Genomic DNA, 70,569 nt, shown 5'->3' with positions numbered 1-70,569 from the left:
TCCAACTATTTACTCGAAAATATAATCAAAAGTAAGTAAAAAGGATCGAAATATTACCTTAAAATTTAAACTTACCCTTTTCGTTAAAAAGACAACTGGAAATTACCTTAGCCTGACTCACTTACCTGTTTCCCCAGCGGAGTCGCCAAGCTGTCGCAACCGTCTTTCGGTTGGGCCCCGGAATTGGGCTTCGACTTAGGAAAATGGATTGGAGTCGCCACCGATCATTTATTGGGTTGATCGGATACCCTATTTCTTACCTGATCTGCGTTTTACCAAGGATGTGTCGGATTCGGGAGTCGGTTACAGTCAAGGAAGGGTTAGCACCCTTGAACTGCCCTTTCGGTACTACGTAATTTCCAGTTGTCATTAAGTAAGAAAATTGAAAGTTTAATTCAAAAGGTAAAATCACGATCCAAAATTGCTTACCTCTGATTGATTGAAAACGTACCCTTTAAAAGTCAAAAAATGTGTTAGAAAAAAAATGAAAATAAATAATGAAGAAATCGAAAATAAAAGAAAATAAATAAATAAAATGAGGAAAATAAAAAAAATGAAATAAATAAAGTATAGGAAAATAATAATGAAAATAATATATACATATTAAATAAACAAAAGCAAGAAGAAAATATATATAAAGAAGACAAATGGTAATATATAGGTATATACAAATACTAATATTAATATTAATATTAATAAAATAAATAAGGGGAAGAAAATATATATGTAGACTAATAAAATATATTATTTTTCAAATAAATAGAAAATACGTGCATATATAATAATAATACACGCATAAATACAAACATGATTAGATATTAGAAAAAAATAATAAAAAGGAAATAAAATAATAAAATATAATAATTACTCACAAAGGATTAAATTGGAAAAACGATAAAATGTAGGGTGAAATTAGAAGCAAATCGATGTTTAAAATCGGTTTAGGGGAAAAAATAAAATGATTTAAAATAAAAAGGACTAAAAGTGAGATTGTCCCTATTTTGCGTGAAAACACGTGGATCTGATATGAAACGGGTTGGGTCAGCTGGCTCCACGGGTCGCGTATTTAACTTAAAAATCTGTTTTAAAAATTCATTTGTTCTCAAACCCAAACTGAAGCTCATCTCCCCCCTCCTTTTCTCTCAATTTTTCCTCTGTAATGTTCTTGTGTTCTTGAAGAACACATGTACGCCGCCGCGAATTTCCAGATTCCGTGACTCACGCCGCCTCGCCGCCGCCGTTGAACGACGACGGCCACCGTTCATCGGCGGCAAAACCCAAAAAGTTTACCCTTTTTTGAAAGCTTTTCGAATTCCCTTTTCAAAAATCGAGACCATTTTTCAAAAATTAACCCTGTCAAGTGTAGATCTAAAAAAGAGAAGAAGAAAAAAAAACACACACAACAAAAAAAAAGGGCCTCCTTTCGTCCTCGGCCAAAAAGCAACTTATGGGTTCGATTCGCACCAAACAACACAGGAGATACAACATGCAAAGCGAGAAACCGAACAGACAAGGTAAAAGAAAAAAAGCTACCTCTTTTTTATTATCTTTTTCGAAAATCTTTACAATGGCTTGGACTTTCTTGGCTATCGTGTGTGGGTGGATGTTACACAGTGATCTCGTATGTGAATCCAGTGTAACTCGTGTCCCCCCTTGTGTGTTGATTTTTACATTCATTTATACTGAAAAAAACCCTACTTTAGATTACATATTTGAAACCTAATGAAACTCTAATGTTGGGTTTACGGTTTTTGGTGATGAACATGAGTCTTGATCACCGGATGATGCGGGTCGCTGTGCGAGGCGTGCGGCTGGGGCTTCAATGAGTGGAGTGCGGCGCTGGAATGACTGGAGGTTGAAACCCTAAAGTGGGGTCTGCTGTGAACCGTTGGATCTAGTCTAGATCCAACGGTCATTAACGCTGGCGGCTGGGATGAGCTAGGGTTTCCAGGAACCCTATTCCTCTACACGGTGGGCTACACTCCAGCGGTTTATTGGGCCTGCAAATGTAATTTTATTTTTAAAATGGGCCTGTACCATTTAATTAATAATATTATATATATATATAATTATAGAATACAATAATATTAATAAAAGACAAAATTGAGTGTCTTCACATAAATATTAACATTATCATTGAATCAATGGTATATATTCAAGGGTAATTAGTAACCAAATGTCACATTAAGAGAGAGAGTTATTTGATTTTTCAAGTTTAAATTAAATTGAATTTTATAATTTTAATAAACCAAGTAATAACTATAATCTAATAATCTATTAAATTTAATAAAAATAAGTTCAACTGACTCAAATTTTATTTTATTTATTTTTAGTATAACAATTTTAAATTTTATATAATAAAATAATATATATTAATTAGAATAAATTATTTTTTATTTAATTCAATCCAATATTCACTATTAACGTTATTATCTTTATTATCGTTTTTGATAGTTGAAGAAAAATCTCAAATAATAAATGAAAAGAGAGAGAGAGAGAGATTTGATGATTGAAGGCAGCGAGGGCAAAATATCGTGAGATAGATGAGAAAACGGGAACTCCACCGATATTAATGGTATGAAGTGTAGGAGAAGGTGGGGCCCAACGTTGATATTAACGAGTTTTTCATCGGGGGGAAAATGTATTTTTTAAAAAGAGAAGAGCAGCAAATTATGGTTCCTTATCCAGAGATTTGGATTTTTGATACACCCAACCCAATTCGTAACCATAAGGCAGGAGGTGAATCGGACCACTCTTCTTATGACACGTCTCCGTCCTCCTCCTTGAAACGTGTGCTCTCTATCTTCATAATTCCAGCTTTTATCTCTTGTTTTAAAAATGATAATAGGTAAAATGATCAAATATTATATTGTTGGGGGAAAACGAGTTATTTCCTACACGAATGTAGTTTTAAAATTGACTTAAAATGTCAAGATTAAAATCACCAAAGGTTGCACAGCGGATAAACCTGTCAAACTATTGAATATTGAAACACAATGGAAAAGAACCGAATAAAAAATAATAAAGGAGAGAACACACCAAATTTACGAGGTTCGACGAGAATATTGTCTACTCCTCGGGCACCACACCGGATGATAACTTCACTATATCGCCAATATTACAACAAATGGAATTCTTTGGAATTCCCAAAGTGGAAGAATGAAGAATACAAGAGGAAGAGAGAACTTGTTTTTGGGATGATTTCTAATGGAAATACTTAGGCCTACTTATAGTTAAGTTTCAAGAACAATATGTTCAAAGTTTGACCACCAACCAAGATGAAATTTCCAATAAGTTGGCCACCAACCAAGATGAAATTTCCAACTTGTCAACTTAATTTCTAGACAAATCTAACAAATCTCCACCTTGGCTTGAAATTACCAAGCCCACTCAAATTCTTCAACTCCCCAAATTTTTAGTGCCTCTAATTGCGCTCACAAGCGCCACACACCCGAAGGTGTTCATACTTTCAGGATGTTAATCAAGTTCAAACAATGATTGAACTTGATTACTGTTACCACCTTGGTCATCATATCTGCAGGATTTTCTGATGTCGCAATTTTCTGAAGTAGAATCTTTCCTTCTTCAAAGATCTCCCGTACAAAGTGATACCTCACGTCGATATGCTTAGTCCTTGAATGGTAGACTTGATTTTTCGCTAAGTGAATAGCGCTCTGACTGTCACAATAGAGACTAATGTGACTTTGAACAACTCCCAAGTCTTCCATCAACCCGTTAAGCCAAATTGTTTCCTTTATAGCCTATGAAACTGCCATGTATTCTGCCTCTGTAGTAGACAAGGCCACCGTAGATTGCAATGTAGACTTCCAACTTACTAGGGCTTTAGCAAGAGTAAACAAATACCCAGTAGTTGATCGACCCTTATCCAAATCACCAGCATAATCGGAATCAACATATCCAACCATACACTGACCAAGTGCTTCATCCTGTTCAAAAACTAAACCAACATCCACGGTTTGTTGGAGATACCGTAGAATCCATTTCACAGCTTGCCAATGTCCTTCTCCAGGATCATGCATGTACCTGCTCACAACTCCAACTGCTTGTGAAATGTCAGGACGCGTACACACCATTGCATACATCAAGCTCCCAACTGCATTAGCATATGGAACTTTTGCCATATACACTCGTTCTTCGTTAGTTTTAGGAGATAATTGAGAACTAAGTTTCAAATGAGAAGCCAATGGGATACTTACATGTTTGGTATTTTCATTCATGCCAAAACATTGTAATACCTTTCTCAGATACTGCTTCTGTATTAAACAAAGCTTCCCTCTCTGTCTATCTCTGCTTATTTCCATACCAAGAATCTTCTTGACCTCACCTAGATCTTTCATCTCAAACTCTTGATTCAACTGAGCCTTTAATTTGTCTATCTCCCTTTGACTCTTCGAAGCGATCAAGATATAGTAAACGTACAAAAGAAGATAAATGAAAGATCCATCTTTGAGCTTTTGCAAATACACACAATGATCATATTTGCTTCTAGTATACTTTTGCCTCCTCATAAAGCTATCAAATCGCTTGTACCACTACCTCGGAGATTGCTTCAATCCATATAGCGATTTGTTCAGCTTACAAACCCATTTCTCACAACCACCATCTTTGTATCCTTCTGACTGTGTCATATAGATCTCCTCTTCTAAATCACCGTGCAAGAAAGCCGTCTTTACATCAAGTTGAGCTAGCTCCAAATTCAACTGTGCTACCAAGGCCAACAATATTCTAATGGAGGAATGCTTCACAACAGGGGAAAATACTTCATTGTAGTCGATTCCCTCCTTTTGAGCGTAACCTTTAGCTACCAACCGTGCCTTGTAGCGAACATCTTTCTTGTTATGAGATCCATCTTTCTTTACAAATACCCACTTGCATCCAATGGCTCTTTTACCTTTCGGTAATTGTGCCAGTTTCCAAGTGTCGTTCTTTTGGAGAGATTGCATTTCTTCATCCATTGCACTTTTCCACTTATCATTTTCCAAGCTTTGTATTGCTTCTTAGTAAGTGATAGGGATATCATCATCAACAACTGGAAGAGCATAGGCCACCATATCAACAAATCGAGCAGGTCTACGAATTTCTCCTTGGCCTTGTAACTGCAAGTGTTTCTGGTGTCTCCAATGGTTCTTGGGTTTGAATCTCTTCATCTTCTGATTCTTCTATTGGAGTTGACGAATCAACTGCATCAACTTCTGGGATAATCATCTGCTGAAACTCCACCTGTTTTGGAGTATGCTCCATCTGTTGCGGAGTACTACTTTTCTGGACAGCTTCACTTGTTACATTCTTTACTAGGGCAGATTCATCAAAGGTAACATCTCTGCTACAAATTACCTTCTTGGTGTCTAAACACCAAAGGCAGAATCCCTTCACTCCATGGGTGATTCCCATAAAGAGAGCATTCTTTGCTCTCGGATCAAGCTTGGATTCCTTCACATGATAATAAACAGTGGATCCAAATACATGTAAGGAATCATAATCAGTAGTAGGTTTTCCAGACCATACCTCCAATGGTGTTTTTCCTCATATCGCTGATGACGACAGACGATTAATGAGATGGCCAGCATATGTCACAACCTCAACCCAAAATGTCTTGCCTAACCCAGCATTAGACAATATACATCGAACTTTCTCCAATAGTGTTCGATTCATACGCTCTGCCACCCCATTCTGTTGTGGTGTATGTCTAACAGTGAAGTGTCGAACAATAACATAATCATGGCAAACGTCAAAGAATGGGTCACTTTTATATTCCCCTTCATTGTCCATCCTAAGACGTTTGATATTTCTACCAGTCTGGTTCTCGATCATATTTTTCCATTTCAGGAAAATTTGAAGCACTTCATCTTTAGACTTCATCGGATACACCCAAACTCTTCTGGAAAAGTCATCTACAAAAGTTACAAAATAATGGTTTCCTCCCAAAGACGATGTCTTTGAAGGACCCCATACATCTGAGTGAATATAATCTACAATACCTTTTGTATTATGTATAGTTGTGCCAAACTTCACTCTCTTCTGCTTTCCCAGAACACAATGCTCGCAAAAGTTCAATTTGCAAGCCTTTGCACCTTTCAACAATCCTTTCTTTGCCAGAATTTGCAAGAATTTCTCTCCAGCATGTCCCAACCGCATATGCCACAACTGGGTTGCGTCCAAATCATCACCTCCGGAAGCTGCTGCAACTGCTCCAATAATTGTACTACCTTGGTAGTAATACAAATTATTTTTCCTGATGCCATTCATCATCACAAGTGTGCCATATGTGACTTTTAAAACTCCATCTCTCATAGTGACTACTGAGCCTTTGGATTCTAAGGCTCCTAACGAGATGAGATTTTTCTTCAAACTGGGCACGTAACGGACATCTGTCAGAACTCTGGTTGATCCATATTGATTCTTCAATCGAATTGAACATATCCCAACAGTTTTATAGGCATTGCCATTGCCCATATAAACAACTCCTGCATTTAGTTCCACTAAATCGGAGAACCACTCCCGATTAGGGGACATATGATAGGTGCAACCCGAATCTAATATCCACTCATCAGAATGGAATGTTGTTGATGAAGCAACCAATGATATGTCAGATTCATGTGCATCATGCTCTGCAACACATGCATCTGGAGCAGCTTTTCCTTTCTTCTTCAGCTTCGGACAATCTTTCTTCCAATAGCCTTTCTCATGACAAAAGGCACATTCATCTTTTCCCAGTCTGGACTTCGACTTTGATCTCCCTCTCCACTTTGGCTTTTGACTTTTCGAGCGACCTCTTGCCACCATGGCCTCTGCTGCTTCGTACTTGCTCTCCTTCTTGGTTTTCTTCCTGAGTTCATAACTATACAAAGCAGTAGTTACATCTTTAAGGGTAACATTATCCTTACCATGAAGTAACGTTGTCTCAAGGTGCTCAAATTCATCTGGAAGAGATGACAACAACATTAAAGCCAAATCTTCATCTTTGAAGGTTTCATCCATGCCCAATAAGTCTTCCACTAGGTCATTGAACGCAGTGATGTGTTCATTCATACTGGTGCCTGGTTGATAATCAAATCTGAACAATATTTTCTTCATGTGGAGACGATTCTGAGAGCTTTTCTTCAGGAATTTTTCCTCCAAAGCTTTCCACATCTTACTTGCAGAAGTCTCGTTCTTGTAGCAATACTTCTGTTCCCTGGAAAGATAAGATCGAATCGTGCTGCACGCCAAACGATTGATTGTTCCCCATTCTTTCTCCTCCATATATTCGGGCTTTTCTTCCTCAATGGTGATGTCTAGACCTTGTTGGAATAAAGCGTCTAACACATCGCCTTGCCACATGCCAAAATGACCGGATCCATTGAACAACTCCACCGAGAAATTTGCATTTGACATCACCCTCCTCACCGGTCCAGATGAAGAGCTTGATGTCTCAACTGATCCGTATTTTGACATTTTAATTCTAACGAACAATATTCAATATCACGAACTGTATCTTTTCAGCAACAGAACCACCAGGATAACCTCAACCGAAGCTCTGATGCCAATTGTTGGGGAAAACGGGTTATTTCCCACACGAACGTAGTTTTAAAATTGACCTAAAATGTCAAGATTAAGACCACCAAAGGTTGCACAGCGGATAAACCTGTCAAACTATTGAATATTGAAACACAATAGAAAAGAACCGAATAAAAAACAATAAAGGAGAGAACACACCAAATTTACGAGGTTCGACGAGAATATCGTCTACTCCTCGGGCACCACACCGGATGATAACTTCACTATATCGCCAATATTACAACAAATGGAATTCTTTGGAATTCCCAAAGTGGGAGAATGAAGAATACAAGAGGAAGAGAGAACTTGTTTTTGGGATGATTTCTAATGGAAATACTTAGGCCTATTTATAGTTGAGTTTCAAGAACAATATGTTCAAAGTTTGGCCACCAACCAAGATGAAATTTCCAACTTGTCAACTTAATTTCTAGACAAATCTAACATATATAATATAAGAATTCTAGAACGAACCATTCAATGGTTTCCACTTTAGTCAACGTCAACATTTATCTATTTTATTTAAACTTAAGCATTGGTATATCTTTGAAAATTTTATAATTAGATAATTATTATTTTAATTTTTTACTTAATAATTTAATTATTATATTAAATAATGCGACATATTGGTAATAGATTGGAAGGATGTTTTTGAAGGTTTTAAGGAAGAGAGTGTGAACGCTGCAACCTTGGGAATATGCTGATAAGGTTGCTCGGCTTGGGTTTGTCACACGACTGTCTCTTGGGACCCACGTTCACTAAAAAAACATAATTTGTTTTCTTCAACGACATAAATATCAACTGAAAATGGGAGCACCCGAATCCATACGCTTTGTTAAAATAGTATGTAATTTAATATAGATTAAATAAATTTTAAGTTTGAGATTTTATGTATTATATATAAAATTCTTTTAATCACAAAATTTAAATATATAATACTGATTAATTTAAATTAATTAAGATAAAATCTTAGGATACGAGAAGGAAAAAATAGCGCACGAGATTTGGTGTTACTGTCCAAATTATTTGCTTTTTTTTTCCTATGCCACGTGTAACTTTTCATGCCTAGATAAATACAAAGGGAGGGTAGATATTTTTCTTATTTCCTTTTGGTGGTATTTGATGGAAAACTATTGATATTTATTTTTGATTTGTGAATATAATTTACTGAGCAGAGAAGTCTAGAAAGTTTTGGACGTAGGTTTGGTGTTGCAAATAACAAAAAATTAAAATAAAATTATTAACCATAATATTTTCAATTATTGATAAACAAGATAAATGTCAAATTATTTATAAATTTAGTGTAATATTGTTTAAATATAATACATAAATTTTGATTTAGAAGAAAAATATGATATGATAACACTAAAATTATTTGAAAATAAAAAATTCATTATCAATGTTTAAAATAATATACAATGTTACAACTATGATAACTTTTAGGATGTGTTTGGTTCACGGAATGTAAGATTACCGGTGGGAATAAAAGATTACCAGAAAATAAGATTACTGAGAATATTGTATTTTATGTTTGGTTGGTTTAGTAGGAATGTAAGATTATCGTGTTTGGTTAAAGGAATAAAAGATTATTGGAATGTATATTTTACTAAATTGTCCTTATTATATATTTGTTTTTTAACAAGTTGAATTCTACTATAATTAATTTATATATTTTATTTAAAAAATTTAAATTCATAAAATTTATATAATTTTTTTTACAAAATTGAAAAGATAAATAGGTTTAATGAAAGTGTAAAATTTTATTTTAACCCCTGAACTTCGTATAAAAATATAATTATGGATTTTTTTTGTAAATCTAAAATAGTTTAAGGATAAATTTGTAATTTAACCTTCGTATAATTTTTATTATTCAACGACAAAAGAATGATAATTTTGAAAAAAAAATTAAGGGCATTTTAGTCCAAAACGCCGGTAATCCAACAATACATAAGGGAATGAGTAATCACATTCCCGGTAATATACCTAAAAAAAATTTACTATTGGTAATAAAAGATTACCGGCCAACCAAACGGGGGAATGATGATTCCATTCCCTTGGTAATGTTATATGCCGTGAACCAAACGATCCCTTAGTAATTTAAGTAAGTTTTCAAAGTTGAAATAATAACGGTAAAGATTTATGTAATTTTATACATTTTATATAATTAAATATTATTATCAAAGTTGTACACGATTTTCCGATCTTAATAGTAGAGCTATGGGCTGTCCATGATGAATTTGTGCACACATGGAGAATAGATTTTCGTAAGATGCAAGTGGAATTGTAGAAACACATAATGCCAAAGTTACTAAAATGTTAACATCTTCGCCAATATATAGTGTATATGGGGACTGCCTTTGTTGATTCAATAAGAACTCTCTCTCAAGAGAAATTATGATTTCTCTAATTAGGAGGGAGACAAACTGTCGTGATAAAGTTGAGAATGGAAATATAGAAGGAAATAGAAGAAGATAGATAAATTGGAAATTGTTCAGGTATTTCATGCCTCAGCTCTGTACATTTTATTTATTTATTTATACCAGCTAAATTCTAAGAAAGGACAAAATCGGTTAAATTCTAGCTCCCCTGCGCAAAACTTGGCCTTCTTCAACTGTCGATTCCTGCTGACCAGGTTCCTCATGATCCAGGTTCTTTAGCAGGGCTGGATCTTGTGGTGACTCGACTACTCCACCCATAACACAAACTCAATAACTGATATGCTTGCATTAATAACTGGAGGAAAACCTATCGGAGAAAAGTTCTTTGCCGAGCCACCAACAAAGGTGGCGGCTGTAGTTTCCCGAGAGGCTGCTGGTTGCTAAATTATTTCGTTGATTGTCTGCTTGAGCGATAATTTTTTTTACATCTTTCTCATTACTAAGTCTTAATAGATATACACATAAATAAAATATTTATATACATTGCTAATCATATAAAATTATTTTATACAATTAATTACATATAATAAAATCATATTTTATATAGATTTAATTTAATTTTACATTTTCACACTAATTTATCTTACAATCAACTTTATGTTTGAATCCTTCCAAATAAATAATAACCAAAATCTATACCAAAACTTACTAATAACAAGCATTAGTAGATAAAAAAACAAAAAAACAAAAACAAGATGTATCTACAGCTCTATATGTATATGGCTGAGAAGATTTATGGAATATTTTCACACCTGCTCATAATCTGTAAAAGAGCATTTGCTTTCACTGAGCTCTATTTGTTCCACTCCTCGTTGATCTCAACTAAATGCTCATATACACCAAACTGAAGGGCTGCAAGTATGTGAGCTGAATTATTCGAACTCAACTCGAGAAGAACCGAGGTTGCACACTCCTTGTTCTTAGGTGTTCCATCTTTGATGAAATCGACCAGAGTACCAGAGTTTGGGTGAACGAGAGGTGTCCGATTGCTTGTCTCCCCACCGCGCCGGTTGTGAGAAGTAAAAAGATGGAGAGGGCCTCATCGACCATGCCTTGGTTCTTGTCCTCGAGTAACTCCAGTAATGGTTGAACAATGCCGGCTTCAATAGCACGTTCCTTTTTTAAATGGTTGAGAGATAAGGTAAACAATGCAGTGACAGCATCTATTTTACCTCTAATCGTGTCGTTCTGCAACAAGTCCACAAGTGGTGGAATGCCGTTCTCCTTGGAAAGCAAACGGATATTCTTCACGGCCTTTCTCTGCACTTCTAATTGACCGGAAGATAGTTCTTTAACCATACATGTTATTTCGTCTCCGTAATCAACAAACAACTTCTTCGAAGATAATTCTCAATCATTTGACATTGAAAGCTCACATCCCTAACATTCATGGTACTCAAACCTAAGACCTTAAAGAATAACAATTTTTTATCACCTAAGTCACTTGATTCATGCTTGTTTCCAAAATTTGTTACTCTTAAATGGACACTCATAGTCATGGTCTGCCTTATCTCAAATAACCTTGTGGAAATAGGGATATAGAATTTTATATTAAATGATGAATTAATAAAATTTTAAAGGTAGAATTAAGTTTTTAATAAAAAATACGAAAAATATTTAAAATATATAAAAACTTGAAATTTGTAGGAAGACGACCGCTTCCTCTCCCTGCATCCTTGTATGCTTTTAATTTAGTTGATTTCTCTCAAGTTTAACTATCAATTGTGAACAAAAAATTAGTTTACACTATGACCTATCACGTTAACTATTATGGATAATTAGGGGTCGTTTGGTTCACGGCATTCTTGATTACCGGGAAAATGAAATCCTTATTCCCTCGTATGGTTGGCCGATAATCTTTTATTACCAACAGTTGATTTTTTGGGGTATATTATTGGGAATGTGATTACTCTCTTCCCTTATGTATTGTTGGATTACTGGCGTTTTGGATTAAAATGTCTTTAACTTTTTTTTCTTCAAAATTATCCTCCTTCTGTCGTTGAATAATAAAAATTTTACGAAGGTTAAATTATAAATTTATCTTTAAATTATTTTAGATTTACAAAAAAAGTCTATAATTAGAATTTTATATGAAGTTTAGGGGTTAAAATAAATTTTTAACCTTTCATTAAACATATTTATCTTTTCAATTTTGTAAAAAAAATATAAATTATGAATTTAAAATTTTTAAAGAAAATATATAAATTAATTATAGTAATATTATAATAGAATTCAACTTGTTAAAAAATAAATATATAATAAGGACAATTTGGTAAAATATACATTCTAATAATCTTTTATTATTTTAAACAAACACAATAATCTTATATTCCTACTAAACCAACCAAACACAAAATATAACATTCTCAATAATCTTATTCCCTGGTAATCTTTTATTCCCACTGGTAATCTTACATTCCGTGAATCAAATTTGGTGCTTAAACTTTTTTTTTCAATTAACTTAATATCTTAAGTTTTTTTTATTCAATTAGGTACCTAAACTTGATTTATTAGTTCAAACTGGTATACGTGCTTCACTTTTTTATCCAAATTAACAATTAGTGATAAATGACTTGTTCAAACCGATTTGAACCATAAAGTCAAATTTAATTACTAATTTATATATAACCTCAACTATTAATTTCTTTTAATTTAATGATTGTAAATCAATATAAAACTAATGAATTTTGTACTATACGAGTGGATCTTATCCCATATATAGTTTAAATAGATAAGGTCAAGTTATAGTTTTAGCCCCCATACTATGCTCAAATGTGGATTTTAGTCCTTGTACACTTTTAATTTCACGAGTCTCTGTGCATTAATTTGGTTAATTTGATCTTTCTACTTTTACAATACCATTAGTTAGTTCAAATAATTCACAATGTTAACTATCTTGCTTAAGATCCTAACAAAGGTTTTTATTTCTTTTAAAAACATCCCATCTAACTCATCATGCGATAAATCTTTCTCATTCTCCTCACTTTTTTGGTTGAAAGGGATTTTTTTTTTAAGAAATGAAGTATGTTAGCATTTTTAACTGAAATAATTAACAAAATCACTAGTTATTTGGACTAACTAACAACATTATAAAAAAATTATTACCAAATCATATTAAATTAAAATATAAGACCTAAAACACAAATTTAAAAATAATAAAGATATCAAATCCAAGTTGATTACCTAAGGCTATAAGTTTTATTTATTTTTGAATAGTTTGGGGTGATTATAAGATAATATCTATTCATAATCTTTTTTAGTCATTGACAACACACTGTAGATGTAACTGCTCAAATTCTGGACCTGTTATTCCCTTTAAAAATATTCTAAATTGATTTTTAAACTTTAAAAATATTATAATTAAATTCTTAAACTATTAATATCACTGCGATTAAATCATTCCATCAAGTAAGCCATCAACTGGTTAATTTGAGCATTAACTAATGAATATTGAACCTACAACTTAAGATAGATGAGAGGTGTCAACCGAGAGCTTTTAATCATTTGCTCTCGAAATTTTTGACATCATTAAATGACAAATTAGATTTGATATGTAACATATTTAGAACACGATAAATGAATAATTTAAATATGACATGTTTTTTTAAAACAACCCTATTGAATGTTAATGACACAATTTGATTTTTACTTGTAGATGTTAATTGTTTAGCCAAATAAAATTCTCTGTGCAACACCAACTTGATTGGGATTTTCTGATTTTTTATATATTTTTTAAGATTTCTTTTTCAAAATTATTATTTAAAAATATTAAAATAAAATTGTAATTACAATTAAAAAATTAAAAAATATATTATCTATTAATTTAATATATCACTTCATTTAACTAGATGACAGTAAATGACAGCTAACACAAATCACCATTTCGTAATCAAACAAAAAATTTAATTGTTTTTGTAATTTTCAAAAGTGCAGTGGTCAAAAGAAAATGTTACCATAGTGTAATGACTATTGATGTATTTTACCCTCGAGATTAAGCGTTGCGACTTTTCATTCAATTAACTAGCCGTTAGATTTGAAGTAGAAAAGTTCCGCCTGTCTCTCTATTTAATTTGGTCCCTTTGTGTAAAAGAATGCCTAGAATAAAAAGAACAGAAACAAACCCCAAATACCTGAACGGGAGAAAGAAAACCAGAAGTGAGTGAGTGAGAGAGAGGGATCACTCCGTTGCGGGCCACTTTCAAATGTCAAATTTGTGTAATCTCTTTTGATTTCATTTTTCCCTTTCTTCCGTGAAGTGAACGTTAAAGGAGACGGGGTTTCTGATTGGAGTTCGAAGAGCAACGAGGAAAATTGTTTTTGTGACAGGTTATTGTTTTGACTGTTTTCTTATTGAAGATGATTTGTTGATCTTCTTTTCTAAAATGAGTCTACAGCATTTCTTTCAATTTTAATCGATATTTAAAAAAAAAGAATTGATTTAGTTTTGATCGATGTGTCTTGATTTTGACGACCTTAATTTGGGGATTCTGATATATTCGTTGTTTGTAGACACGAAAAATATGGCTGGATCAGACGAAAACAATCCTGGAGTCATCGGACCCTCTCATCTTCAAGGTGACTAATTAAATCCCAATTTTTTGTTAACCCAATTTGATGTTTAAATAACTATTCGAGATGTCAAATTAAAAAGAAACTTGTTTTCTTTTTAATTTCAAATGAAAGGGGGTTTGCGAGCCGGCGGAGGCGGGAAGTTCGTGGTGGCGACCGGGCGGAGTCGAAGAGCATTGGGCACAGTTAATCGAGACCTAGTTGGAGCTCCACCTTTCCCATGTATTGTCAAAAAGAGACCTTTATCTGTGTGAGTAATTTCTTTAAGGGTTCAAAAATGAATCTTTCTTTTTTTAGTTAAAAATAGTACTGTATTTCTCTTTCTCAGCAGCAAGAAACATGAAGATTTGTAATCAAGGCACAATATTGATGTTCTTTCTGCATTTTCTATTTGTGTTTTAATTCAGAAGAAATGAAGTTTCTAATAAGATCCCATCCACACATATGCATGGACCAATTACCAGGTCAGTAAAAGTTTCTTTATGTTTTGTGATGTTTGTTTTGGTTTCCATTAAAAAAAACATATTCTTCTATCTTTTTTGTTAATGGTTCTTTTTATCAGGAAGTTTTCTGCCGAGATGGCTAACAAGCTGCAAATCAAACCCCAGGTACCAATTTTACAATGAGAATTTTTAGGTATTATTCAAATTTTGATGCTAATGATTAATTACTCTTACAGTTAATAAAGAAATCAGTCCTGCCAGAGCCAGTTCCAAATGAATCAGAAGATTGCACTGCCATCAATTTAGATGATGAGCCGGAAGGTGGTAATGAATCTGATATACCAATGTTTAAGCAACACGTCGAAGCTATGTTGGAGGAGATTGATCGTATGGTATTGAACACCCTTTACTGACTCGAAACCGATTTTTATCATGGTTTTTTCTCAAAAGGCACTGATGCTTTGCTTCCATTTGCAGGAGTTTGAAATGGAAAATATTGATGAAGAGTTTCTGGACATTGACAACCATGATAAAAACAATCCTCTTGCAGTTGTTGAGTACATTGATGATTTTACAAATTCTACAGGAAAGCAGAGGTAATTTCATGCACAATTGCAGCTTAAATTGAGTGGTTAAATAATTTTCTTTTGGTTGATTACCTCAAAATTTTCATTTATTTTTGTAGTGTATTGATTGTGTTACTACAGATTATATGGCACAACAATGCGACATTAACGAGACGATGAGAGCTATCCTCGTTGACTGGCTGATAGAGGTAAAAGAAATGTTTCATTCTGGCATTGCTCCTAGTTATGAGATGATATAGGTAATAATTCAAAATTCCATCAATGAATTGACAGGTTCATTACAAGTTTGAGCTGATGGAAGAGACTCTACATCTGACAAATCAATAGATTTTTATCGGCTCATCAAGTTGTGAGGAAGAAGCTTCAGCTGGTTGGAATAACAGCCATGCTTATTGCCTGCAAATATGAAGAAGTTTCTGTTCCGGTTGTAGAGGATCTGATTCTGATTTCTGACAAGGCTTACAACAGGAAAGAAGTATATATATATATATCTTGATTAGCAGGAGAAATTGATGATCAATACTTTACAATTCAACCTATCACTTCCAACCCCTTACGCATTTATGAGAAGATTTCTCAAAGCTGCTCAATCTAACAGGAAGGTTTGTGACAACAAAACATTGTCATTTTGCTCTTGTCATCCACATTGTCATTAATCTAAGATGTCTTTAAATGTAATTTTGAATCAGCTTGAGCTTCTGTCGTTCTTCATGATCGAGCTTTGCCTAGTTGAGTGTACTATTTTCACTGCTGCTGCTGCTGCTATTTTCACTGCACAGTGTACTATTAGTGGGCTAAAGCATTGGAGCAAGACCAGAGAGTGGTATACTAACTACTCAGAAGAGCAACTCATGTAAAGTCTTTTGGCACTTGTCTTCTGAAATTACCATGAAATTCCATTCTTCCCATTTAAAAGCTTACTCTTGTTTTGTTGTTGTAGGGATTGCTAAAAAATGATGGCTACTTTCCATCGGAAGGCAGGGACAGGGAAACTTACATGCGTACACCGCAAGTACTGTACATCTAAGTATGGTTATGCTGCAAAAACTGATCCTGCAACTTTCTCTTGGAGTCTAAACCCTAGCACAACATAGAAGTATTTGCTTGATTGATCACATCTGCCCCTCAGCTGGGAATGGGGTGCATTTGAGCAACCTCCCTGGGTTTATGAACATGATACCGACTCAGTGTTTTTGTCCCTTGAACCTTTTTTCTTTGGTTTTCCTCTCTTTCCCAGAGATTATGTATGATTTTCTCCTCTTTCCCTGAGAGAAATAATTGTGTTAAGTGTTCCAGAGAAATAACAAGTATTCCAGCGAAACTGGTTTTTATTTGTTTCAGATCATGGAGGCTTTGTGGAAAAAGAAAAAATAAGTCAATAGAATTTTGGTATTTCAATTCAAACACATCTTTTTTCACATAATAAGAGTGGACTTTTACATCAAATATGGTCCTTTTACATAAAAAATGAGTAGTACAAGTTTGGTTACTGAAATTCTTGAGGACCTGCACTGATGAATGATGCTCCTAACGGATGAGATTGAAAAGCACTTAACGGGACCAAGTTACCTACGAATAGATGGCACAACACCTCTGCCGACTGTTGTGCCACGGCCAGCAGCTTGCGCCTACAAAACAAAGAAGATTGAAAGATTGAGAACTGATGCACAGACTGTTGGTAAACAAGATCGATGAACATGAACTTACTTTGGCTCGCATTGCAACAGCTCTACCTCTGCCAACTCCAATAGATGAGCTCTTACCCTTCACAAAATTATAAAATGAAGTCAGAAATATCCTACCTATAAAGCGCATACTGTTGGAAAACAGTAAACTTGCAATTAGATGTACCTTAATCTTAGCATCCAGACGTTTGAACATAGGAGCATTCTTCAACATATCCGGTATGACCATGAACCTGTCACGATATGTTTCCTTTTAATAGTCAAACAACAAAGTTTGTTGGATCTAAACTTAAACACACACTACGACCCTCAAATACCACTTATGAAACCCATTAAAAACAAAGGTACAAGGCGAGGGAGAGAGAAAAACAGTACCTGACTTTACTACCTCGTATGAAAACATGCTCAAGCTGTGAAACCTTTCCATCCTGAAACCAAGCCAAAGCAATCATCAAAATCAGTTGCAAACTAGCAATCGTCAAAATCAGTTGCAAACTAATGTAAACTAGATGGAAGATGAAAAGAAGCTAGTGCCAATGGGAATGGGAAAATGCATTTAAGAAGGTTTATGCACTTCTGAAAATGGGAATGAGAGGAATATGCCATGCCATTAATTTGATTAAAATGGATAGAACAACACAAAAACAAACTATATTTGCCGAGTTATATGTTGAATTCGAGCATTAAACTCCATCACTTGTTCATTTCCCATTTATAAACTCAAGTTTAGATTTCAATGACTACATCTAACATCAAATGTCCATAGCATTTTTTAAGATTTATCAATTCACTAAGTCTAGGTTTATCACTAACAGAGCAAATCCCTAAACCCAGAATTCATTAGATCAAAATAAACATAAGGCCATCTCTAGCGCTATCACTCGAGTGGCGAAGATCTCCACTTTGGAGATGATCTAATGCTCCAGCCCATCGCCACTTTGTAGTTGCATTGTGGCGACAACTACAGTGCACGCTACAACTGGCGTTGTACTGTAGCTGCGTTACATTTTTTTTATTAGTTTCGACTGAAGTTTGGTGGCCATGGATTTTGGACTCTGGTTTCCATCGAGAAGAAAAGGAGAGAAGTGGAGAGCTTGAGCGGCTGAGGTGCTCAGTTTAAGTAACTTAGGTTTTTTTTAGTTAGGTTATATACTAATTTTTTGGGTAAATTAGGGTTTAGTCACTGTAACCTTATGGGTAAACTAGTGTTAGATCCTCCTAGGTTATACGGTATTAATGTTTGAGATGTTAATATATTTGTATTTTAGTTTGCGATGTTCTGTTTTTATTTTTGTATTTCAGTCACATTTGTATATCACATGTTAATATATATACGGTATTAATGTGTTAAAGACATTTAACCTTTTCGGATTATTATTATAAATTATAATTTTATTATTTATTTATATTTTTGAAATGTTATTTATGAATGTTTTATTTATACATTTTATCTTGATATTTATTAGAAATTTATATGTTTTATTTTATATTTATACTATTAATATTATAATAGTTAAATATTATGAATAAAGTAGAGTTAGTGGTAATGTAGATATAGTGATGGAGATTAATTATTATTTCATCTTTAGAGTAGAGATAGAGATGTTGTAGAGTAGAGATGAGGGCCGAAGATGATACTTTAGCAGTGAAGGTGATGTTCTCAAGCTGACAATTCCAATTATCCTCGCACTCGATCACAGTGGTAGATCTAGAAATTTATAAATGAATGTTCAAAATTTTAATTTTATTCTCTTAAAAATAATGGGGTGCAAAATTTTTTATTTTTTTTCATTTTTCTTTAACATATTATATTAAATTTCATTTTTTTTTCTTAAATAATAGGATACACTTGACCCCTAGGGCTTAGTGCATCCTCATCTGCTCGATCATGCTTCCTCTGTAAAGCTCTCCACTTTTTAGCTCCACCGTTACGATGTGACCTGACGACTCGTGTAGTAGCTTCACCGGTATGCCCAAACTCCGACTCATTGTTTATTGCTCGCCTGATTTGCTTCTGTGAAAATCGCAAAAACCTAGTGACACTGTTTACTTTTCATTTCTATTCCCAACTCCGGTTTAAATTTCGGCCCAATTGACTTTGTTATGTTTGATGGGCCTTCTTCTAACGTTTTGCTAGCTCTCTTAGCCCAATTTAATTGAAGTAAGGCATTGTTGAAAAATGAGAAAAAGAATATTTTTTTATATAGAAATAGTTATTAAATCTCCTTTCATAGTTGTCCCAAATTCTATGGGGTAAAAACAACTAGCGGAAAGTGAAGAAGAGTATCTCAATTTTATTAAGAGAGACGACAGTCCTTGTACGATACCAAATCTGCAGCCCTCCAATTACAATTAGAACACCCAGAGTTGCCATATAAATCACCCTATCCCTTCTTTAAGAGAAAATCAATATTAAAACAGTGTTTATCAAATTGAAGACGAAATCTTTCGATCAAGGATCGTTGCTGAGAAAACGAGAATTAAGAAAGCTTAAGGTTTTCGAGAGACGACGAAAATGGATGTTGCGAAGAACAAGTACAGTATAATAGTACCGACTTATAACGAGCGCCTCAACATTGCTCTCATCGTCTATCTCATCTTCAAACATCTCCGGTATGTCCCTAACAACTCCAAAATTTCCCCTTTTTTTTCTCTTATTTCGTGAATCTCTTCCATCGTAGTCTTTTGGCGTGCTCCAGTCGAGATCCGATTGCTGTTCCTAAATCTCATCGAGTTAATTATTTATTGTATTGTATTGTATTGTTTTTCTTGAAATGATTTTGCATTCTGTGATCGATGTAGAATAGTTGTTTGCACTGTGTTTGGTTGGAAGGAAAGAGTGTGAAAGTAAAATCTACCAGCCGGGTGAAATTCAACCTCTGGGCTTTTAATCAATGATCCATTTGTCTTTGTAAATTCAAATTGCTATATCTATATGTTAAAATTTCATAAGAATTGTGTGTGTGGAGACTGAATTTTCATTGAAAATGAATTGAAACCACGGAGGGGAAAACATTAGTTGATGGATAATGGATTTATATTCATCAAAATGAGTAGCTATATAATTACATAACACTCACAAGATAGGTTCGCCATTTTAAGAAATATTTCCTTTGATTCGTGATATCTTCGGATATAAGCTGTTGTAACTTCTCATGCCTGGTGTAGGGATGTAGATTTTGAAATAATTGTTGTGGATGATGGGAGCCCTGATGGTACTCAAGAAGTTGTGAAGCAGCTGCAGAATCTGTACGGGGAGGATCGTATTGTAAGTTCTATGCTAATAAACCTTCAGAATTTGATTCATATGCAGTAGGTTTTGCTAATCCATTTGTATGCTAACATCTGCTTCTCTCCGCTTGATCACGCAGTTATTGAGACCTAGAGCTAAGAAGCTTGGATTGGGTAAGTGAAAATTATTTCCTTTCGGGAGTAACCTGGAGCTGGCCTTTGAGTTGTTATTGGTTTCAGGAACGGCTTATATACATGGTTTGAAGCATGCATCTGGTAACTTTGTTGTAATCATGGATGCTGATCTATCACATCATGTAAGTTCAATGTTGTGTTTCTATATGCTTCGCCTACCGTAAATCCATTTGCAACACTGAAGTGCCTGTTTAGTATCACATATGCCGATCTAATTCTTCAATCTTGTTTTGCAGCCGAAATACTTGCCAAACTTCATCAAGTAAGAAATCCTTCGGTTGATCCATTCTGGGTTCGTAATTATGCCTGGTTTACTCAAATCCTTCTAATTTGCTGATCCATGACATCTTTTAGGAAACAGTTGGAAACTGGTGCCAGCATAGTTACTGGAACACGGTATGTCACAGGCGGTGGCGTGCATGGTTGGAATCTGATGCGCAAGCTAACAAGTAGGGGAGCCAATGTTCTTGCACAGACTCTTTTGTGGCCTGGTGTATCGGACTTAACTGGATCCTTCAGGTCTGTGAACTAATCTACGGAAAATGGTCTATCTGACGCTGTTATAGCTTCAATCTTTAGACCTAACGTTTCATTTTCTCCTCTTTTAAAGGCTTTATAAGAAATCAGTGCTCGAAGATGTCATTTCCTGCTGTGTTAGCAAGGGATACGTATTTCAGATGGAGATGATTGTTAGGGCTTCAAGAAAAGGCTATCACATTGAAGAGGTAAAATTCATTTCTATAGTTGTACAGTTGCTGGCGGATACTCAAGCTTTATGTGACTTTCGCTATCATTTGTATGTAAGAGTCGAATTTTGTTATCTTCTTTCAATACTGGTATAATTCAGTTTAAAATCCCAAGACAAGAAACGGCCTCGAGTACTATACCCTTGCAACGGGATTCCTGATGGAAACCATCATTATCTCTTACATTTGACTCTTCTGTCCTGCATTTACCGGCCAGTACAGAGATTATCTACATTGGAGTTTGCTCATATGCTTTACTTATTCGGTTTTTGTCCCGTCCCATGTTTCATTTTTAAGCCACCTCAATCTCATTGATTTGATTTTCTACTGTCTGCAGGTTCCAATAACTTTTGTCGACAGAGTGTTCGGAAGTTCGAAGCTAGGAGGATCTGAAATCGTAGAGTACCTAAAAGGCCTCGTATACCTTATGATCACTACATAGACCTCAGTACATAATTAACCGCACGAAAACCATCTTTATCTGTTTAAATCGAAAAGTAACCGACGATTCAAGGGAGGAGATTCTGCAGCAAACAAATCTTACAGCTTGTTCTTAGAAATTCCTTTACATAACCTGAGTTTTAATGGCAATCTCTTTCCTTTTCTTTGTTGGGTTGAACTCTATGAAGTATTGTGGAACTGGATTGTTGGTTAACAATGAAGACGACATTATCATCTTAACAGTTGACATTTAGTTTTGAAGAATTCATTTTTTAAGAATCTGATGTTGCAATGTCTTAATAGTTTAAACATGGAAGGATAATTAGAGAATGGCGAAGAAAATGAACCAAGTGAGCAAGTTGTTATCTTTTATTCCGTCTATGATGGAATTCATATAGATTCATTGAAAAAAAATTTATTAAAAGAGTTATAAGAGATTCTCGAATAAAATATATTATTATTTTAATTATGTAAAAATTCATAAAAATACACGTCGATTGAATTTTAATTTAATAAATCTGGAGACATAAGAACAAAAGGAGTTAATTCTAGTTTAGATTGTGGAAATGGTTTGAAGAATATAGTTCAGAAACCAAACATATGTTCAGTTATTCTTTTCAATCCTTGCTTAAAAAGTGTCGCTGAACTTTGGAATTCAGAGTTTTCTTATCTTTTTCTTGTTTTAATTTACTTTTATATTATTTTGCAGTGATTCTTTGATTGAACAAATAAATTCTTTGGTGTATCGACACTCTGACAAACTCACTGTAGGTGACCTACAGCTTTATATGTTTGGAAATTTTTTTATGAGAGTTTGGTTTTATTTATTCATGCCATAAACAGGTAGAAACAGTTAGAGCTGGAAACAATGGGTACAAGTCAGAGATAACTGTTGTTACTTATTGCCATAGTAGGAAAGACAGTGATAACAAATCCAAGTTCCGGATCCTTCTTGTAAGTTCCTGCATGATCATATTTGATATATAGTATGGCAAGAACAATTGACTTTTTTACCTTGTAGTTATTAAAGATTGTAACAGACTGAATAAATGCTTAACTTTGCATTCAATCAGTTATCTGCTAACTTTTTTCTTATCTGTTGTGTAGTTAATATATGATCCCAGATTAATAACTGCTGGTATTCTTGACAGATTATTCATTGTCTTCCAGAGTTTGGGCAGCATGGACGGGAGCTTTTTACATCTGAACTGGCATTGCGGATCTTGTCTATCTTAAGTGAAGAACAGTTCCTACCGAAAATGGATCGAGCTTCCTTAAATGCTACCCTTGAGAATGTTGTCATAAAGTTAACTTTTATTTACTTGCTAGAACATTCCTGGCTTTGTTGGGATTCTGTATACTGAAGTGACTTGTCTTACTTGAACTTCAACTACGAGTTTGCTACAGGTGAAAGTATGAATGATATTTTTTTTTACTTAATACGAGCATGTGATGCTAGATTGCTTGAGAGACAATATACAGACCATTTATTATTTGAGTTCTAACATCCAATAATATGGCAGGTAGTGCCAATGGAGAATCTGAATGGTCGGAAGCTTGTTGAAACAGGAAATCTCTGTGAAAGGAGAAATGGTGATTCAATTTTATCTCAATGATATAAATATCTATGATCTTGTGATAAGAAGTTGAAATTTTTTAATTGGGTTTCTTTGGCAGGGAGAGGAGTTGATCTTAATAGGAATTGGAGCGTAGATTGGGGAAAGAAGGAGAAGGTTCATCATGTCTCCCTTTTCTTCATGCAAATCCTTTCTCTTACTATAGTTTCATGTTTAAGTTGTATCTCCATTTATATAATGAGGTTTTTCATTCAAATATTTTGTTTGTATATATGATTATGATCCATATGAAGAGAATCCTGGAATTGCTCCTTTTAGTGAGCCTGAGACCCAAATCATGTGGAAACTTGCCATATCATTTGATCCTCACATATGGATTAATGTACACTCTGGAATGGAGGTGAGTGATCATGAAACGCATGTTAACAGTTCTTCCTTTTTACTTCAAGTACTGATTTTTCCTTAAATATTGTCCAACCCTCAAACTATTATCTTCTATGATTGCAGCATAAAGTATCTTTTTTTGGGACATTGAAACCTCTAGAGAATGTTTAGATTCACTAAAAAGAATATTTCTTTTACCTATTGTGAAGAGGAGTCAATCCTGTTGGTTCATTATGCATCCATACATCACAGAAACATAAAATCACATAAATAAAATGATATTATTTCATAATCAAGAGAACTTTGGATGTCTAATCCTGTGTAACATTTTGCTTTATGCTTTCAGTACTTGGCTTTTCTCTTAGAAATAGGTCAGATGTGTTGCCTATATGACCCACTTGTTTTTGATTTAATTCACGTAGGCACTATTTATGCCATATGACCACAAAAACAGAACCCCAGATGGATTGCCTTCACAACAAATGAGATTGTTGCTTGAAGAGTTGAATAATGTTCATTGCCACAAGCGTTGCATGATTGGTTCTGGTGGAGGTTCTGTCGGGTTTGTATTCTTATACTTGAAGCAATGATGATAACTCATGCTAGTTATATTAAGCACAGGTTATCTACTTATAATACTCTTAAGAATATGAGTTGCTATATATGCAAGCAAAGTCATCAAATTAAAAGATTGCTTTTACCTGTTTCAATACATTGTTAAAAGTAAAAAAAAATTAGAAAAAAAGTTGTGTTTAGATTTCACTTGTTTTTCGTGCACGTTCTTCCCACTAATATATGAATGTTACTGATTTCAGGTATCTGGCACATGGGACAGCAACGGATTACGTGTATGATGTTGTAAGAGTTCCCATGTCATTCACCTTTGAGGTATTTGAATTGCAAACTCTTTTTCCGGAGGAAAAAAAGAGAGTGAATGTATCTCATTGATGGCCATACTTGCATGTTGGGTGGCAGATCTATGGAGATAGTACGGCCTCCACAAAAGACTGCTTTAAAATGTTCAATCCAGTTGACCATGCCACCTTCAAGGTATGTTAATTTTCCAGAGAGTTGATTGAACTAGTTGTTTTATAAGTAACAACTTAACAAAGATTATGTTTGGGTTTCCAGAGAGCTCTCAATGACTGGGCTGCTGCTTTTTTCACAATATTTAAGCTGGGACAACATCAGATTGATGTCCAATCTAAGGCTGCTGTACCTAAGGTGGACAAATGGGTATCCATTGATGAATACTTCGATGGTTACTTAATGGGAAGGAGAAACAGATATGGGAAGAAGATGGAGGTTCACGATGTCGGAATGCAGGAAATAAGAACGTATTTCAGACTTTTCTTGCTGTCCTCGGTACTGTTATTGTTCATGTTCTGTTCTCGAATTTCAAAAGCCGGTAGACAAATTGTTTCGGCCATTCCTATTTGAACTTTTATAGAGAATGCGAACTCGGGATAACGGCACGTTACATTCTTTTGATAAAGATGTATGTTGTGATTTTGTACGCGTTACATTCCTTGGAGCAAATCTAAAATTTATAAAATAATCATTAAATTTATTAAATTATTACAAAATATCATTATTTGATAAATTTAACAATGATTTTATAATAATTTAATAAAATTTAGTTATCATTTTATAACAGTTTGATAAATTTAACAATCATTTAATAATTTTTAGAAATAATTTTTAGAAGTTCAATCAAAATGATCACTTGAGCATAGTGCAATGACTTCTGGTGTACTTTATCTTTATTTATTTATTTATTACTATCTTGAGAGTGAAAATGCATAACAGATATTATTTTTTCCACAGAATGAAGTAGAAAATGAAGTACAATTTGAATGTTGTTTTCTATAGGATGTTTCTTGTTTTGATGTATGATACACAAGATACAGGCAACCCATATTGTTTCTATTTCAAAGGTCTGACCCAAATGCAAAGAAAGGTGAACTTCATCATGTTACATGTATAATATAGTCTAACATATGGCAAATGTTCTTTGTTCCAAGCTTCGGAACACAGCTCGTAGGGTTCAATCACTCCGACGAGTCACACAAGGATGAACCTGAATGGCAACATGAATAGAAGATTCCTGCAAAACAATTTAGGAAGGAAAAAGTTAACTGGATATAGCAAAAGATTCTTTGTAGGTTTTTAACTGAGGAACTTGTGAGTCAAAACTGCAAGGGAAACTTGCAGGCTTGCTTTCGTGATGACATTATGCAGAACATTCGTACATCAAAAGATCATGAATACTAACCTCAAATTGACAAGTAAAACAAGTTGTTGTGTCATAAATTGCTTTAGCCATATGGATTATGGATAATCAACTATGACTTCACTGCTTGCTTCATGTATCTTAGAGCAGACCGCAACATTGCCCTAGCTTTCCTATCAGGCGTGCAACCAGACATAATCATCTCTTCATAGACGGCTGGGACCTGAATCCAAACCACACAGGGTATCAACAATAAAACATGGTGTTAAAAACCGGAATAAATGTGCAATATGCAAGATAACAGATACGGAAAGGGTGGGGGATAGTCAGATGTTGGTAAGATGGAAGTTATAGTTGTTTTCTTTTGGGGGTGACTTATAAGTTATAACCAAGACTCAAATATGCAACAACCATAATTGATGACCAAACATAGAAAGAGTGCACATAAAAACACATCAAAAAGCAAAGATAGTAGGCAACTGATCCAAATGGCTATGCATGCAAAGGCACAGAAAATATTATTATCTCATTCTCATGGAAGAGAGGACATGTTAATAAATACCTTATGAAACTTGTCAACACGGATAAGAGCTTTCATAAGTGTGGTATATGTGACTACATCTGGTTTCACACCCTGTATATGAATCGAACCAGATAATAGTGTTATAAGTATCACTCAAAAGAATGGCACTAATAATTTCAAGCCAGGCAAACAGAGGTGTTAACAGGATACTCACATTTTCCTTCATATATTGCACAACTGCAAATGCCTCGGCATCCCTTCTATCCTCGCCAAAAGCATTTATTAGTGAATTGAGAGCCAAGATATTAGGTTTCAAGCCATCTGCTCCCATAACCCTCAATGCATTCATTGCTTGCTCAGATAAACCCTGTTTAAAAGCAAACAAAAGATAATAAAGGTATGCTACAAGCATCTCATCCAATATAGCTAGCTCTAGCTAAACGTTTTAAGTAGAATAATGAACTGAAATGCAGTCTTTGTGCCAAGCAGATCATTAGTCTAGTATATTTTGTTATTGCAACAACATAGACCCAGATAACCCTGCTTAAGCATTTGACTCACTTGCCAAAAGTATACCAAACAACCTTTGCCCAACAAGTTCCTACTAACCAGGAATCATGCACAAGAATTATCACGATACACTGCAGACCACATTGAACAGGATCAGAGCTCTCAACTGATCTATATACTATGAACATGCTAACTCATAAAAGCATTATGTGTAACACTCATATAACTCTGGTTCCCTCTGGTGGAGAATATATACCAACAACATATATTTATGACTAAGACAGGAGCAACTAACTCCAAAACCAACAAGTTGGTTAAAGAATACATATTATAGCAATGCATGAGTCAGGTATAATAGGGAAACCATGCCTAACATGAGAGAATGAGAACTGAAACAATGATGGGATGACTTACCCTTTGTGCATATGCATTTATTAAGGCATTATACATAGTTGAGGAAGGTTTTAATCCGGCAGACTTCATGAGCTCCAAGCACTCTATGGCATCACTAAACCTCCCAGACTTTCCATAAATATCTACAAGTGTGGTATAGGTCACGATATTAGGCAACAAACCTTCGGCCTGCATCTTCCCCAACAAGCCCTTCATGTCGTCCCACCTCTCCTGCTCTCCTAATGAATTTATCATAATATTATATGTAGTTGTACATGGTGAAAACCTTTTTTCTTTCATTTGCTCAAACAATTGCTCCGCTCTGTCATGCCACCCTGCTTTACAATGGCAATCTATTAGCGTATTCCAAGTAACGGTGTCTGGCTCAATACCCTCTGATAACATTCGATCAAAAGTGACCATGGCATGATCAAGACAGTTATACTTCCCAAAAGTATCAATCATCACATTGTAAAAATGCCTGTCAGGTTGTATCCCATTACTCTTCATTTCCCTCAAAACCTGGAACGATCTTTGCCATTCTCCTTTATTACGATAACTAGCTAAAATCCTACTATAAACAAAAGAATTCGGCTTCACATTATTGGCTTCCATCTCTTTCAAAACAATTCTTGCACTCTCCCATCTATCAGCATTTGAATAAGCATCGATTAAAAGACTATATGTATGCTCATCAGGAGAAACCCCACTTCTCTCCATCTCCGATACAACAAACTCTGCATCTTTCAAAGAACCCGCTTTCACATACCCTTTAAGAAGGGCATTATAAGCTCTGGTTCTAGGACTCAATCCACTTCCTTTCATTTCCTCAAAAACAGCTTCAGCCTCCGCAATCCTCCCGCAACAACCTAAGGAATATATGACTGCCACAAGGGTAGCCGTTTTCGGTCTCAAACCAATTGCTTGCGCCACAGCTAAAAACTTCAGAGCCCGGCTTGGATCATTGGCTTTAGCAAAACCGAAGATTATATCATTCAAAAGCTGCCCATCGACCTCAATTCTATCACACTCAATCTCCCCATAAAGCTTCTGTAGAATAGATGAATCAATCTTATTGTTCCTAGTAAGCGATTGAATTATCAAGCTGTAATTCACGAAATCCGATTGGTAACCATCTTGACGCATTCTCGACATAAGATTAAGAGCCTTCTCGAGATCGTTGTTCCGGGTACAAGCGTTGATTAAAGCATTATACGTTAACGGAGTAAGGGTCTGCCTCTGAGAGAGTAAAAACGCTTCGTATAGCTTCTCGGAGCTGCCTAGCGCGTGGATTAGAATCGAGTAAAGAAGCTCGTAGGAGAAGCAAAGGTTGTGTCTTTGAAGCCACGAAACGACGGCGTATGCTAGGTTGAAAGAAGAGGAAGACGACGGAGAAGAAGAAGAGTCACATAGAGATTTCAATAGAGAGTGCCAGAGTGGAGCAGGTACCGCGCGGTATGACTCGGCCAACTGGAATTCGATAGGGTCAAGTGAAGTGGGCGACGCGTCGGGGTCCGAGTCGAACGACGAGTTGGTGCAGGAGAGGTAGTTAAGCAACGGAGTGAAGTCGTAACGGCGCTTGTGAAGAGAAAGAACATCGTTTGGGTCATCATTTTCATCACCATACCCGTGTCCTTTATAAATTGAGAGACTGATGGAGGTTTCGGCGGCGGCGGCGGTGCATTGGGGTTTTTGGAAGCTGATGTGGAGGCGGTTTATTGGTGAAAATAGTTGAATAGACGGGAAACGCGCGGGGAGCGGTGGCGGCAGCAAAAGCATTTCTTAATTCTTTATGTCGACAGAAGAAAGTTCCCCTTAATTTTATCGGTTCTTCGACGGTTAGTTTTGTGGTTGTGACCGCAGCGAATAGAGGTGCACAAAAAATCCGAATATCTGATTTTGGATAAAAAATATCCGAAATCGAATTTTGAAAAAACAGGTTTTTTTTAACCGGATCGGATATTTAAAAACCGGATAGTATAACCAGTTTGAGAAAAAATTGAACGACCGGTTTTTTTACCGGATTAAAAACCGGTTTTTTTCAAACCGGACAAAAAACCGGTTTTTTATCCGAAAAAATCTGGTTTTTTTTTAAAAACCGGTTTTTTGCAAACCGAAACCGGTTACACCGGTTACACCGGTTACACCGGTTACACCATCCGACCCTCTAAACCGGTTAAAATCCGAACCGGTTTTTTTAAAATCCGGTTTTTGGATTGGGAGAAAAAATCGGATCGGTTTTTATCCGATCCGGATCGGATTGAAAACCGGCTTATGTGCATCTCTGGCAGCGAAGCACATATTTTGTTTTGGTTTTTTCAATTGATGTACAAAGAAATGGACCGTCTTTTGGCCCAGTCAATTTATGTAAATATAATGAAAAGTGTAGACATAAATATAAAATATGAACCAACATTCAGTGAGTTAAACAAGGTACTAAATTTCTTGTAAGATCAGAAATTTGAACCAATTAAATAAATGAAATTGTGAGGGTTATATGTCCCATGATAAAAAATTTAGAATTATAAATAAAATTTGACTGCAATAACATCTACACTTCCCAACAAAATTAGATGAGGGTATCAAAGTTTTTAAACAATAAATTGCATAATAACTCTATCTCTTAAAATTAAACTAGTTTGAAAAGAGTACCTCCAGCAAATGTAAACATTTCCCACAAGGTATTAGTCACATGCCTCGAGAAATCTCAATAATGCAAAACCAAGAACCATAACTAGCTCCCAAAACCAAATGCCTTGCCACCAGCCCAACCCAACCCAACAAAGAACACCATTTTTTGTCACCTCTTTCTTTCTGATCTCGATTTATACACCGGCTTGGAGGTTGGACATGTTAACTCATCGTCCCGGAGTTTGCGCTTCCAACCCTTTTTCTGCCCCATTCAACCAAATCGAAAATTTACATGCATTGCACAAGCTATATCAAAATTTCTTACGATATAGAGTTAATTGTACTAGTCGTTTCCAAACCATGACTCAGATTTTAAATTGATCCTAGACTTCAAAACGTTTTAATAGTCCTCAATATATCAGTATCATGTCAATCATGCCCTTCTATCAACCTGAAGTCAATTTGGACATTAAATGTTAATTCAATTACATATTTAAAACATGGAGATCAAATTTTAAATGTGTATATCTATTGTATGAATAACTTGGATCTAACATGTTAAAAATATGAACTTGTGAATAATACATCAGATCAAAACTATCAATACAATCGGTAAACATGTTAAAAATTTGATCCACATATTTTAAATATACTCGTCATCAAATCGAAGCTATCATTTAACACCTAAGGGGCCGTTTGTTTACTGCTGAATAGAACCATTCAGTGCTGGATGCCGAACCGTTCAACATTCAGTGTGTTTGATACTCACCTCTGAATGAAGACTATGGTGTTCCAAGTCGGGCATGCAATTTGGCAATCAAAATAAGTCGGGCATGCAAAATGGCAAATTCCAAGTCATTGATATTTTAACTTAATGATAATCCTTTTTTTTACATTACCTCTCCTCCAACAGTCAGTTTTAAAATACTCAGTCCACCAGCAACTAACAAATCCCAAGATATATATATATATATATAAAGGCGAGAAGACTAATTCACTGAACTAAATAAAGCTGCAATTTGGCAATCGATACGCATATAGCCCATCCATTTAGTAAAATCATTTTAGAAGATGATGTGACGAAGAAGTTTCATCTCAAATCATAAATATCTTCCAATGAAGTTCCAAATGTGACTTTATTACAGAGTTTTGGGTCAAAACTAAGAAGCATTTCATTGCTAAAATCAACAAATCGGATAAAGAGTGATTGCTTCAATGATAATCTTTTCCAATTTGGATGACCAATCCAGTTATTTATCAAACCCCAAGTAAAAGTCAATTAACTAACCTTTTAATATGATCAGGGACATCACTAGAAAGGGGAGTAGCACTGGTTTCAGAAGCATGTAATTGTAATTCTCTAGCTTCTTCCCTGTAAAACAGAATATACATTAATACACATTTTTTATATTTCACAACTATATATAATTCAATAATTACAAAATTTACTATGATTCATCCAAAGATCATTTTCCCCCGTTTGTGAAGATGAATAGAACATATACTACTAAACTGCTCTATATCTTAGGGCTTAAGAACTATATTCTAACTAGTTTTACCAGTCCAACAACTGTGTCAATGTGTACCAAACACAGATGAAAAATCAGAGTACTTGCCCTAATCAATGAAAGCAAAAGCAAGCAATTTCAATTGTATTTACGGAACAAATGTTAACAGTTGAAATAAAAGGGTGTGTGTGGATGGGGATGATTTAGCTGCCTATCGAGTCCCGCAAGGTTTTTAGTTTTGAATAATGGTGATATTGATTGTTAATATTGGATGCATTAAACTGTGTTTCAGGCCCATCTTGTGTGCAATAATTCAACCCTTACACATGGCCAACTAGCACATCAATTTCATCGATACTAAATAAATAGCACACTACTTGAAGAATAGAAATAATATATATACGTTCACTGCTATAGTCCTATAATCATGAAACTATTTTTTCCCAAGAAATTCATTAAAATGATCTTTGTAAGGAAAATTATCAAAAGATTTTTTTTTAATAATGCTTTCTAGCATAATGTCACCAAAAATAATGAACCAAATACCAATTAGGCTGTCAGCCTTGTATACTAGAAAAGAACCAAGTCCTGTACCCTGTTCTCTGACCTATAATACAATGAAGACGTACTGTATAATCATTAACTAGTAATGAATGACATTCATTTACCTATCCATTTTCTGTCCATCTCACTAACAAACATAGACATGCACATGCACCCATTTATTTGTTACTAGATGTTCAGAATAATTTTTGGTATAGCTTTCAAGACATGTCTTCCTTAAAATATAACAACAACAACAACAAAATAGAGACTTTCTTCCACAATTCGAGGATAACAATTTGGATCACAATTTTACCCTTAAAAACATATTCTTAGTAATATCAGTAAAAAGGCATTGATAATAATTTCCATACCGTGCTCTCTTTCTCAAGTAATCAATCCTTCACTACTCATATATTCATCAAGGATATGTGTGCGTCTCCTCCTCAGTTGTACAAAGCACCTTAATCTATTTTCTTTATCTCGTCCTCACTAGGTGCTAGACCCAAATTTAGCTTTACGCTTCTTAATGTTATGTTCCCACAATTGTACAGAATCTAGTCTCACATTCTAATCTAAGCCATAATTATCTTTTCCCATGATCTAACGTGTCTTCATTAACATAAAACACAATAGAACTTAAAAGACAAACCTATCATACCATGGATGCAAATTTCCATTTTCGTTTTTCTTCTTTGGCAAACCATGGATACACATTTCTGACTATATAGAAGCACATTGATTTCACAAATTAATATGATAAATTTTACTAAAATGCTTCAAAGAGCTTAAGCAATCAAATTCATGATGGGTACCATTAAAAGGATGTGGCAGAAAACAGAAGATAAGTAGGTACTTTTGGGGTTGAGCTTAAAAGATAAAAATAAATCACCTTTCACTTAAAGAGCCATCACCCAAGACTAGTCTTGTACAGAGACAGCTCACAATTTTCTTTCTAGCCAACAATTAGAGATGATGAGACAAGGAGAAAAGAAAGGTGATATTAAGAAATCAAACCTGTCCTCAGCATAATAAATGTGTCTGTTAGATGGATGATTATCAACGGAATGCAACACAGCAGTTAGCTTCTCAACTTTCTGCAGCAGAATATAATAGTATAAATAATAGGAAATTTTCATATAGCTCTTGATAAACCAAAAATCATTCATGGTACCTTTCTTTCACTTTGCAACTTCTGCAATATATACCCTATGTCTTGGGTCTTCATTAGCATGAGTTCTTCTTGAGTGTATTTGTTAGCTTGATTCCTATACAAACAAAGAATTTGCAAACCCAAATAGAAAACAATATGAACATGAAAGCCGTATCATACTCTGGTTTATGAACTCCGTCCACAGTTCTTGTTTTTATCATCTGAAAGTAGAATTCATCCGGGTTTCTGAATGCAGCTTTCTCCTTGAGTTTCTGTAGAGCAAATCAACAAAAAGTGCACAATGTTAAAAAAAAGATGAAATTACAGTCAGCACTCTTATTACAGTCAAAGAAGTAAGAAATCGGATGCAATAAACAATAAAATTACCCGTAAGGTCTCTTCCTTCTTGTGGAATGCTTTTGCACGGACGACATAATCCTTGTGTTTCTCAAGAAGCCCGAATTTTTTCCTCGATGACCTAACAAACATCGAGGAAATAAACCATTAGTAGAGGCTTCTGTTAATATGAAAGCAGAACAAAGATATGTAGAATGATGGCTATAATAAAGGAAAAAGCTGAAACTCACGGTTGAGCTCGTTCCTTGTGAGCCCGTCTACTGATGGCGTTCCTTAATGATGACATTTTTAGGGGATGTAAAGCAATTCCAGTAACCTTGAACAAAACAGTATTCTCTGCCTCCAATGCTGCAATTGAAACTCAGTACAATAATCAAACAAATCCTAAAGCCCATAACCATGTACAAATCGAAACCGAAACCGGAACAGAAAAAAAGAAATTGAATTCTATATTTAGATTAAAGTAGTACCTTAGAAATTTATTTAATTGTTGTAGGTCTGGACAACGTTTAGTCTTCTTTGCGTTGCAAAACCAAGATCGAAATCTACATGAAGGAAAGAAATAACAAAACCAAAGCTCAAATAATCAGTTATGCAGTCACGGCTTCTACTCTTGAAAGATAACAGAGAAGCACAAAAAAAAAAATAGGGTTTCTTCTTTGTCGCTTTTTATGGGTCCTCTCCACTCAACGACACGACAACACAGCAGGGGTTTTAGGGGTTTAATCGGTAACCCAAAAAACAGGTTTACTATTTTCTTTTAATTTTGAGTAAAATATACTTTTCAATCATTCATCTGGAAATCAACTAATTTTCATTTATGCAGAAAGTTATTTATTATCCATCTCCTTTTTATTATAATCATATTTTAAAAAAATATTTTGAAATTTTATTTTTATGTCATATTATAATCAAAATCGACTTTCTTGCTCATGTAGAGCAGTGATAATTTTTTTTCCATGTAAGACTCCTACTATATTATTTTTTTTAACTAGGATCATTACTACAGTGTCAATAAAAGGATGCTAAGAATGCCATGTGACTTTAATTTTTTAAAATGTTAAATTAATAAAATTTAACACTATATTCAGAAAAATAATAATTTTGATATATAATTTCTATAGGGATCAAAATATAATCAAGGTATAATACTTGTCACTTTCTTTATCATATTCTCACGGTTTGAATTTAAAAGGATATGTTTTAACAATAAAAAGTATTCTTTTAAAAAATATATTGGGTTGTAATTAAAAAAAAGATTCTAAATATATTTTTCATAAATTTTAGATATTTTTATAATTTTAAAATATCAATATCATGTCACAACATTGCAAAATAATTAATAGTTGAGGGACAGAAAATAAAGTAATACAAAAATTAAATGATTAGGTTGAAAACTTTTAAAGATGAGTGATTAAAACTGGAACACGATCAAAGTGAGCGATGAAAAATGTAGTTTACCCTTTTTTTCCATTGAGCGGTTTTGTTAAACACGTCTAGGGATGGCAAAAAAATCCGAATCCAAAGGGAAAAATTGAAAACCGAATTAAACGGGATGGAGAAAAATCGTTTATGCGGACGTGGACGGGTTTAGTAATCTCCGCCCCGATTACCCAACCCGATACTCGACCCGATAAATATTAAAAATAATAATAATTATATATATATATAATATTAATAAATTTAATTTAATTTAAATTAAAATATATATATAATATTTATATATTTAATTTAAATATATATACCCGGCCCGATACCAGTTAAAATAATCGTTTATGCTAAACAGGGATACCCATTTCCCCGTGATTTTTCCCGATTATCCGATGGGATCTCCGTTTAAATCCCCACGATTTTTTAAGCATGAACGGATACGAATTTTTTAAACGGCAACGGGGACGAGAGATCAATACCCGATCCAAACCCGACCCGTTGCCAATCCCTAAACACGTCTAATGTGTCATGTCTACCGGCTCGTATTTGTTTAACCTTATTTTTACCGCAAGTTTTAATTCTTTACTTTAGCAATACCATCTCTCTTCACATACCCTCGCCGCCGCCAAGTTTTTGAAACCCTAAACCCCAATATACTGCCCGTTTCTCAGTCTCATCGCAAACTGTGAAATAGCGGCCGGCGACACTCTACATCTCCGTTATCTGAGACACTGGTGTAGCTCACCATGGGAGGATCTCGAGCTCAAGTCAATAAGGCTCACAAAACCCGTTTCTCCTCTAAATCTTCTAGGAACATTCACAAAATATCCCAAAAAGGTTGCTCCTCTCTATTCATCTTCAATGGTTCTAATTTATATTAGTTTTCTTTTTTTGTTAATTATGATTTTACTTTCATACTAAGCGTTTTATCCGTCTCCAGAATAATTATTTGAATCTTTTGGTGATTTAGATAAGAATCGGATTGCAAAATCGAGCAAAAATGTAACGCAGGGAGCCCGAGCTGCTCGGCTTCAGCGAAACAAGATGGTGAGTTTTAATCAATTTGAATATCTCTCATGCTTATCTTCTCACCCTGGAAATTGCTATTTGATTTCGTAGCTAAGAGAGCAGAAGAAGGCAGCTATTTTGAAAGAGAAAAGGGCTTCAAGTGGATCAGCCAGCCCTCCCCGTGTTATTGTAAGTTTTTTTTTTGTGTAAATTAATTATTCCGTTATTGTTCTTTGAGTAGGTATTCCCCCCTAAAATCCTATCGGTTTCTTTTGCCACAGATTCTTTTCCCTCTATCTGCATCTGTGAATGTAAGCTCACTTGCCGAAGATATTTTGAGATTGCTATCAACAGAAGTCAGCGGAGCTGTTCCATCAACAGTAGCTTCTTCAGAGTACAAACTACGAGCAACAGTAGGCATCGCTACATTTTTCTTATCTTATTAGTTAAAGAAAGCTTCTAGTTATTAGGTTTCAGGATTCTCTTTGATTTGTCAATTTTACGGTGGATATTGTTTTATAATACTTTGAGGTTCAGTAATGTTCTTGTAAAATGTACCTTTTATGCCATGATCGTTGGTGCAAAAACTTGCAAACCTCTTGATCTTTAAGTTAATTCTTTCTAGGTACTGCAAGCTCCACATGGGGATCTTTTATCGTGCATGGAAATGGCCAAGGTAAAAATTGTCCACGGCTACATGATATTTTGTGTTGTTTTATTTTGTTCCCTTTTAATGGTTAATTGCCTTTTGAATTGTAGGTTGCTGATTTGATCGCTTTTGTGGCATCAGCTACTGAAGAAAGCACATGTGCCTTTATTGATTCATTTGGAAGTCACTGCCTTTCAGTGTTCAGGTCTCTAGGTTTACCAAGCACTGTCGTGTTCATTCGTGTATGTTCTCTGTTCATGACTTAACGTTGTTTGTATGCTTCTGACTTTACAAAGAAAGCAAGTACTGAGGTTGAACCTTTTTCTTTCAGGATCTACCTACTGAGATTAAACGTCGAAATGATGCAAAAAAGATTGTTATTTCTAGTCTCACTTCTGAATTTCCAGAGGATTGTAAGTTTTATCCTGCAGATTCGAAGGACGACTTGCACAAGGTGATTTACTCTGCCGTGAGTTATCCTTTTGGGTTTAACTGATATATGTGTGTGTGAACTAATTAGATTTACATGGAATCACATAATGATTGTGTTCATTTTATTTACATTCTTTTCTGCTACTAATACTCCACTGATATGTTGATTGCAGTTCATGTGGCTTTTCAAGGAGCAAAGGCTGACAGCTCCTCATTGGAGAAATCAACGGCCTTATCTGATGGCCCAAAAGGTACTTCTGTGGTCTTTTATTTATATGTTGTTAAGGGTAGCATAGATGATGAAAAAACTTTGTTATTTTGGCAATTCAAGTCTTGGAGATGTTCATCTATAAAAAAGTTAATAGGTTGGACACAATCATTTTGGGTTGGGTTATCACCCTCATCCTTTCATATGTCATTAATTTTATTTTAGATTACTTGTTTGTGCCAAAATCTATGATAATAAATTTTACAAACTTCTATGTTTTAGGTTGATCTGGTTCCAGATGACTCTAGTCCAGAAAAGTGCATCCTTCTTCTCTCTGGTTATACACGTGCCCACAGCCTCTCAGTGAATCAGCTGGTAATTATATCTCTCTAAGATTTTGCCTTAAGTGTTTATCTGGCAGTGGCTTGTTACTCTCTTTTTACATTAGGTTCATGTGTCTGGTGCAGGGGATTTTCAATTGAGTAAAATTGAAATCATGAAAGATCCTATCCCTTTAAATGCTAGAAAAGACCATAATGCTATGGATTCTGACGACATTCAAGATGTTGAGGTACTCCTTTTGTTTTAAGAGAATTTGTCAATATCTCAGAAGGAAGAAGAGCCTTTATTTTGTGCACTGGGGAGCAGTGAAGTGGGTATTTAACTTTTAATTTCTGCTTTGATTCCAGGTCATTCGTTCCCTAACTCCTGATCCATTAAGCCAAGAGCCTTTGCTTGTTGAGAATGTTCCAGATCCACTAGCTGGAGAACAGGTAGCTTGGATATCAAATCTTTTAAATATTTTTGTCACAAACTCTTACTATTACTACTTTGTCATACCTTGGTACTTGCTTTTTGGCATGTTGATCAAAAGCTTTGGCCTCCTCGTTCTTATTCAATACCGACTTTCCTAATGTTGTTTCATCTCATTTTAACTGTTTCTTTCAACTGGTATAGTCATATGTGGTTTTTGGAGTAATAGTAATTGCAATGCTTGCTGCAAACATGTAATAAAGAATTAACAGAACTTTTGGGTAAAAACATATACAAGTTATCATCCAACCTTCACACTGATTTTGTATCTGCTTAACTAGCTTGTTATTGTTTTTTTTTCTTTTTAAGAACTTATTAATATGTAGTATGTACGCACATTGACATTCTTCTGGGGGATGTTAGGTCATGGGTGTTATTTATACCGTTGTTTTATTATGACAGACATGGCCCACAGAGGCAGAAATGGCTGATGCTGAAAGAAACCAAAAGCAAAAGAGGATGAAAAAAAGAACTCTCCCTCGGGGCACTTCCGAATATCAGGTCTGATTTTTTTTGCCAGTTTCTGGCACTGTAACTGTTTCTGTTGATCCCTTTTCTCATTACATATTTATGCATAATGATCTACTTGTTATCACTTTACTTCCTTGCAGGCTGCTTGGATCATAGATGATACAGACGAAGAGGATTCTACTGCCGAGGATGATGATGATGATGATGATGAGGATGGCATGGTATTGGATGAAGGAGAAAGTGGCTTTCCTAGTCAAGAAGTCACCAATAATCCAGACTTCGAGGAAGATCAAACTTCCTTGTACCTAAGGGACTCTGATGAAGAAACTGAAAACGATTCAGTGATGATGGTGCGTATCTTTGATGCTTATGTGCCGTTGCAATTTTTCCTTGATGAACTATGTGGAAGTACTGGCTATATATTCTTTTGCATATACTTGCTCCGCGTGTCATCAATATTGTGTCATTTAGTTTTAAATCTTCAGTATGTGGAACAATTTTCCTTTTCTATGCAGGAAGGGGAGAATTTAACAAGGGAACAGATAGAGGATGAGATTAAGAAAATAAAAGAGGCACATGCTGAAGATGAGGGTATTTATATTTTCTGGATGAGTGCTAGAGTTTTTGTTCTATGCTATGTATGAGCACCTCTTGTAATATACATGATAATATATTGTTGGTTGAATGTTAATTTCAGAATTTCCAGATGAAGTGGACACTCCGCTAGATGTTCCTGCTAGAAAGCGATTTGCAAAATATAGAGGCCTCAAGTCCTTTAGGACATCCTCGTGGGACCCCAAAGTAATTCATTGTGATACCATTTAAATAAGCTATGTTTTGGGTTATCGTTATGAAGTTATTAAAAGTTTAATGGTTATTGTTAGGAATCTCTGCCTCCAGAATATGCCAGAATTTTTGCATTTGATAACTTTGCAAGAACACAGAAGCATGTTATTGCAAAAGCCTTAAAAATGGAGCAAGAAGGAAGAGATGATTGTGCACCAGCTGGTTCATATGCAAGGCTTTATATTAAGGATGTACCTCTTCACGTTGCTTCAAAATTGTGTGCAGCCTTTAGAACAGCACCTGTTATATTATGTGGTCTCCTGCAACATGAGTCTAAGATGTCTGTGCTTCATTTTAGGTATCTTCTTCCATAAATATATTCCTTTTGTACTTTCCTGGTTATGAGAACAGCAATTTACCTTATTTATTTTCTTTTCTAATATGATTTCTTTTGTTAGTATAAAGAAGGTTGATAGTTATGATGCTCCTATTAAAACGAAGGAAGAACTCATATTTCATGTTGGTTTCCGCCAGTTTGTTGCTAGGTAATTACCCCTTTATACCTTACTACTGATTTAGACACTTTACTAAAATTCTGAAATCTCTGGTTATTTTCAGACCGATATTTTCGACCAACAATATTAATTCAGATAAGCACAAGGTGGAAAGGTTTCTTCATGCGGGGCGTTTTTCAATAGCCTCAATATATGCTCCTATTTCTTTCCCACCCCTTCCTTTGATAGTTCTCAAGGGTGTTGCAGGAGGGGGCACACCTGCAATTGCTGCTGTTGGTTCCTTGAGGAGTGTTGACCCTGATAGAATAATTTTAAAGAAGATCATATTAACTGGGTACGGATTCTTTTTTTTGGTGATGAAATTTTATTGAATTTGTTCTTATTCTAGGATTCTAATGGTTTTTACTTAATGGGAATTATTTTTGTAGTTCGGGTTTGTTAATCTGTATTTTATCTTGATGCAGTTATCCCCAAAAGGTATCCAAGTTGAAGGCTACAGTACGCTATATGTTCCATAATCCGGAGGATGTGAGATGGTTTAAGGTAGGATAACCTTTACAAGCGATAAAATGAATGTTACTGTTACCTAAATTATAATTCACATTCTTAATTTGGATTTGGTTGCAGCCGGTAGAAGTGTGGACTAAGTGCGGTCGTCGTGGTAGAGTGAAGGAACCCGTTGGTACCCATGGTATGTTATTGCTATCGAATATACATGTGTATCTCTGTGGCCATCTTTATCAAATATACTTGTGTTTCAGCACGAGTGTTTCGAGTAGAAAGGTTTTTAGTACTAATTTTTGTTCACTTTTTTCAGGGTCAATGAAATGCATATTCAATGGGGGTCTTCAGCAGCATGACACTGTTTGTTTGAGTTTATACAAACGTGCATATCCAAAGTGGCCGGAACACCGGTTCCCGGTTCTTAATGCTTGATCGGGACTCTTAATGTGTGAAAAATTTTGATACCGTTTTCGTGTTTGCTGTTGGAAACAAATATATATTCATTTTGACAAACTGTTGAGGGGTAAAAGAAAAGCATGCATACTTATTTTGTTTCTTTCAATCATCGTCAATAGTGAGTGTTATGTCTTGAGAAACGATGACCTTTTTTGCTTGTTCTTGTGTAAATCACCTCGTACAGATTAACTATCAATATTCTGGGGACTACGTTCTACCAATCACAAGCTCAAGCTCCTAACATCGAAAGAGAAGAAAATGAAAAGGAGAACAAATGTTACCATTTTATTCAATCAAATGTTAAGGCCAAATTTTGATAATATGACTAAAAGAGACGGAAAAACATCACTTTACATAGTGATTAAAATTTTATTTCTTTCAATCATCATCCATTCATCCTCGATGGTAAGGTCTTAGATATGAGCAATGATAATTCTTTATTGTTAGGTCCTTGAGTAAATCATCTCAAGCAGAGTAATCTCCTTTCAAATTCAATGGGCTTTGTTCCAAGGTGGCAAAAGCAAGGTGCTCTTCGTTCTGCTCTAGCATCGCCATATGCTACTCGTCCACGTACACCAATGCCTCAACTCCCTTTCCTATTTTCGTATCCATGAGAAGAACCGTATCATTGAACACAGTTTCTGATTCAGTGGAAGCAGTTGATGTAACCCACGTTGGCTTTCCCCACCCGAAATCTATCTCATACAGATCAAAGTTGCACCAGCTGGTAAACCTAATAGCATCAATCTCACCAGCTTCAGCACACGATGCTTTACCTATCTCTTTTATGTGCTCATAAAATTTGAGCCATCCGCCATCTCCTTGTAGGGCAGTAACAATATCACCATCAACTTTTCTTATCGTTTTCCTTAGATGGCAAACCAATTTATCCAACTTTGTTTCGTTTGTAATCACCATTGCAGCGCATAGGAAGTTTCCCATCCAATGTTTCGGGATCGGTGGTACTGCCCTTTGACGGATATTCACTGTGTGGGTTATAAGAGTTGATTCCTAGATGTCTGAGTTCACTTTGAAAGAAGCCATGATACACTTAGAGAGGAGGGCTGAAACAACCTCGACTCGTGTCGGATCCGATACACTTGAACTTGTTGTTTTGGCCTTCAGTGAAGCCATTGCTGTGGCATCAAAAACAACTCTCATAGTTCGACATATTGTTTTTTTTGAGAAATGGAGCTGAAAGGGTTTCCTCCCTGGGGTATGCAACATTCTGTGGGAAGACAAAGGAAGCATCAAAATTCGGACAAGCAGTTTCCTCACCAGATTTGCGAGTCATTGCAGCCCAACTTCTAAGAAACGTCGTAACGGAAGTTGCATCGGCGATCATATGCGAGATACACGCGCCAATAACAATGCCACCGCATGCGAAAGTTGTGACTTGTATCATGGCTACGTAACCTTCTGCACTTGGTGTAGACCAACTAAATTCGGCGGGGAGGAGCCGAGGAACATAGGACGAATCAGCGAGCTCAAGAAATTCGCAAAGTGGACGGTTAACTCTTGCCTCCACATAGTAAGCTCCCTCGTCGTTACAATCGATGGGAAAATGGTCCTTGATCCTTCCGGCGAACGGATAAAAGAGAGTTAAGGTTTCGAATAGAGATTCTTTAAGCAATTGAGCCCTCCCGGAGTTATTGGCAATGATATCAGCGGATGAAATGGTGGTTTCTTGGTTCATGTAAAAGAGGACCATAGGAACATAAATTGGAGGAAGGAACTGATCCTTAAAAGAAAGCATGTGTGTTCTAAGATGATGGGGCGTTGGACGAGAAGGTTTGATCAATCCCTTGGAAACTATTTCGACCTGCATAACCATTTTCTCAGGCAGAATGAAAAGGCGGGTCACTGTTTTATGTATATGAGATTGTGTGATTCGTTTCATTTATATAATGCATAATATTTAACCCATATACCTTACCTTCTTTGTGCACATAGTCAAGCGGCACCTCAACACGTACAACCACATGCTTACAGTTGTCTAACGTGCTGACACCATCCGGCACTTTATTTTCGCCACCTTGCATGGATGGGATTTTCTTCTAGATTTAGACATATCGGCCACTTGATTGTTTTTATTTATTTATTAATTTATGATAATTATAAAGTAATATATATTTGAAATATTTTTAACTATTTAACAATGAACACTCAAGCACTCTGTAAACATCGTGCTTGAACCTGAAACTTTTAAAGATAATAATCATTCTTTTAACAACTAAAACCTTTAATTCATATTTGATCACTTAATTGTTAACAACTATTATTCTAGTAATGAAAAATTGATGTCGCACATTAAATTAGTTTGATTAACAACTGTTATTTTAGTGGCGCTGGGAAAGCTTTTAGCGGCGCTTAAAACGCCGCTATAGAACTAAAAAACTGCTATTAACTATATATATAGTGGCTTTTTTTACAAACGCCACAAATGTGTATGCCATTAGTGACGTTTTCTTCACAAACGCCGCTATGGTTAACTGATTTCTCATATATCATTTTCTACTCTATATTACCCAAATTTAATATCTTGTAGCATTATCTAATAACAATAAACTTCAAATTTAATTACGATACAAATTATGTAAAAAAATAAATCAAAATTTGTAAAATTAAAATGAAATGTAACATACTTCAACATTGTTCACTAGGATTTAGTCTAGTCTCTTTCTTTTTGAATTAAAAAAACACTGTTTACTAGAATAAAAAAAGCATGCTTCTAATGGCAATTTTGAGCATTGATCTGCAACTTCAGTTGATTTGTTTCCATCCAACCATGATCCAATGTAGTATCTATTGCACCATCACGGATGGCCTTTGCTACAATGCTTTTGACATCTGCAACTGGAGTTTCATAATTCAACCTCAATTTACCTTCTCAATGATAAAAGGGTTAATGATGATAAAAGAAACAAGGCCATGAAAATCATCTCACCTACTCAATGTACCTCCAAAAAATGAATAAGTTCGTAATAAAATACAATCATCGAACGAGAAAATGAAGCGAACACTATCATTAGGCAAAATAGGTGGTTTGATGTTATATTTCTTCTCTGCTTCAACCTTTCCGTAACTCCGCCAAGGAATAGCTACAGAACATAATCGTATGTCAAAACTTGAACAATAGTAGAAATAAAATGAAAACTAATCCTAGATATTGAAATATCATCTATTTGTTACTTTTACTTTTGAAAATTATACACAATGAAACTATAACAGACTCAAATAATAATAAAAATAAATAAATAAACAACCAGGTGAGATATAATTATGCCTAACCAAGATAAAGCAATCAAAGCATTAAACAAAAATTATTACCTTCCCAATTTTGAAAGGACTCCTAATTTATTGATGTACCAGCAACGTTTTTCATAACTCCATCCGAAGTTCAGAATGCTAAGTGGAGCAGTCTTTAGTTCTTGAACAAGATAACATTCAGCCTTCTATTCTCCAAGATATGTGATTATTTGGATGCCTAGTTCTTGGACATGTACATTTTCATATTTAACTCATTTAAGTTAACCTATATTTTTTGGTATGCTTTGAGTTATGTAAATAAACTACCTAATTTTTTTGAATGGCGAGCATCGTCAAGCAGCAAAACTCTATTACTGTCTCCACTGCCAATATGTTTTCTGTCGAGCGCCCGATATTGTTACCTGTGATTGTCAGAATAAACATGGTAAGTGAGCTATCCATCACAGGCCTCACACACACCGAAAAACCCAAAGAAATTTAAGATAGTTATTCATCTGGAAATTCCATGCTACTGGAAATGAAAATTAGAGATTTGACTTAGATAGAAACCGTTGTGATTGAATTTGATTTTTTTTTACTTGTAACAAAAATAGACGAAAACCAAAGATTAGCTGTATTTAAAGGTTAGAATGAATTGAATCGTTTCAACATCAACAAGTTTTGGATAATATTCAAGCTAAACATGCAAGGCATGCACAAAATTTCCATGTTTTCTCCAGCAGCAAATCATCCTGAATTAGTCCCTTGCTTCACCACATAAATAATAGCATGTTAATGTGCTCCAAAATTGCTATATGAGTACATTAGCAGTCGACTACCAGCATCTAAATATCTTCTCCTGAAGGCAACTCGGCGAGCTTTGGAGGAGTGCCGAGTACTCTTTCCTTATCAAATCGGACTTCAATGTTCCGAATGTTGAATCCAACCACCATGAGCCAATAAAGAAGCTTGGCATGCTCTGGTGCACTCGTCTTGGTTACATTTGTCTGTAGCAAAAAAACATGGGTAAGTTAGGATGTCTCCTTCGGAAGTCAAATGAAATTGTACGCATAGATTACACATTCCTCCAAAGGTGGAATTCAGATTGTCATTCTCCAAAACAAAGAGGAAGAAGAATTCCAACTGGTTTCTTCATACGAATTGAAATATAAACCATGATGCCAAAACTACCAAAGCAATATAACGGTAACCTTCGTTTGGTTAGGATCCGAGACAGCTAAAAAGACGCTTAATGAACGTATTCATTGCAAACATAACATCCTCTCCAGCACTACTTGTCAACTCCTACAAAGCATGGATTTGAGACAATTATAATCAATATGTAATGCATCAAGTATTCATTAAGTTCTAGTCATAATCAAAATGCAAACATAACTATAGAACCGACTGTCAACAAGAACATTTGTTTAGCTTCAAATTTTGTGGCTCCAGAGACTTGAGATATTCTAACAGCTCATTTGGAGCATTTGCAGAATTTCTGCCGACCTGACGATTTAGTTCCTCAATCTCTGCTTCAAGAAACTCAATGTACTTTTTAGCATCCATTTTCTCCGGGCCAGAAACATTATGCCACCTGATAACTTCACCAGACACATTCTTTTGTGTACCAGGTGCATAATCAGGAACATCCTGTAAAGATGAAGCCCTTTAGCACCATTGAAAAATACTTGGACATTTAAGAGTTTATTAATATAGATGGTATTGCCATTAAATGGTGCAGTCAACATGATGAAAATTAAATACAGAGCAGTGAGCAGGAAATCAAAAAAATCAATCAGTAATTGTCAGCTGTCACCGAACATTTATACAAACAATACAAAAATCCAAGTCTTGCGTTGTTGATCTCTTCATTCTAAGCTATATCATGTAATGGCCCTCAAGTTAACTTACATTAACATCAAACCGAGCAAAGTATCTCACTGAAGTAAATGACAGCAAAGATAACTTGATAGGATTCAATGATTTAAAGAAAACAGGTATGTTTTGTATAGACACAAATGACCCATGCAGGTATGGTTCGGGAACAAACCACCATGGAGATGAAGTGATGTGAGAGCCATTACTTTTTGGGTATGGATTCAGTGGCAAAGCAATAGCAATGCCTCTCGGGAAAACAGCTACGATCTTGGCTTTTTTCAAGATGCAAAAGGGGAAAAACACATACCTTTTTCTCTTGCACGTCGGGAAGAGCAGCCTGCTCCAAACTTTGTTTCAATTCCAATCGGTATTGTGCATTCTTAAACATATATCCAGTCAGTACATGAGCTGTGCAAGATTTTCGGCAACCAAAAGGAAAATCAGAGAAATCCAAATGATTGTCTAAACCAACACTAGTCAAGTTCAATAACACTAATTTAACATAATGAAAATATACACGAAGAACATATATCATGCATTCTCGAAAACATATCCAGTAATCATAACACTATACATTAGTTGTCCCAAGATTTTCAGCAACCTAAAGTGAAATTTAAGAGCTCTCAATGAATGTCTAAACGAACAAGCGTATAGTTCAATAACACTGATAAAAAAACAGTCAAAATCGAAACGAGGAACATCAATTATCATAATATGCTTACAGTGGTGACCGTCGCAGCAAAGAATTTCTTTCAATTTTCAGTCTCATTTCATTTCCAGAGCCTAATAAATTAGAATCCTTAGCAAAAAGGAAAACGAAACCTGCTGAGGGGCTCGTTTCACGAACAATTCCATGAACTCCGGCTGCACATTTTTCACATACTCCAATAGAATCTCTCGCCTGGTCCTAAGCTGCTGGTTTTTATTTAATATGAAAAAAAAGGTACACTTAAAACCCAAAATGCATAAAGATAATAACTCATCCAAGAAAAAGAAAAAAAAACATGAAAGATAGAAAAGAGAAAGATACCAGACCGCCATTAGGAGGCTTGGAATCACCGTTGGGATTAGACCCATCATCGCTCTTTGAAGAATCATAAGCTTTAATTCTGAAACCCAATATCGTGTTGCTTTTAATCTTTCGTGGGAAGCGAAGCGAAGCGAATGTTTAGTGTTGTCATACGATGAGAAGAGATTGAAAGAAGATTGCAATACAAAAGACGAGGGTTTCACGGTCAATGAATTCATCTTAGCTCTTACAATCAAAGGAGAATGAAGTTGAATTTGTTCCGTGTTTATTTATGGTATGGACGTTAATCACAACGTGTGAAGTAAAAGAGGGATGTGAAAGCGGTGAGCTTTTGGGTACGGCAGCTCCGAAAGATGAGGGCTTTATTGGTTGGTGTGAATTCGAAAGTAGCAGTCAGTTTTTATGTTGGATAAAGTACAATATAAGTCATTCAATTATGTATTTTGTAACTAATGGGTCAATTTGTTTTCTAAACCTTACAAAATGATCACTCAATAAAATATTATTGTAAGCATATCATTTATACTTAATATACGAAATAACAATATGATATAATATAATAATAATTATAATAATTAATACTTATATAATCTATCAATTTATTCTTAATTTGAAATGATTTAATAAATTTAATCTTTTTATTTACAAATTACATCATTTTAGCCTTTGTTATTCTCTCAAATTACTTGTTCTTCTCTCCAAATTGTTATATTACTTTTATGTTACTTTCTTGGAATAATAATAGTTTACTAATAATTTATTAATGTTTTATTACATAATGTATTTATTCCAACTATTACTTTAATCCAATAGAATTGTTTGATTTGACAGTATAAATATTATAAATATGTAATGAGAAAGGTTCGTTATTTCGAGTCAGGTCCTGTCTCTTAAGTTTCTTCAACTCTTTGAGCTTCTTTGGTTAAACATGTAATGGAGCGGGTTAGTTGCATTGGGTCGGGGTTCTTCAATTAATTGAGTTTTTGTTGTTAAGCACTTAGCTTGGTGTAATTGTAAACCAGATTAAATCAATTCAGAAAAATACTTAATCGTGTTGATTATTTTATCTAACTAATGACATTATAAAGATAAAATGAATTTTTAAACTATAATACATGGATTAAATATCAATGTTTAATATACATCAAAATCGTAAATTGTTCATAAAATAGTACAAGTAATTTGAATTAAAATCATATTGAATTTGTTCGTAAAAAAGTAATTGAACGATTTTTCGGATGTCGTACTTAATTAAATTTAACGTTTGTTGTTAATGCAGTACTTGATATTTCCATGCACACTATAAACTTACAACGAGCCAAGAAAAATATACGAACTCATGTACACTAGATTGACCGATTGACGAACTCCTAATAATATATGGTAAAACCCAGTCAAATTCAAAGGCCTTGAGGAAGTTATTTATTTAACACAATCACCCAGCCGTGGGATGGACTAACCATTTCAAAGAATTAATTATAAATCAACCAATAATCCAAAAATGTTCCTCTAATCTCTACACATGTTTCAAGTTCAACTAATTTAAAACCACCTAAATTGAAAATAAATGCGAATGATTACCCCAAAATCAAATCAGATTTGTTCATCACCTTGAGGAAGCGATGCCCCAAAATCAAGCTTTGGGACGACACCAGGCGGCCTTTCCCGAGGTTTGATCGATAACAACTGGGTTGAGTCGCCCACCACATCTGCCCATCCATAATGAGGTTCAATCCTTCAACGAAAATACGAACACTTGTCAAGAAATGCATATATTTAACGAACATGTGTATAATTTTATGTATTATCAATGAATTAGATGACACAAGATTAAAATATAATTAGCTTTATTTGATTTTATCTCTAATGACATGGCATCATCTCATTTATTGATAGTGTGTTGGATTATAAGCCATCAATGGCCAAATATTGACCCAAATATATATATAGAGAGAGAGTTATTTTTAACAAGGCCAAAAACAAATGTTCTTACTCATAATATGTGTCCTCGTCAATAACTAAATCCCAGCTTTCACCAGTTGTGCTCTTCCCATATTTGTGAACTTTCCTGTTTTCCAGACAAAGGGAATTTTAGTTTCTCCCGTGTTGAATTGCATCGGAGAGACACATGAAGATGCTAAACAAATAAACAGTCCGATTATTAATCAGAATACAATTTAGCACGAGAAAAATATGCTGTAAAACATGGAAATTATAAGCTAACGTGAAAGAATTAGTTTAAGGGTTTCAGTGACTGTTCCATACCCGTTTCCAAAATGTTCCTCATCCCACGTTCTCGACCAACCTGTGACCAGAATATCTTAGTTACAAAAGTTAAATGAATACAAAACCTAAACTTGAAAATAAAAACCTAAGAGTCCATTTGGTTCTAGGAAATAGAGACCATTTTCATTATCTTGGAAAATAGAAAACATTGAAGAAAATGTGTTTAGTTGTAAAATTGGAAAATGAATTTTAGAAAATGAAAACAAAAATAATTAAAAATTTAAAGACGTAAGAAAGATGTTTCTAATATTTTTATTAAAATTGTTTTGAAAATTTAGAAAACTTGAAAACAAAGGTTTTGAAAACTAGAACCAAGTTGACACTAAACTCCTATCATGTAAACCAGAATGTGAAAACAAAAAACTTTTGTTGAATTATGCATCACAAAGCATAAAACATGAAATGACTATACATACGTTCACCACTCCGAGATACGTGCCATGTCTCCCCTTGACGTGCACCGATACCCTCAAAGAGCTTCTCTTCCCACTTATCTCCCCATTTAGATCCCACTTCAGTCTCAGCCCATTTGTCTGTCCTGATTATTATCAGCATAGAAATTTTATTATGACCACAGGAAAATGCTCAGGGTGGAAGGCCAGGCCAAATAGGAAAATAGAGAAGAAAAGTTTACAATCATAATATCAGCTTTTCTTATGAGAAGATAAAAAGAAAGGCTGATGAAATTTTGCATCAGTCTAAGTACAATCATTCCAGATAAAACATGGCATGATATGTTGTCTTTCTTGTACGACTAACTGAAGATAGTAATTTGTGCCAGGAAAAAGATCATGAGTTTGAACTAAATTAAGTCAAAATCTAGTAGTCCGTTAGTACAGAGTGGTTCTGCTTAATAGGTTAATTGAAAATTACCATTTTACAATAGATCCACATCCATCATAATGCTCTCCCCACTTTTCCCACCATGACTGTTCATTCAGCTTACCATACTTGTGTGCCCCTTTCTCTGTCCACCCTTTAGCATCATACTTCTCCCACCTATCATCGACAGGAAGTATGGATAATACGAATACATAATAAAAATGAAAGCTAATCTCATGAATTTCATGCATTGGTATGTAACTCACCATTTCTCATACCAAACAGCATTTTCACTACCTTTTTTAGCTTGCTTCTGTGCACTCTTCTCTATCCTTGCTAAATTGCTGCAGTTTTAAACAAGTAGTAATGATTGCACTGATGAAAAATTGCAAGTGTGGTAAACTGGAAAGATCCTATTTGTCACTATATGACGATTGACAAAAGTAAAGTGTTCCTAGATCAGGTGAATGATGTGGAAACAAAGACCTCCATTCATCTTGATGAAGCAATTCTTGCCAAGTTTCCCACCATGAATCTCCTTCAGGGTTTCTTCCTGACTTCTCAGCACCTATGAAATATAACCTCTATTAAAAGTAACTCAGACCCATTCCCAATAGATTTTAAAGTCATTTCAGCAAGAATAAACCATTTGAAATTAATTGCCACAATTAGGTCATAGAATAAAGAAATGAAAATGCAAGTAAAAGTACCTAGCTCTTTGTATCCATTACAGTCACTTTTCTCCCACCACTGTCAAAGATGTCAATTAATTCAATTAAATACATATACAACAGATGATACTTATCGGGATTATAAATACATGCTAAGTAACAGAATCTGAAAAAAGACCTTACAGTTTGCTAGTAGTTTTGATATTCCATATTCAAATCTTTAAGAAGCATCGTCCTTCCTCAATTTAACATTCAAAGATGATTCGTTATAAAAACACCTTGGCACCCCACTCCCAAAATAAACAAAAATAAACACAGAAGTTGGCTGATCAATCTATCTTTATTGCAAAGCACCAAAGAATGGATATCCTAACTGAATTTGAGTTATTTCTTTTGCATTATAATAATAACAGACACATACTTCAAATAATGCTACTAGATACGTTGTCCATTTAACACAAAAGTAGATGATAGGCATTGATAACAATATGCACAGCAGGCTAGCTAAGTAACAAATTTCACCTTCAACATGAATATTTTTTAGAGCTTTAGAAATATTGGCAACTGATGACCTGTCAGAAATATCCTTCCAAGTTTAAAAACAGAGAAGTTTCTCCCAAGATCTCTTCAAACAACTTTGGTGGCAAACATAATACCTAATTGTTTTAATTTACAATCATAGGTTGATGTTCGTTGATATTTGAAAGAACACTCGGAATTTCTGCTCAATTGCAACTATAAGATCCAAAAAACTCGTAGATCAAAATGACATATAATAGGAATAATATTATACCGTTTCCATCCATTCAGAGGATCCATCAAGGGATTTACCACCCATCCTTGTCCATCTACACCAGTATCCACTCTCACCAAGGTCCTCACCACTTTCTCGATACCAAGTACTTCCATCTTCATTCGTGCCGAACTCCTTAAAATTCTCATTTAACAGGCTAATGCCCCAGTCCTCCTCATTTGCAATACCAGTGTCTACAACGAGGAAACATGCGAACAACCGTATCCTTTATTAGCCAAGGTAATCTAAATAACATCAGAAAACTTATATATATATATATACACACACACACACAATCACAGGTAGAGTTTCAAAATAAGATTCAACAGTGTAATGAGCTTCCTGAGTTACCTCTTGTTGGTGGAGTATCACGAGACTGAGGACCGGAATTTCGAGGAGTACACTGACGGTAGAACTTTTGGTTTTTGGAAGGAAAACGAGATCTGTAACAAGCATAATACGAGATCAACATTACATTCGAGCTTTGGCAGTGAACACAACTTTTTAAGTTATTTGCATAAAAATCTATCTAAAAATGATCAAGCAAATTAACATAAAAGCCAGTTAACAAAAAGTTCAAAATCCTATTCACAAAATAATATGTCTAAATTAGATAGTCACTTATCATCCATTGTCTAGTTAAAAAGAAAAACCTTCTTAAAATCGAAAAAAGAAAACAGCGTAGAATGTTAAATGCGGTGACGTACTGAGCCGAAGCACACGGCATTACAGGAGAGGCAAGAATTCGGACCCTGTGAAGGCTATTATTGGAACCGAACCGCCGGTTCTCCCCCTTCGTCACATTGCCACTGCCTGAACCGTTGGCTCCCCGGATTGGGACCAAGGAGTCGGAGCAGCAGCAACTGATTCGACTCAACGTGGAAAGCCGATCACGCCGAAAGCATATTCTCCGTTCTTTAGTCGGTGCCAATCCATCGGAGAAATATAGCTTGGCGAAGTTGAACTCAAACTGAGTTGCCAATCCTCTGTGACTCGTTGCCATAGATTAAGAAAATGCCATGGAAGAGTCCAGATAAAGAAAGGCAAAATTTATACGCTTATTTTTTTAAGGAAAAAAATGAGATTTGGTTAAATGAGGAAAGCGGATTTGGAAGGAGTGGGAGTTGAAAAGCTAGAGAAATGGGCGGCCAACGGCAACGTAAGACAGAAAATATCGGCAGAATCTTCGCGTTTGGGATTCATTTGGCGGGCACATGACTTCTTCCAAACAACGCTGAAACTTAAAGAACAGTTGAAAAAAAAAATGTTTTAAGAGGTGCTAACGAGTCTGTGACTCTGTGTGGTGTGTTTCTGTTCGCTTCATCAAATCATCAAGGCTTAAATGAAAGTATGAAACATGAATCTCTAAATTATGTATTGTTTTGCTTTTAGGTATTTACACTATTTTAAAAAAAAAAGTAATTAAATTATCATCTCGTTATTACTTTAAGTCTTCTTATTATTTTCATTAAAAAATTCTTTAACTAATAATATGTTAACTTATCATACTAAATAAATTAATAAAAATATTGATTTAAAATTAGAAAATAATCAAATCCTTTTATTTGTCTTCTCTTCTTTCTCTCCACTCTTACTTTCTCTCATCTCTTTCTACCAAAAAGAAAACTTTCCATAGCAAACCAAACAAAATTTACATAAAGTGCATAAACAAATCAAATGTAAATCAAGATGCATAAAATCAAAATATACAACAACAACAACAACAAAACCCAATTCCCATATGCAATGGGGTAAGGGGGAGGTAGGGTAGTAGGTTGCCCCCAACGCCAGGTTGAGAGTAGCTTCCGTGGAAGACCTCCGACAGTCAGAAAATTAAAAAATATAGATAAAATGCAATGCATGTATAAATAAATACATAAATACATAGTTGTACAGTATTCATATGCAGTCATTAATATCATTAATATCATATGCGCGTCTGTAATGGGCAGTAATCTTTGTATATAGACAGAAACATAAGAACCGACTAAATTTAAAAGTGGAGAGAAAGATACACAGAAGTCAAACGATAGCAAGGCCAGTTCTAAGCCTTCATAAATACCAATAACAGAAACGGATAAAAAGTAGAAGTTATGTAAATTACTACAAAGGCATTAAAAGAAGACAGAGATGATACACCCTAGAGATGTGACCCACACTACTCGACTATCCTAGTCTTAAGTCTCCATACTTTCCTATCAGAGGTCATGTCCTCGGTAAGGGCTAAATCCATCATATCAGATCTCAAGCAGTCTTCCCACTTCCGCCTTGGTCGTCCTCTCCTTCTGGCACCGTCGACTGTAATCGACTCTACCCTCCTGACCACATCAGATGGTAGTCGCCTAAGGACATGCCCAAACCACCGTAGTCTTCCTTCCCTCAATTTCTCGGAAACAGGCACCACCCCCAAGGACATCCTAATAGCAGAGTTTGTTGTCATATCCCACAGAGTCCTACCGCATGTCCACCGAAGCATTCTCATTTCTGAGGCCTCTATCCTCCTTACATGATCCTTCTTGGTTGCCCAACATTCAGATCCATACAATAGTGCTGGTCTTATTGCCATTCTATAAAATTTTCCCTTAAGTTTTAGAGGTACCTTCTTGTCACACAAAACTCCAGTAGCGGCCCTCCACTTTAGCCATCCCGCCTTTATACGGTGTGTAACGTCATCATCTACACCCCCATCTTTATGTATCATAGACCCTAGGTACTTGAAACAATCCTTTGAGGGGATAACGTGTCCTTCTATGCATACTTCTACATCGTCTTCGTTTTGGTCCCTACTGAAGTTTGAACATAAATACTCTGTCTTATCAATATTGATCCTTAGACCTTTTTCTTCTAAAGCAGTCTTCCAGTTAGCCAGTCTACTATTCAACTCAGATTTTGTTTCAGCCACTAGGACAATGTCGTCAGCGAAAAGCATACACCATGGTACACCGTCTGGTGTCGCACAAAAGATGTCGTCCATAATCAAGGCGAAGATGTAAGGGCTAAGAGTCGACCCCTGGTGGAGTCCGATTTCCACCGGGAATGCCTCGGTGTCGCCAACTGTAGTCCTGACGTATGTAGTAGATCTACTATACATATCACGAATCGTCCGGATATAAATAGTTGGGATCCGTCTCGTTTCCAAAGTCTTCCAGATCGTATCGCGGGGAACGTATCATAAGCCTTCTCAAGGTCAATGAACGCCATGTGAAGATCTCTAGACTTTTCCCTATATTTCTCCATAAGTCGTCGAAGTAGATGAATCGCCTCCGTGGTAGACCTGCCTGGCATAAAGCCAAATTGGTTTTCCGAAACCCTAGTAACTTGTCTCAACCTAGCCTCTATCACCCTTTCCCATAGCTTCATGGTATGGCTGAGTAGTTTAATACCTCTGTAGTTACCACAACGTTGAGGATCTCCTTTATTCTTATAGATTGGTATCACCGTGGACTCTCTCCACTCCTCTGGCATCTTGGCAGTCTCTAAAATAATATTAAAGATGTTGGTCAACCACTTAACTCCCTCTTCTCCTAGGGCCAACCACACAGTGATAGGAATTTGATCAGGACCGACAGCTTTGTCCATTCCCATCTTTCTAAGAGCCATTTTGACTTCCTCAAACCCAATCCTACTTGTAGGGCAGTCATTGGCCGATGTATGATGGTCGGATGACCCATCAACGGTACTTTCTCTACAGGGAGAGGCACCGTCATTAAATAAATCAAATAAGTAATTACCCCAAACCCTCTTAATATCATGATCTTTCGCTATAAGAACACCATTGTTGTCCTTAATAAATCTAATGCTACATAGATCCTTTTTCATATTCTCCCTAGATTTTGCAAGCCTGAAGATGCCGTTTTGTCCTTCCTTGGTGTCTAATCTCTTGTACATTTCCTCGTATGCCTTATCCTTTGCTTTAGCCACCGTTTTCTTGGCTTCCCGCTTTGCCTCCTTGTATCTTTGTTTAGCTCTCGACCTTTCTTCGTCGTCATTGCATTGTAGAAACTCCTTGAAGCAAGTTTGCTTTGTCTTCACCTTAGTTTGGACTTCGTCGTTCCACCACCACGATTCTTTATGTTCCTTGGCCTTCCCTGTCGACAACCCCAGGGTGTTTTTGCCCACCTCTCTGATGGAATTTGCCATATTTTTCCATAACAAATCTGCATTATTTGAGTTTGTAGTTTCAAAACCTGTATTAGACAAAACCTTACTCCTAAAGTCATCAGCTGTCGCTCCATGTAACTTCTTCCAAAGGATCCTAGGTTTACCCAGTTTAGCCCTCCTACGAGTGTTCCGCCCGTGCGGAACGCGGAACACCAAAACCAACAATTTATGTTGCGATGCACATGCCTCTTCAGGGGACACCTTACAGTCAATGCAAGCCCATCGATCCCGATTTCAAACCAGGATGTAGTCGATTTGGGTACAATGTCCCCCGCTATGAAATGTAATCAAGTTCGCATCTCTCTTATTAAATAAGGAGTTAGTGATCACCAAATCGTGAGCAGTAGCAAATTCAAGCAACGTACGCCCCTCATCGTTCCTGCTACCATAACCGAAACCCCCATGAACACCGTCATACCCGTCGGTTGTACTACCTATATGGCCATTGAAGTCTCCCCCTATGAAAACTCTTTGGTCCTCCGGAATGCTCCTAAGTACATCATCTAACTGATCCCAGAAGCAACGTTTCTCCCCCTCCCCTAGGCCAACATGTGGGGCGTACACTGAAAGGACATTCACCACTTTCTCTTCTATAATAACCTTAATCATCATGATCCTATCCCGGTATCTACAAACTTCAACTACATTTTCCTTGAGCCTAGAGGAAACCAAGATACCCACCCCATTTCTAGCGTTATCTACGCCTGAATACCACAACTTGTACCCATTACACTCTCTGGCGCGAGCCCCTTTCCACCTAGTCTCATGAATACATGCAAAATCTATTTTCCTATTATTAAGTGCGTCGGTCAGCTCCAGAAGCCTAGCATTTAATGTGCCTACATTCAACGAGCACACTCTAAGTCTAGTCTCCTTGTCACCACTCTGTCGAGCCCTCCCCCTATATGCCCCATGGGCTCTAAAAGAAGGACATGACCTGAAGAAATCATCTATAGTCGAAGCTATGAGAAACTATGAAAAATGAATCCAAAGAAGACAGAAGATGCACCAATAAAACGCTAGAGAATTGAGGGGTACTAAAAAGCCTAGTTGGTTACTAAGTAGGATTTTAATTTATTACTAGTTGGTTACTATTGTTATTATTATTGCTAAAAGCCTAGTGTTAAAAGGGGAGGAAATATAATAAAAATGATTTTTATCTTCAGATAAAAAAAATGATACTACTAATTAGAAAATTTAGCACTACGCAATAACTAGCCCTAGGTTAAGAAAGAAGAAAGATTAAGAAAACAAATAAGAATACTTAGCTGGATGAAGATAATAGCAGACTGGAAAACAAAGAGCAGAAGTTAAGTTAATTCCAACAAAATCTAATCAAATAATTTTGAGGTATTTACTGTTTCAGATAGTAAAATAGACCAAATCCAGTAACAGAAACTATAAGTTGACAAAACCAGTGAAGATGAACATCAAACCCAGAAAATTTTGTAGAGAAAATGATAATAAGCAAGCGTATATATCACTATTGAGGTATTCACTGTTCTTGAGAGTTTAAACAGACCAAACCCAGGGGAAAAAACTCTAAACTACAATCTGAAGATGAAGATGAACATCGAATCAAACCCAAAAAAATAAATAAACCAAAAACCTCTAAAATCTGAAGCGAAAAGGAGATGGAAACAGAGCTAAAAAAGTTGCTAGGGTATTTAGCACAAAATTTAGTCTTTGGTAATCAAAGAGCCTCTAACTACCAAAAAGTAAAGCTAATTGATGATTCTAAATATACAGTTCGGATTAAACTTCAAGAAAATCACAGATTGAATTTAACGGAAACTATAAACAAAGTTAAAACAAAATCAGAAATTGAAGTGAAAAGAGTCAAAATCACAGTCAAGATTTTAGGTTTTATGGATCTCAAAACAAACCAAGAGAGATTAAAGAATTAAAGGAGGAAAGCAGCAGAATCGAATATAATTCAAGAATTCAAGAAACCAGATCACAAAGCTATCAACCAATTAACTCTAAACTAAAACTAACCCAAAACCAGCAGAAACATTAGATTGCAAGATAAATCAAGGTAAACCCAGAGGTAAAAAGGGAAAAATCTGAAATACCCACAGAGGGATTATGAGCAAACAAACCGATTCAGATCAGAACCTTTGGAGAACTGAAAAATAAATCAAGATAAAGAGGAAGGAAAGCAATACAGGGGAAGGAAGAGAGATCTGGTGAAATGAGATCAGAAGCGTCCCTGGTACGCCACCAACGGTCGGCCGTTCTCTGAGCCTTCCAAGAATCAAAAACCAGCAGCGTTGAAGCTGGAATGAAACAAATCAAAAACACAGACAGGGCATTTCATAATTCGGAGGTCTCTTACGGAAGCTGCTCTCAACCTGGTGTTGGGGGTAGCCTACTATCTTACCTCCCCCTTACCCTATACATATGGGAAAAAGGGACAACCATAAAATCAAAATATGATGTACAAAATCAAAACAAACATTAAAAAGAGAAGGAGACTTGGAGGAAGAAGAGACACTCACCACAAAAACCTTGTAATTTGGATTATTCATCATTAATTATCTCTATCTTCTTCATGCTCATTCTTACTTTCTCTCAATGTCTCTCTACTCAAAGAAACTTTTCATTAGGGGTAGGTATTCGATTGATTCGAGACGAGTTATAAAAATTTGAGTTAGCCATCAACAACTGAGTTGGAGTCACGGCCTATGAGTTTAAAGTCCACAACCCAGGCACGATTTTGGAAGGATGCGATGGTTTTAACTAACGAAAAGGGGCTTCTATGTGCATGCTTGGAGGAGACCAAGTGATAAACATCACTATTATCATGCTGGCATTGAACCTTAATTATGAAGTTGAAACCCTCAAACAGACCCCAAAGTTCTGCCCGAGTTACAGACATCTTTCCGAGCGGTTTGGAGTAACCTTCCATCCAGTTCTCTTTGAGAATCACGAGCAAGACCACCTGTTGAACCTATGGAGTGGGAGGTTAATTACCAAAGGGTGTCATTGAGAATCACAAGCAAGACCACCTGGCACCTGCTGAACCTATGGAGTGGGAGGTTACCAAAGGGTGTCAAAATCAAAGGAAGTATTTGAATTATCGAATAAATTTATCCTGTGGAGGCTCATCTGAAGGCTGACATTATTTATTTCTTTAGTTATACAAAAATGTAGAAAATAGATTACCCTTCTGCGTCGTGACCGATCGTACGTACCAATTCCCGCCTACGGCCTACCCATAGGGGAGTGCCGTTGGCGGTATTGTCGAGTCGAGGTCCACTGAGTGGGGCAAAATGTAGGCCATGCAGTCCTGTTTGTAAAGACAGTTGCGTCGCCGAGGTAATGTCGTCCCTCGACATGAGATGGAGCTGGACCAACTGGGGTAACGGGATGATCGAGCTATGCGACGCTCATTTCGGCTGGTTGGAGCAATGGGAGACGATCTTCGATAGGGTGGCCGGTAAAAAGCTCGCCGCCACGAGGCGGCAAGTTAAGGATTTGATGTTTGAGGAATGTGTTGATGATTTTAGAAAAAAGAAGAAAAAGGCTGTCAAGTGGGAGGCATCTGCGCCTGAGGAGATTTGTGGGGGTTGAAGATGAGACAATAGGGATTGTTTAAAGCTCAATAATTTAGTTTAGAGTATATTTTCGGAAAAGAAAAAAACATTTTTCAAGTTTCAACCGACGAGTTATAGGTTGTAAATTTCTATAGCTAGAAACATTTTTGTAAAGGAAGTTGCTTTATATATTTCCTTCAAGCAATCGTCTCTTTTCTTTTATAATTTTCTGAGTTTGTCTAACCAATCATGATAAAAGGGTAATTGTATTAGCCGACGAACAGGAGAGAATCTAGTTGTTTAAATGGTAAAGTTATATCTTTAGTCCCTCTCAATTTCAAAATTTAATGATTCAATTCAAGTAAATCCGGAACCAGTGTGGCAATGGATAGTGATGTCTCAGTGGTATAATCTGATTCTGATGTGTTACACTAGTCTTCCTTTGGTTTTCAGAAAGCACTCTTTAATGTTAACCCAAAAAGAAGAAAGCTTAATATTGAACCAAAAAAAAAAAAAGAGAGAGAGAAAGAAATAACTCTGTAGTAAAAGATTCCAATTTGTTTTTCTTCTGTATACCGGCTTCCATTCGATGTGCACCAACAAAGATATTAGTGATTAAAAATAATAAATAAATAACTATTGTCATTAAAATAATCAAACGTAATAAATAAAATATGAAATCAATGATTATATTAATTATATATGATAATAGAAAAATAAATAAATTTTAATAAAGTTCAAATAAATATGAACCAGATTTGTTTGTGGACTTTTTTTTTAATGTTTCGAGCGATTATAAAATAGTATTTGTTTATAATATTTATTATTCATTGATAATGTATCTAATCAACAAACATAAATGTTTAAATCTAGAATATCAAGAGAAAACAACATTTTCTTTAACATCATATTAATCATATATAGGATAGATTCAAAATGGTAAAAGTATACATAAAATTATATAGGAATGGGCATGGATTGAGTAGGGTCGAATTTCCTGTCAATTCGACCCAACCCAAAAATTATACATCCTTCATTTGATTCAAACTCGATCTGACTTTTTGAGATAAAATCCGAACCCGATCCTTCCTGACCCAAAATAATATATTTATTAAAAATTATTTTTATTAAATAAAAATATGGATTTAATTGAAAAATAATATATAAAGGGTATTATTATAGCTATTTTTAAATATAAGATAAAATGATATGTTTTTTATGGTCGAATATTTTTCACTATAAACTCGAATCCGAACCGAACACAACCTCTAAAAAACTCGATCCGGCCCGACGACAGTTTTTACTGGATATAAGATTGGGCGGTGATATCAATGTCACGATCACCGGATGACGGTGGGGGTTTGTGCTTAGGCTCGTTCCTGGCCTCATCCGGTCCATCGGCACTTTGGGTTTCACTGGCCGGCGGGTTTTCCGGTTTCTTTTCCTGTCCCTGAGCGGTTCCGTACATGCCGCCACCTTAAGCATTGTGTGACACTGGATACATGGTAACATGGGTGAATTACTAGGACTCTGCTCTGTCGGTTCTTTTCATTTGCCTATGAATTAACGACAATATTGACAATTTGTGCATACTCGATAAGCTTTGTGATGTTTTGGGCCGTAATTAAGTTGTGTTTCTTTTAGGCATGAATAGCATCCATTTGAAATTGTGGCTTTAATAAAATGGCTTGGTCTAATACTCTATGGGTTTATTCTTTTTTGGGCCACCTTAGGCTGTGACTTTGCGTTCCAGGATTGTTCTATTTGAAAATGGGTTGACCACCCTTTCCTAGTTCCAGTTTAATACACAATACTTGCTCATTATAGGTGAAAATCATACTAACCAATAGTGATTAAAATTGTACCAAGACAGAAGATGGCGTTCGTTACTGGGGTTCTTATGGCGTAAATTAGCGGGCCTAATGGAAGCTGAAAATCCTACCGTTTCGTCGATTTCTTCCCGATTCTCCACCGTTTTCATCCGTTTTTCTCACATTTTTCTAGTATTCATCCTTTTTCCTTAACCTTCTCTGTTCTCTGATGGATTGGAGAAAACTGTTCTCTTGTTCTGCTAGCCAACACCTACGATATTTTCCCCCAAATGTAAAAGACGGGACTCATACATCCTCCGCCTGAAGTCTTTGAAGAAGGAATTGCTGAGTGGAAGACTTCTCGTAAGGGAATTTTCAAGTGATTCAAGTGATCCACATGTTTCTGTCTCCCGTTCCTCTGAAAATTTCACTGCTACTCAGGATATTCCGCATTCTCAGGGAAACTCGCGTTCCTCCCCTCCCCCCCGCAGTTGATACTTCTGCTTCCAAAGCTGTGTTTGATCCAATTGTTCCAGCTCTCCAAAGTCCTGCTGATAGTTCTCTTCCTGTCGCTCATTCACCTTCCAAAAAAAGAAGAGGCAGACCACCTAATACCAAAGCCTCCAAATCTCTTGCAGTCTCTTCTAATAGGTTCGAGATTCTCACATCGTTCGAAGAAGTTTCTGATCAACAATGTAAGCAACCTAGGAAAGCAGCTTCTTGAGTTACAGTTCTGATCAAAGAACTCAAATCTAAAAAGAAGTCCAATCTTGATAAGTCCAAAAGTTCCGTTGGAAGTAAAGGAGGGGAACAAATTCCCTCACCCCAATCCTAATGATTATCTCCTTTTGGAATATTAGAGGTTTGAACAATCCTCTAAAATAAGGTAAAGTCCTTAGAAGGGCTATCCTTAATAAAGTGGATATTTTCTGTTTGCTGGAAACCTGAGTTAAGGTTGATAATTCTACTGACATCTTAGCCTCTACCTTTGTGAATTGGAATAGCTACTCCAACTATGAATATGCTGTTAATGGTAGGATCTGGCTACTGTGTAGGAAAGATCTTAACATTTCTGTATGTCATGTCTCTGATCAAAGCATCACCGTCAAATGCTTGTTCAATAATAGTCCTTTATTAATTACTGCTATTTATGGCTGCAATGATAGTATTTCGAGAAGAAATCTTTGGTAGAATCTTCGAAACATTCATTCTTCTTATTGCAATATTCCATGGATCCTGGGAGGAGATTTCAATGTCACTCTTTTCCCTCACGAATCTTCTTCTCACGAGCAATTAGGAATGGTTACATCTTCGGAGATGACTGAATTCCAAGAAATCTATCATGATCTTCAACTCCAAGACCATCAATTTTTCGGTCCTACTTACTCTTGGAGTAACAAGAAAAAGGAGAATTTTCTTGCTCGTAAACTTGATAGAGTCCTCACCAACCCTTTATGGTCTAAAGTTTTCCCCCTCTCGTTTGTGGAATTCTTGGCTCCTGGACCTTCTGACAATTGTATGGCTTTGGTTTCTCTTCACAAAGAGGTTCATGCTAATAAACCAAAGCCTTTTAAATTCTTTAACTGTTGGACTCTTCATCACAATTTCCTTAATATTTTTAGACATTCTTGGTCCATTCCTATCCAAGAAAATCCTATGAAGAAGCTTTTTCTCAAGCTTAAACGCCTTAAAGCCACTCTCAAAACTCTCAACAATGACTATTATAGTGACTTATCTTCTCAGGTTTGCCTTAAGAGAGTGGAGTTTGAGAATCAGCAAATTCTCACTTTAAGAGGAGTTGAGCTTACCGATAAGGAGATTGAATTGCAAATTGAACTCAACTCCTTAGAGGAAGCAGAGGAAATGTTAATAAAGCAAAAAGCAAAAATACACTGGCTTAAGGAGGGAGATAAATGCACCATATTTTTTCACTCTGTAATTGCAAACAAGAGGAAAAAAGACACCATTCGAGTATTGGTTGATGAACACGGAAGAAGGCTAGAGACTTTTGATGAAATGTCCACTAAAGTAGTTAACTTTTACAAAAGACTCCTAGGCTCCACTGACCCTAATGTCAAAGAATGCCCTATCAGTCTTCTTAGAGACCTCATGCTTCCAATTCCAAATTCTGAAGACTATGATGGCCTCACAAAGGAAGTCACTTATGAGGAGATCATGGAGGCAATTTTCAGCCAATGTAACGATAAGGCTCCCAGCCCTGATGGTTATACTTCTCTTTTCTTCAAAAAAGCTTGGCCGGTTGTAGGAAATGATGTGATTGGAGCTATTAAATTTTTCTTCCGTGAAGCTTACATTTACCCAGCTTTTAATGCCACTACTATTGTCCTGGTTCCTAAGATTCTTAATCCTAATAAAGTTTCAGACTTTCGTCCTATTTCATGCTGCTCAGTTATTTATAAGGTCATCACTAAGCTCATTGTTAATAGGTTGACCCACATGCTTCCAAAGATCATTTCCTCTAATCAATCTGCTTTTGTTAAAGGAATGAGTATCATCGACAACACTCTTCTTGCCCAAGAAATTGTGAAAGGATATGGGAGGAATTCTATTTCACCTAGATGTGCTCTCAAAATAGATCTTCAAAAAGCATTTGATTATATTCATTGGAGCTTCATCCCTTCCATTCTTAAGGCTCTGGATTTTCTAATCATTCTCATTCAGTGGATTGAGGCTTGCTACTCTGCTGCCACTTATTTCATTGCTTTAAATGGTAGCTTGACTGGATATTTTAAGGGTGCCAAGGGTCTTAGACAAGGTGACCCTCTTTCCCCTATTTTGTTCATTATGGTGATGAATATCCTCTCTAAATTACTCAATAATGTTGTTGTTAAGAGGATCTTTAGCTTCCACCCTAAATGCAAGCAAATTGGTCTTACTCACTTAATCTTTGCTGATGATTTGCTAATTTTCTGTAAAGGCAATCTTAATTCAGTCATGGGAGTCATCATTGTTCTTGACTACTTCTATGAAATTTCTGGCCTCAAACTCAATGTTGTTAAATGCGAAATCTTTACTGTTGGCATTCTGGTTCATTCTCTTAACAATATTATTAATTTTTTTGGATTTAAGCATGGAACACTCCCGGTCAGGTACCTGGGGATACCTCTGGTCACTAGGAAACTAAATGTTAAGGACTGTCAGCCTATCATTGATAAGATCAAGCTCAAACTCCATCAATGGTCCAGGCTGAAGCTGAGTTATGCTGGTAGACTCGAGCTAATTAAAACTGTCCTCTTTAGTGTTGCTAACTACTGGTGCAGGCAGCTGATCCTGCCTCAATTTGTTATTAACAAAATTGAACAAATCTGTTCGAGATACTTCTGGAAAGGTTTTGACATTCCAGCAGCGGGAGCAAAAGTTAAATGGGACAGAATTTGTAAACCTAAATCTGAAGGAAGTCTTGGCCTTAAAGACATCAAGTCGTGGAACAAATCTTGCATGTTGATTCTTATAAAGAGACTACTTGCAGGGGAGGGTTCACTTTGGGTAGCATGGATTCACACATATTTAATCAAGAATCGTGATTTTTGGGTTATGGAAGTCCCACTGAATACTAGCTGGCTCCTAAAGAAAATCATGAATCTCCGTACAATCGTTCGACCTATCCTTGATTCTGGAGCTATGTCTACTAAGCAAATCTGGGATAATATTAGACTGGCAAACAGCAAAGTTCCATGGCAACATCTTATTTGGTTTTCGTTTCACGTTCCAAAGCATAGTTTAATCTCTTGGTTGGTTATTATGGACCGCCTACCTACAAAGGATAGGTTACAACGATTTGGAATTGTTGTCAACGATCAATGCATTCTCTGTTCTGCTGCAAAGAATCCAGAGACCACATTTTTACAGAATGTAATTTTACTGCTACTATATAGAAATCACTACTTCTTCTTGCAGGCATTCAAAAACCTCTTCTTAATTGTATTGAGTTAATCGATTGACGGAATTGGCCAAGAGGGGGGTGAATTGGCAATTAAAAATTTAGTGGAAGCTTTTGCAGAAAATTGAAAGAAATTACACAGCGATTTAAAGTGGTTTGACTTTATCAACCAAAGTCTACATCCACTACCTTAGCTATCCACACTAAGGATTTTCCAACAAATTCACTAATTTGTTCTTTCTTTTGAGGCCAAAGAGATAACCTTACAACTCCCTCAAGAATATACCCCAATTCTTGAGAACACTCTTTTCTCAAAGAGAAATACAAATTTGCAAACTTACAAAAAAATCTCACAAGGCAAATATGTTTGCACAATTCTAGAACAAAGAAAGAACACTCAAGAATAAATACAATTGAGCACAATAAGTGTTCTTGAAAGCAAAATGAATATTGAATGAAAAATAGGCTTGAAATGCTCAAACTTGAGGTTTGATGCTTTCTCTTTGATTCTCTCTTGATTCTAATTGCTTGATGTTTCTTGTTCTTGATCAATGGCTTCTAAGCTTGCTTAAATACACCTTGAATCACTTCTGAACGTTGGGGATGATTAGAGAAAATAATATAGTCGTTTTAGTGTGAAAACAATTAATAAAATAGTTTGGAGCGTGGGGGGAATCGGTACCCCCTATGGGGAATCGGTTCCCTAAGTGTAAAATTCAAATATTTCGACCGTTATACAAGGGGGAATCGGTACCCCCTGGGGGGGAATCGATTCCCTCCAAGCATACTGGAATTCTCGGAGCCAAACCATTCAGGGGGAATCGGTTCCCTCTGAGCAATCTGGAATTTTTTGCTTTGAAATGGTTCGAAATACTTTGTAAAATTATTTTGAAATTGTTTTAAGATTAAAACTTAATTTTACACTTTGAGTAAGGATTAAAAATGATCTTTGAAAGATTTGGAGTAATGTTTTGATATTCGAATAATTCTATCGAATATACTTAGAAAATCATTTGGAAAATCTTAAAATTCATTTAACTTAATTTGTTATATCGAAATATCAAAATGTTTTCAACAATCTCCCCCTTTTTGATATAACAAAACATTTTAGTAATTTTAAGATTTTGAAATCAAGTTTTGAAATTACTCCCCCTTACTTTAACACTTCTCCCATTTATCATTTAAAAACACATTTAACACTTCTCCCCCTTTTTGTTAAATCAAAAAGACATTTTAAAGAATTTAAACAAGATTTTGAAATCATTTATCCAATTGATTATATATAATATAAGCTGCTAAGATCACAAGCAAGAGAAACGTTAGTCATTAGTTTCATAATCAATATTCATAATTAATGTGAAATGGCAAAATTGGTCATATATCTAATCATGAAGTAAATGATGCAATAATGAATAAATTTAATCACACAAAATAGATAATTTCTAACCATTCATAAAAACAAATTCAAAGTCAATCAATCCACAAATTCAAACATTCCAAAATATTCAAAATGTTAAAACAATAAGTTTGGAGTTCAAAGCAAAACATTGAATCACATATCCGGAACAGGAGGAGGAAAACGAGCTCGCATAGCGGCCATTTCGTTAGTGAGGTCATTAATACGTGCGTTGGTTGCTTCATTATTTGCACGTATTTCCCGAAGAATTTCTAATTGTTGAGCTCCCATTATGGATAAATGGGACTCTATAGAATTAAAGTGCGAATCCATAGTAGCGTATCGAAAATCGAATGTCTCCATAAAGGATTGGAAATATGGAGGCATTGGATGCGTTTGTTGTGCTTGCTCCTCGGGCTGCTCAGGATCATATTCGGCTTCATCGATGTCTCGCATTAATTTCTCAAGCTCGAGATCTTCGTCAGCTTCAGGTGGAGCTTGTGAAGAACTAGCTCCCGGAGTATTTGCAGAAGATCGAACCCATGCACCGGTTTCCTTATCCTTAATCCATCCCACTCTCGTTAAGGAAAGAAGGTTAATTTGTTTCTTAAGGGTAAAACGGCATCTAGACTGACTCTAAGCCTAGCTTTGGAAAATAGATTACTCAAAATTCAACCGTAAACAATAGATGAACAGAGTTTTTTGTTAGGAACAAGATTTACGGTTTCAACAATTTCAGCAAAAATAATCTAAGGTAGGTTGATTTTAATATTGTTTTCGAAACAATGTAACCACCAAAGATCTAAGACTCTAAGAGTAGAATAACGACCTCCGGATGGTCGAAACCACCAATAAATCATTAGATGAAGAAAACGTTCATGAAGGTCTAGGACACTTGCACTATCCCTTCTTTTATAACGAGATCCTAAAACCTGTTTTTCATTTGAAATACCATCATTATCTAATCCGAATGTATTGGTTATGTAAGCCGAGTCAATATATATAAGAATTGTCCTAGAAGGTAGGAACGAATTCCTATGGTTTCGATTTCAGTTTAGTTTTTAACACAAACGGCATTAGAATAGAAAATACGAACAAGTTGATGGTAAACAATGGGTTCAAGGTCAAAGAGTTTATCAAATTTCAACTCTTGTAAAAGAGGAAGATATTTAAAATTGATAGCTAACATAGCTTGACGAGAAGGAATACGTTCTTCCCGGATTTTGTAAGAGTCAAAATATTGATAATACCAAAAACGATGATTTCTAGGACCATGATGATTGAAACACGAATTTTGGATAGTCAAGTTAGGATCAATGGGATTAGGATTAGAAATTGGAATAGGAGGAGGATTTGGAGGTGGATTTGGTTGACGGTGTGAACGACTAGATGAAGACCTAGCACGTTTAGGATTGGACATGGTTTAGGAAATCGGAATAGAATTGATAACTTGCAATTTAAAAAAATATGTATGCAATTCAATCAATCCCAAAACTCAATTGAGTCCTCATTATTTCAAGGTTCTCTAAATCAATCCTAATGGGCAAAGTTTTTGAAAAACTTTTGAAAATATGGTTTTGAGAAACAATATATGTATAGTTTTCATAATAACAACATAATTTAATCAAAACACAATAATTTGAAAATTAATTTTTTTTTATATTTCGAAAATTTAGAAAATTTTGAAAAAATCTTGTGTTTTTGATGAAATTAGTTGTAATATCTAGTTTCTAATCACTAAATAATCAATGCCCGATCAATAATTCAACCTAGAACTAATTAAAACTAGTTCTATGTTCATAAATTGATAAAAAAAAGGTTTTGGAAAAATACCTTGAATGATTTCGGATTTGAGTGAGATTAGATGAAGTTTGCACGTTTTTGATGATTCCAACAGGTTTAGAGGATGATATTTGAAGTGAATTTCGATTAAAAACGTTGATTTGAGGCAAGAATGGAGATTTGAGAGAGTAGAGGGAAGAAACGGTGTGAAGGAATAAGAGAGGGTTTGAGCAAATATTGGGTTCTGCCCGTATATAACCAGAACCCTAGCGGGTATCGATTCCCCTGTGGGGGGAATCGGTTCCCCTTCAAAGGGGGAATCGGTTCCCTCAAGGGGGGATCGATTCCCTCTGCACTAAAATGCTAAAATCCGATTTTAAACACCCAAAATGCTAAATTAATTTCCTCTAGTGGTATTGGCAACTCATATATCGAAAATTAATCATGTTCAAACAATTCAATTAATCTTTAAACGATATTTGAACATAAAATTAATTTTTCATCAAGAATCATAAACTCCCCTAACAAATAGCAATGAATACAATCAAAAATTGCTATTATAAGCATTTTTCATTTATTATTAAAAGTGCTAAAATTATTTTAAACACTCAGTGAAGATAGATTGGTCAAACCTAATTCTCTCATAAGTGTCCAAAATCGTTCATTGTCTAAAGGTTTTGTAAAGATATCCGCTAATTGGTGCAAAGTATTAACAAATTCTAGAACTACATATTCCTTAGTAACATGGTCTCTAATGAAGTGATGTCTTATTTCAATATGCTTAGTTCTAGAGTGTTGGATGGGATTTTTAGTGAGACAAATAGCACTAGTATTGTCACACTTGATAGGAATGGTACCTACTTCAATTCCATAATCAAAAAGTTATTGTTTCATCCATAAAACTTGTGCACAACAACTACCAGCTGAAATGTATTCGACTTCAGTGGTAGATAATGCAACACAATTTTGTTTCTTTGAAAACCAAGAAATTAGCATATTTCCAAGGAATTGGCAAGTACCGAAGGTGCTTTTCCTATCTAATTTGCATCCTCCATAATCCGCATCAGAAAAAGCATGCAAGCTAAAGCTAGAGTCTCTAGGATACCAAAGTCCTAGACTAGGAGTGTCTTTAAGGTATCTAAAGATTCTCTTAACAGCTAGTAAATGTGATTCCTTAGGACATGATTGAAATCTAGCACATAAGCAAACACTAAACATAATATCCGATCTACTTGCAGTTAGATAAAGTAGAGATTCAATCATTGACCTATATAACTTGACATCTACACATTTACCTCCTTCATCTAAGTCAAGCTTTGTTGAAGAGCTCATTGGAGTGTCACGAGGTTTCCCATTTTCCAGTCCAAACTTCTTGAGCATATCTTTGACGTATTTAGCTTGATTGATGAAGATGCCATCTTTTCTTTGCTTGATTTGGAGTCCTAAGAAAAATGAGAGCTCCCCCATCATGCTCATCTCAAACTCACTTTGCATTAGCTTAGAAAATTCTTGGCAAAGAACATCATTGGTAGAACCAAATATTATATCATCAACATAAATTTGAACTACTAATAAATCTTTACCTTTATGCTTCAAAAACAATGTAGTGTCAACCTTCCCTTTTGAAAAACTTTTTTCAATTAAAAAATTTGACAATCTTTCATACCAAGCTCTAGGAGCTTGCTTTAAACCATAAAGAGCTTTTGTCAATTTTAAAACATGATCCGGAAAATTTGAATTTTCAAAACCTGGAGGTTGTTCCACATACACTTCTTCTTTTATAAAACCATTTAAAAATGCACTTTTAACATCCATTTGATATAATTTAAATTCATTGAAACATGCAAATGCTAATAACTTTCTAATTGCTTCCATCCTAGTTACGGGAGCGTATGTTTCATCATAGTTTATGCCCTCTTCTTGAGTATACCCTTGAGCAACAAGTCTAGCCTTGTTTCTCACTATATTACCATTCTCATCAAGCTTATTCCTAAATACCCATCTAGTACCTACAGTAGATTTATTACTAGGCCTTTCAACTAATGTCCATACTTTACTTCTCTCAAATTGATTTAACTCTTCTTGCATAGCCATAATCCAATGTTCATCATTTAATGCTTCTTTAATATTCTTAGGCTCTATGCATGAGATAAATGCAACATAATTACAAATATTTCTAAGAAAAGATCGAGTTGTTACCCCTTTTGATGGATCACCTATAATTTCACCATCCTTGACATAGTTGTACTCTCTTGGATAAGATACTTCCCTTTCTT

The 70,569-nt window shown here is 35.5% G+C and overlaps 6 protein-coding genes, 1 long non-coding RNA gene and 3 pseudogenes across 10 annotated transcripts; 4 read left to right on the top strand and 6 right to left on the bottom strand.

Annotated features, from left to right (window-relative positions):
• Positions 1-14,497: 14,497 nt before the first annotated feature.
• On the top strand, positions 14,498-16,789 carry LOC120198328 (annotated as a pseudogene).
• A 295-nt stretch (positions 16,790-17,084) lies between these two features.
• LOC120198329 lies at positions 17,085-19,362 on the bottom strand (annotated as a pseudogene).
• A 332-nt stretch (positions 19,363-19,694) lies between these two features.
• Positions 19,695-22,083, top strand: LOC120197977 (dolichol-phosphate mannosyltransferase subunit 1-like). Its single transcript, XM_039199378.1, has 8 exons — positions 19,695-19,889; positions 20,445-20,544; positions 20,648-20,681; positions 20,748-20,824; positions 20,939-20,964; positions 21,057-21,221; positions 21,313-21,427; positions 21,786-22,083. The coding sequence occupies exons 1-8, from the start codon at positions 19,792-19,794 to the stop codon at positions 21,888-21,890; spliced, it is 720 nt and encodes a 239-aa protein (XP_039055309.1). The 5' UTR covers positions 19,695-19,791; the 3' UTR covers positions 21,891-22,083.
• Positions 22,084-22,553: 470 nt separating this feature from the next.
• On the top strand, positions 22,554-25,372 carry LOC120198061 (metallocarboxypeptidase A-like protein TRV_02598). 3 transcript variants are annotated; one of them, XM_039199457.1, is made up of 10 exons: positions 22,554-22,656; positions 22,733-22,843; positions 23,060-23,196; positions 23,413-23,482; positions 23,567-23,622; positions 23,741-23,866; positions 24,273-24,412; positions 24,666-24,738; positions 24,826-24,900; positions 24,982-25,372. In XM_039199457.1, exons 3-10 carry the CDS (start codon positions 23,149-23,151, stop codon positions 25,288-25,290), a joined length of 897 nt encoding a protein of 298 aa, XP_039055388.1. In that variant the 5' UTR covers positions 22,554-22,656; positions 22,733-22,843; positions 23,060-23,148; the 3' UTR covers positions 25,291-25,372. The 3 variants fall into 3 exon arrangements, with proteins under 3 accessions (XP_039055388.1, XP_039055387.1, XP_039055389.1); XM_039199456.1 differs by having other exon boundaries at positions 23,041-23,196; XM_039199458.1 differs by lacking the exons at positions 22,554-22,656; positions 22,733-22,843; positions 23,060-23,196 and adding an exon at positions 23,205-23,296.
• A 782-nt stretch (positions 25,373-26,154) lies between these two features.
• Positions 26,155-29,370, bottom strand: LOC120198041 (pentatricopeptide repeat-containing protein At5g42310, chloroplastic-like). Its single transcript, XM_039199434.1, has 4 exons — positions 27,531-29,370; positions 26,821-26,973; positions 26,646-26,717; positions 26,155-26,306 (listed from the first exon to the last, which is right to left on the bottom strand). Exons 1-4 carry the CDS (start codon positions 29,286-29,288, stop codon positions 26,196-26,198), a joined length of 2,094 nt encoding a protein of 697 aa, XP_039055365.1. The 5' UTR covers positions 29,289-29,370; the 3' UTR covers positions 26,155-26,195.
• Positions 29,371-31,390: 2,020 nt separating this feature from the next.
• LOC120198303 (probable U3 small nucleolar RNA-associated protein 11) lies at positions 31,391-34,359 on the bottom strand. Its single transcript, XM_039199641.1, has 7 exons — positions 34,172-34,359; positions 33,932-34,049; positions 33,732-33,822; positions 33,525-33,616; positions 33,366-33,459; positions 33,209-33,288; positions 31,391-31,512 (listed from the first exon to the last, which is right to left on the bottom strand). Exons 2-7 carry the CDS (start codon positions 33,985-33,987, stop codon positions 31,416-31,418), a joined length of 510 nt encoding a protein of 169 aa, XP_039055572.1. The 5' UTR covers positions 33,988-34,049; positions 34,172-34,359; the 3' UTR covers positions 31,391-31,415.
• A 1,384-nt stretch (positions 34,360-35,743) lies between these two features.
• Positions 35,744-41,003, top strand: LOC120198411 (pre-rRNA-processing protein TSR1 homolog). The gene is made up of 21 exons (XM_039199759.1): positions 35,744-35,969; positions 36,103-36,179; positions 36,252-36,329; positions 36,422-36,553; positions 36,766-36,816; positions 36,900-37,031; positions 37,121-37,243; positions 37,395-37,472; positions 37,712-37,804; positions 37,878-38,000; positions 38,119-38,202; positions 38,645-38,743; positions 38,854-39,063; positions 39,229-39,304; positions 39,411-39,514; positions 39,598-39,857; positions 39,958-40,044; positions 40,118-40,348; positions 40,479-40,557; positions 40,642-40,705; positions 40,832-41,003. The coding sequence occupies exons 1-21, from the start codon at positions 35,879-35,881 to the stop codon at positions 40,948-40,950; spliced, it is 2,391 nt and encodes a 796-aa protein (XP_039055690.1). The 5' UTR covers positions 35,744-35,878; the 3' UTR covers positions 40,951-41,003.
• Positions 41,004-41,439: 436 nt separating this feature from the next.
• On the bottom strand, positions 41,440-42,808 carry LOC120198412 (annotated as a pseudogene).
• Positions 42,809-43,882: 1,074 nt separating this feature from the next.
• Positions 43,883-45,617, bottom strand: LOC120198414. Of its 2 annotated transcripts, XR_005523369.1 has the most exons (4): positions 45,435-45,617; positions 45,063-45,230; positions 44,551-44,645; positions 43,883-44,075 (listed from the first exon to the last, which is right to left on the bottom strand). It is a non-coding gene; the product is annotated as an uncharacterized LOC120198414 (long non-coding RNA). The 2 variants fall into 2 exon arrangements; XR_005523368.1 differs by lacking the exons at positions 43,883-44,075; positions 44,551-44,645 and having other exon boundaries at positions 44,887-45,230.
• A 3,087-nt stretch (positions 45,618-48,704) lies between these two features.
• Positions 48,705-52,775, bottom strand: LOC120198413. Its single transcript, XM_039199761.1, has 11 exons — positions 52,411-52,775; positions 52,055-52,146; positions 51,704-51,897; positions 50,950-50,989; positions 50,726-50,807; positions 50,506-50,583; positions 50,291-50,416; positions 49,834-49,955; positions 49,397-49,436; positions 49,125-49,199; positions 48,705-48,866 (listed from the first exon to the last, which is right to left on the bottom strand). The coding sequence occupies exons 1-11, from the start codon at positions 52,704-52,706 to the stop codon at positions 48,725-48,727; spliced, it is 1,287 nt and encodes a 428-aa protein (XP_039055692.1). The 5' UTR covers positions 52,707-52,775; the 3' UTR covers positions 48,705-48,724.
• Between the last annotated feature and the right edge of the window lie 17,794 nt (positions 52,776-70,569).

This window comes from Hibiscus syriacus, unplaced genomic scaffold, assembly GCF_006381635.1.
Source record: "Hibiscus syriacus cultivar Baekdansim isolate YM2019G1 unplaced genomic scaffold, ASM638163v2 tig00117056_pilon, whole genome shotgun sequence".
NCBI classification, from domain to species: domain Eukaryota; kingdom Viridiplantae; phylum Streptophyta; class Magnoliopsida; order Malvales; family Malvaceae; genus Hibiscus; species Hibiscus syriacus.
The sequence above is the reverse complement of the archived record's forward strand: the minus strand, read 5'-3'. Positions and strand labels throughout refer to the sequence as shown.

Coding starts and splice junctions, on each gene's coding strand:
- LOC120198413 (XM_039199761.1), bottom strand. CDS start 52,706: ATGGCAACGAGTCACAGAGGATTGGCAACTCAGTTTGAGTTCAACTTC. Junction 50,808..50,949: donor TAATGGATACAAAGAGCTAG/GTACTTTTACTT, acceptor TATATTTCATAG/GTGCTGAGAAGTCAGGAAGA. Junction 48,867..49,124: donor GACGAGGACACATATTATGA/GTAAGAACATTT, acceptor TTTTCGTTGAAG/GATTGAACCTCATTATGGAT.
- LOC120197977 (XM_039199378.1), top strand. CDS start 19,792: ATGGATGTTGCGAAGAACAAGTACAGTATAATAGTACCGACTTATAAC. Junction 20,545..20,647: donor TGTACGGGGAGGATCGTATT/GTAAGTTCTATG, acceptor TTGATCACGCAG/TTATTGAGACCTAGAGCTAA. Junction 20,965..21,056: donor TACTTGCCAAACTTCATCAA/GTAAGAAATCCT, acceptor GACATCTTTTAG/GAAACAGTTGGAAACTGGTG.
- LOC120198411 (XM_039199759.1), top strand. CDS start 35,879: ATGGGAGGATCTCGAGCTCAAGTCAATAAGGCTCACAAAACCCGTTTC. Junction 36,330..36,421: donor CCAGCCCTCCCCGTGTTATT/GTAAGTTTTTTT, acceptor CTTTTGCCACAG/ATTCTTTTCCCTCTATCTGC. Junction 38,203..38,644: donor ATCCACTAGCTGGAGAACAG/GTAGCTTGGATA, acceptor TTATTATGACAG/ACATGGCCCACAGAGGCAGA.
- LOC120198041 (XM_039199434.1), bottom strand. CDS start 29,288: ATGCTTTTGCTGCCGCCACCGCTCCCCGCGCGTTTCCCGTCTATTCAA. Junction 26,974..27,530: donor TAAATGCATATGCACAAAGG/GTAAGTCATCCC, acceptor GCTTTTAAACAG/GGTTTATCTGAGCAAGCAAT. Junction 26,718..26,820: donor TGCAATATATGAAGGAAAAT/GTGAGTATCCTG, acceptor ATTCATATACAG/GGTGTGAAACCAGATGTAGT.
- LOC120198061 (XM_039199457.1), top strand. CDS start 23,149: ATGGATCGAGCTTCCTTAAATGCTACCCTTGAGAATGTTGTCATAAAG. Junction 23,197..23,412: donor TTGAGAATGTTGTCATAAAG/TTAACTTTTATT, acceptor ATAATATGGCAG/GTAGTGCCAATGGAGAATCT. Junction 23,867..24,272: donor ATGTACACTCTGGAATGGAG/GTGAGTGATCAT, acceptor TAATTCACGTAG/GCACTATTTATGCCATATGA.
- LOC120198303 (XM_039199641.1), bottom strand. CDS start 33,987: ATGTCATCATTAAGGAACGCCATCAGTAGACGGGCTCACAAGGAACGA. Junction 33,823..33,931: donor CACAAGGAACGAGCTCAACC/GTGAGTTTCAGC, acceptor GATGTTTGTTAG/GTCATCGAGGAAAAAATTCG. Junction 33,617..33,731: donor AGAAGGAAGAGACCTTACGG/GTAATTTTATTG, acceptor TTTGCTCTACAG/AAACTCAAGGAGAAAGCTGC.